The sequence below is a fragment of the Urocampus carinirostris genome, chromosome 15, assembly GCF_059441175.1.
Source record: "Urocampus carinirostris isolate Australia breed hairy pipefish chromosome 15, RoL_Ucar_1.0, whole genome shotgun sequence".
Classification (NCBI taxonomy): domain Eukaryota; kingdom Metazoa; phylum Chordata; class Actinopteri; order Syngnathiformes; family Syngnathidae; genus Urocampus; species Urocampus carinirostris.
In genome coordinates this window covers 35,192,018-35,264,106 of record NC_142363.1, presented here as the reverse complement: position 1 = coordinate 35,264,106, position 72,089 = coordinate 35,192,018, and the positions used below count along the sequence as shown (strand labels likewise).

Below are 72,089 nucleotides of genomic sequence, written 5' to 3'. Positions count from 1 at the left end.
TTTCAAGCACTTTCAAGGCCGATTTTTCCTTTTTTTTCTAGTACCTTCAAAGGAAGAAATCCACTGTTGATCAAAATAACGATTTTTTTGTTGTTTTTAACTTTGATGACTAAAATGAAGTTGCTACCTTGCTGCTAGCACATACATTCTGCTATTTTGAGATGTTCCCATCCAATGTTTCCCCCAGAGCTTTTCCGTGCACAAGAAAATGTCATGTCCTGCACGGTTGTCATAGCGCCCAGCTGGCCCCGCCCCTTGACACCGGTTGACCTGCATTTCCTGATTACTCCTATGGGTACTAAAATGCGCTTTTGGCGTCACTTTTAAGCACTATTTGTTTTTAATTGTCTTTATTTATTGTGTAATCCATAGAGTCAGACAGCCCAAAAACATGGCAATGGCAACGGTTTCAAGCATTTGCCTGACTGAAAACAGAACATTCAAATTCAAGCATTTTCAAGGATTTCAAGCACCCGTACGAACCCTTGAATAAGGACCAAGACATCAAGTTTTGGAGTCCTACCGGCAAAGTGGGAAGGAAAACTTCTCTAAAGAAGGGCTGCAGCACCACGCTGAAGTTGCCGTGCGTGTCGTAGCGCCCGGAGTCCACCAGCTGACGCATTGCATGCTGGGAAAACACAAAAAGCCCAGTTGGAAAATAAAAACATGGAAAAATAAAGTCTCGTTTTTTTCTCTATTTGCTTGTTTTAGGAATGAATTTTGAGAACAGACATTTTTTTTGCAGGGACATTCCAGGCCGCTTTTTTTCCGACTGACACAAAAATAAAAACAAAATAAAAATACAACGACAAAAATGAAAATCAAATGAGAGAAAAAAATAATCAAAAATAAATGATTAAATCAATAAAGAGAAAATATCAATACTTAAGGAGGAATTAGTAAGTGAATGAATAAAATAAATGGAAACAAAAAAAGTCAATAAATGAAAATAAATATACAAATAAATAAACATATAAAATAAGCAAATAACAGACGTATATAAATGAGTGAATGAAAAAAATAAGTAATGAATAAATCAAAATGATGCAGTAAATAAATTAATAAAACTCAAAACATACTAATAAATATTTAAAGGAAAGAAAAATAATTAGTACAAGAAAATAAATCTAAGAAAATGAATAATAAATTAGAAATATATAAAACAAACAAATACATGTACTGTAGATAGAGATACATAAATAAATAAAGCAAAAATAAAGAAATGTATTTAAAAATTAGTAGAAAAAAAAATTAAACAAAAAAAGAAAAATAAATATAACAATTATTTACATTTGATAAATAAAATGGATGAATAAATGAATAAAATAAATGGAAACAAAAAGGGTCAATAAATGTACCAATAAATAAACATATAAAACAAACAAATAACATACATTTATAAATGAGTAAATGAAAAAATAATGAATGAAACAAATCAATATGATGCAGTAAATAAATAAATAAAAAACATACTAATAAATATTTTAAGGAAAGAAAATGAATTAGTGCATGAAAATAAATATAAGAAAGTGAATGATAAATTAGAAATAAAAACAATCTAATAAATATACTGTATATATAAATACATAAATAAAAAATAATAATAAAAAGAAATTTATTTAAAAAAATAGTATAGCGTCTGTTCTCCAGTGTCTCCTTTCACAGACCTCTGAGCCATCACAGCACAGGTGCATTTAAACAGGACCTAATGACACAAAGGTGCAACCCTGTTGGTCATTGTTAGTCATTTCGGTCAACATTGGATCACCCAGAAGTCTTCAGGGAACTTGGCAAGAAGAACACCCTTTCTTAAGTCTTAAAAAACATTATAAAAGAAAAAAAGGAAAATACATATGAAAATAAATTAAATTTAATAAATAAATAAAATGGATGAATAAATGAACAAAATAAAACACACAAAAATAGATACAAATAAGACAAATACAAATAAATACATTTGAATTAAAATAGTATAAAATAACTTAAATAAAAGGGATAAAAAAGAATAAATAGAAACGTTTATAAATGATCAAAAAAATGACACATAAAACCTTCTACTACCTTCTAGACTAAAATTTTAAAAGACAAAGAGGATTACATCCTTCCATCCATCCATTATCTGCACCGCTTATCCTCAGTAGGGTCGCGGGCGTGCTAGAGCCCATCCCAGCCATTTTAGGGCAGTGGGCAGGGCACACCTCAACTGGTTGCCAGCCAATTACAGCGCACACAGAGACAGACAATTCACTCGCTCATTCAAGCTTAGGGTCAATTTGGACCGGCCAATCAACCTGACATGCATGTTTTTGGAATGTGGGAGGAAACCGGGGTTCCTGGAGGCACAGGGAGAACATGCAAACTCTACACAACAATTCCTGTAACTGGATTTGAAACCATGACCTCAGAACTGTGCTACGCACCACTGCGCTCTCGTGCCGCCCAAGAAAATTACAAATTAAATGAATACTTGTTACTCTACGATATTTGCGATGGAAGTCAGTCCTGTCGCAGCAGAGCGCTCGCCAAATCACCTATTTACAGCGGGTGGTCTCCCATCCCAGTACTAACCAGGCGTAGTATTTTCATTGTACTGTTTTTGTAGAATTACTGTAGTTGTATTTTTGTACTTTTTCTGTAGTACCGTAAATTCCGGACTATAAGCCGTAGCTTAACTTTCAACCCTGCGGCTTTTTCAGTGATGCGGCCAATTGATGTCATTTTTCTAACGACCGCCAGCGGCGCTCGAGTACAAAAGGTAAGATTTAAACTGCAACTTCTTAGCTTGTGCACAAATTAAATTAGCGTAGACATATCCCCATCATGCAAATTGCAAAAAGAAACGCACATGACGCAACATTCTAGCTAAACGCAGTCGAGCAGTCCGATATAGGGCTTGCTTGGCGAGCGTGATGCTAGCGTGTATTTAAATAAGGGAGCGTGGGACCACGTGTAGATGACAAAGTCTCTTTCCCACATCGAAGGAAAACGCCTTTGATGACGTCAGTTGTAAGGAGAAAGATGAAGACGGTTTGCGGTATGTTTTTTTTAACAGAGCTGTTTACTGTGTGCGAGCGTGTTTTTAGTAGCGTTTTGCTACCCTTCACAGGCACGGTTTGGGATGAAAGTTATAATATTATTATTAAAGCTTTGAAAACTCTCTCGGTGTACCGTCTTTCTTTGTAAATATGTGTAACCATGTATAATTTGTATTTGCAACTGTATATTTTTGTAATGTATTTATTTCAGAAACTTATTCTGATATGTTTTGTACGAGCAAATGAGAAAGAAGGGGCGGGGCAAACGCGGGCTGACGGGAAGTGGAGTAAAGGTGAGACGTGTTTGTGGACGCGGCCGACAATAGTGGATATATATTTTTCCCACCCTCACCTTTGGAAATATACACATTTTTCCTTGGATTACTTTCAACGGGCACCCGGACTCTGCAGGTCTGCATTAAATGTTAAGTACCAGTATCATTTTCGGTTCACTATGCCGGCTGTGTTTTTTAGACTGTATCGGGTAAGGGTTTATTTCGTGATTGTATTGCGTTTTTTCAATGTGGGCGCCTGCGGCTAATATACAGGTGCGGCTTGTGTACGTACTAAATCGGTTTTCCTCCCGAAATGTAGTGGGTGCGGCTTATAATCAGGTGCGCTCTATAGTCCGGAATTTACGGTAGTTTTTTTTGTAGTATTTCTGTCGTAATATTTCTGAAGTAGTATTTTTGTATTCTAGTATCACTAGTATCACTATAGTGGTATATTCGTAATGCCTCTGTTGTAATATTTCTGTAGTAGTATTTGTGTGTTATAGTGTTACTGTGGTGTTATTTGATTAGTATTTCTGAAGTATGTTTTCAGAAAAAAAGCAAAATAAGGTCCCAGATTGAACCACTACATTTACAATTTTTTTGTAGTATTTTGTAGTATTAGTGCAGTAGTAGCTGTTTAGTTTCCTGAAATCGGGCGTTTTGGGGGTGGTATGGATAAAATACACCAAGCTCCAGAAAAAAAATAAAAATAAAAGGACTGACCTGATAAGCTCTGTTAAATTCTTGCGTCTGGCGGAGTTCCCAGGAGCCATCTTTGGGCTTCAGGACGCACGGGCAAACCAATCTGAAAAAAAAAGCAAAATCCAAACCCGTGCGGAAAAGCCGAAGACATTTGACTCCGGATGTATGATAAAATGTACCTGACGAACCAGGTGGGGCATCCTAGCGATTTATCTTTATGCAGATCTCGCAGCGGGATAATGTTCAACAATTCCACCAGGTTGACGAGCGCACGAGGCACCTAAAGGCTCGTAAAAAAATTTAAAAACTCCCTTCAGATTGGCCAATACATTTCAAGTTAATTCAAATCATGTTGATTTGTTTGACTCTTAATCACAAAGAGTCTCAAAGGGCTGCACAGACCACTACAGACTACAGACTATTATTACACCATCCCCTGATCTAGAAACTACATGAGGGCAAGGGAAAACTCAAAAACCTCAAGTCATGTTTATTTGTTTGGCCCTTAATCACGAGGAGTCTCAAAGGGCTGCACAGACCTCAGGATATTGCGAACCACAGACTATTATGACACCATCCCCTGATCTAAAACCTACATGAGGGCAAGGAAAAACTCAAAAACCTCAAGTCAAGTCATGTTTATTTGTGACGCCCTTAATCACAAAAAGTCTCAAAGGGCTGCACAGACCACATATTATTGCAAACCACAGACTATTATGACACCATCCCCTGATCTAAAACCGACACGAGGGCAGGGAAAAACTCAAAAACCTCAACATGAGGAAAACAAAGAAACCTTGAGAAGGGACCACACATTAAGTCCTCCCCCTTCCAGGATGACCAGGCTGCAACTGATGTTGCAATAACAAATAATACACAATCATAATTGTGGGGACTAAAAGGCAGACCACTGACGTGTGGGAGAGCTATAAATTGGCTAATGTTAGAAAATACATCAGGCAAAAGACTTGTTAAGTTTTTTAACCAGCGGCAGCGGAAAAAGCAGCGAGAGGACAAGCAACTGGCTCGTCCACACTTACTCACTCTGGCTCGAACCCCCCCCCCCCCCCCCCTCATGCAATTAAGGGGGCAATATATTTGCAACACCTGCTGCTTATTTTTTTGTTCCGCTTGTGTTTGAAGCCTGAAATGTTATTGGAGGGCCAACACTTTTGCCTGGCACTGTATTTATGTATGTATGTATTCATATATATTCAATTTAAAAAATATAAGTCTTAAATTACTGCACAGACTATTATGACACCATCCCCTGATCTAAAACCTACATGAGGGCAAGGAAATATACAAAATCCTCAGCATAAGGCAGCAATGGATGTTGCAGGGGGATCAACTGACAAAGCACAGATGTCATCAACATGAAATATAGGCAATAACAAAATGTCGAGTGGACAACTTCCTGCCCAAATACTTGAACTATGCTGCAGGGTTTAGATCAGGGGTAGGGAACCTATGGCTCGGGAGCCATATATGGCTCTTTTCATGAGTACATATGGCTCCGAAATAAAATGTAACTATTGCACATCTCTCTGTGGTGTTCCAAAGTCAAGTGATTTCATCCCGATTTTGGTCCATAGAAAGCCGAAGCAACTTAATGCAGAAGTTGGATATGAAAACATTTAAACTGATGTATAAAAACACTGGCTTTGATTGGGTGAGCAGTTCAGATGGGCGGATCCTTGCACGCAGCGCAAGGCACTTCCTTCTCTCTGTTTCGCTCCGTGCAGTCTACACCGAAAGCCAATATGACGATATGCTTATCGTTTGCAGTCATTTGTGACATTTTTACAATAGAACTTTGCATGCACATTGTTTTGAAACCGTTATTAAGGACACATTTCATGGAAAAACATCCAGGCTCTTCCTTCTCCATCAAGAACAAAAAACTCGCGTGTTACGTAGCGCTACCTGGGCATGGAGGACGTCCAGGGCTCGGCGGATGCGTTCCGCCACGTTCCTGGCCGAGAAGTACACCTGAAAGTGGGAGGAGCTATTGATTTGGGGGCGGAGCCCGGAAAGGGCGGGGCACTCACGGTGTCCGAGCAAAAGTCGCAGATGTCGTTGCCGCCCACGAAAACGGTGATGACTTTCCAGTCGTTCTGGAAATCGATCCTCTGCGTTCATTGGTGCAGAACGGAGGAGGCGGGGCCAAAAAACAAAAGGCGGATTCTCCAATTGATTTGGTATCACGACAAAATATACCAAATATGAATAAATACATATTTTTAATGAAAAATTACAAATGAGGTAAAATAAAAAATATTATACAATGAAAAATACTAATACAAAAAAATTACAATTAAGAAAAAATGTGTATCTATCAAAAATCCAAAATAAAGAACAATAAAATGCAAGGACCTAAAAAAAGAATAAAATTTCAATAAATAGATACATTTTAAAATGGCATAGATAAATGAAATGAATCCAAAATAAAATAAAGAACTAAAAATACAAAGAACTACAAATTAGATAAAAATAAAATAAATTAATGTATCCTTTGAAAAAAATACAAAATTCAATTAAACAAAGGAAAAAAACAGAAATAAGAATATACCAAAATAAAAATGAAAACACGTGAAAATAAATAAATATATGTAGAAGTAAAATGAATAAAATTAAGTCAAACAAAAAAATATACTGAAATTAATTAAAAAAGATAATACAATTAGTCAATCAAAAATTAAGTTAAAGACATAAAATAAAGTCATGTATTTGGTAAAATAATGCAGTAAAAACTCAAAAACATAAAATTTACTAAAGTAAAAATCAAAATAAATAAAATATCAAAATTAAATAAAGAAGTGAAATAATTCAAAATAGATAACAATATACTGAAATAAAAAACAAAATAGATAATACAATAAGTAAATAATAAAAAAACTAAAAATATACAAAACAACCCAAGAATAAACACAAAGAAATTATAATAAACATATATTAAAAACAAAAACAAAATTAATAGTATGAAAAATACTAATTCAAACAATTAAATCAATAGTAAAATATTGAAAAAAATGAGAAAATTGAATAAGCATATAAAATCATTGTTATTAGAATAAAATAAAATAATTGAAAATTAAACTCAAGGATAGTAATATAATAAATACAATAATCAACTATGTACAAAATAAATAGAATAGAAAACAAAAAATAATATAAAATCTTAAAATAATCTTTAAGGGTCAAAACGATTACCGTGTCATTTTTCATCATGTCCACTAGGGCGCGCACTTGTTCAAGCAGGTCACTGAAAGCAACAAAAAACCCAGATTATTCCAACCATAAACATAAAGAAAAGGCGATAAAAATTTGGAGTAGATAGTTTAGGGACCCGCTCTTAGCTCCTGCCACGGCCTGGTTTAGGAAGGCATCAGGGGAGTCTTGTTTGCCCATTCCCTGGGAGAAGCCGGTCAGGAAGGGGTTGAATTCCCGCAGGATATCTAGAGCATTAAATAGTGAGAGAATTTGAAAAAGAATAGTCTTTTATGAATATATTATATATTATACATATATGTCTTACATACTCGGCAAAGTGGTGACCGTGGTAATGTTTTCATCACCTCCGATACTGAAAAATAAAAGAAGAATTCACACAATTATATCTGAGACGGATTTGAAAGACTGTCTAAGGCAGGGGCCTCCAATGTGGTTTAGGTGCCCGTGGACCTGTTCTGATAATAGCTCATCAGTGCTAGATCATTGTGATTTTATAGTTAAACTATTTTTTTTAGTAGTTGACTGAGTCTGTTCAGCCCTATTTCATGTAATGAACCTGGTAATAACATCGTAAAACCATAGTAACAACATAGGATAAACATGAGAAGTTATTTTCAGGTTCCTGCAAAAATTTTCAAGGCCAAATTCAAGCATTTTAAAAAAAACTTTCAAAGCTGATTTTCAAATTTCTCCAGGATCATAAAAAGGAGATATTCGTTTAGATAGAGAGAGAGAGAGAGATAGGGAGAGAGAGAGAGAGATATATAGAAAGATAGAGAGAGATAGAGAGATATAGAGATTGACAGACAGACAGACAGACAGACAGACAGACAGACAGACAGACAGACAGACAGACAGACAGATAGATAGATAGATAGATAGATAGATAGATAGATAGATAGATAGATAGATAGATAGATAGATAGATAGATAGATAGATAGATAGACAGAGACATATATATATATATATATATATATATATATATATAGAAAGAGAGAGAGAGAGATATAGAGATAGAGATAGAAAGAGAGAGAGAGAGAGATAGAGAGATATAGATATATAGACATAGACATACAGATAGATATGGAGAGATAGAGATAGAGATAAAGATAGAGATAGAGCGACAGACAGACAGACAGACAGACAGACAGACAGACAGAGACAGATAGATAGATAGATAGATAGATAGATAGATAGATAGATAGATAGATAGATAGATAGATAGATAGATAGATAGATAGATAGATAGATAGATAGATAGATAGATAGATAGATAGATAGATAGATAGATAGATAGATAGATAGATAGATAGATAGATAGATAGATAGATAGATAGATAGACAGAGAGACAGAGAGACATAGATAGATAATTAATTTACATCAAAGTGCAGAAGTGTGGAATTCACTCATGCCAAACTCATGTGTGAGACCGGCGTCAGCGTCATTTTTAAGCAGACTTGTTTTACTTTCCCTTATTTAATGCGTGGTTTATCGGGTCAGAATAGGGAGAAAGGTAGCAAAAATTTCCATTTTCAACAAGCACTTCACCCAAAATTCAGACACTCTTCAAACCTTGAAAACAACATTAAAATTCAAGCATTTTTAAGGATTTCAAGCACTGACACAGTTTTTAAGAAATACATAAGAAACATGTTTCCCTTTGCGGCTTGAAAAAGGTTGGAGATCCCTGATCTAAGGTTACCTCCAGGAAAGTCCTCTGTACTGGTTAATGACCAGAAGAAGATTGTCTGACTCTGCGCCCACTCCGTTGCCCGCCTACGCAAATGCAAAAATATACACGGATTATATATATGTACATATTTCGATTTTACACGTCATTGATTATGTATCTACCGTGAGAGAGTCGCCGACTGCAGCCACCACCTTGACGTCAGCCGGCCTTAGCTCGTGTACTGCACGGGACAGTCACATGATCACATGACCACTGCATGTTAATCGCGCAACGCGAATGTCGAATATGTCCATTACCCGACGTCGGTGTGCTGACGGAAGGGCGACGGTCTCCGCAGGGTAGTTCTGTGCCCAAAACCTGCAAAAAATATACGAGCTAATGTCATGATGTGACTCAGCTGTGCCCGCTCCTTTGGAAGTATTTGTTCCGAGTCCTGTCTGTCCCCTTTTGTCAGTCCGTCTGGGAACCTCAGTAAACACGAGGCTAGCCTCTTTCGACCCTGTCTCTCACCTGTCCCGTTTTTTGCTCCTGTCTGTCCCCGGCTTTGACCTATTTTTTTATTTTGACCACGTCTGCTCTCCCGTCCTGGCTTTTGACCTCTTTTTGTCCCCGACTAGGTCTTCTCTCCTATTCTGGCATACGACTCGCTTCTGACCCCGTTTCTGCTCTCCTGTCACGGCTACTGACCCGCTTTTTCCGTCCCTGACACCGCTATCGTTCGCCACAGAGGATCCACTTCCGCGTTCGGAGCACAATCCTAGTATCGGAGCAACTTGCATCCTGGCTCGTGGGAGCAGCCCTCTCCTTCTTCCAAATAAAACTTGTGAGAAACACAACACAAGTGGGTCCTGTCCCTGTTCTGGTCCTGACAACTAAATGACGGCAACCAGTAAAAATTTGACAGTTTCCTTGTATTATACTGGATGGGTTATTTGACCTGTTTACTGCCAGCCCTGTAGAAATGTATCGATGATGGCTACAAGTGTCGATGGCAGTGAAAGAGTTGATTTTTGCCAATGAATTCAGGCAGGAGAATGAAAAAGACAGAGAAACAGGCAGGTGAAATTAAAGACACAGACACACAAAGAGAAAAGTCACACAGACCTGGTCGGACAAATGTACAAGACGCAGAAAAGCCAACGACGGACAATGTACAGACAATACACACTCAGACAAGACCGTACAAGACAGGACGAGAAAAGACAGGATGGGACAGGACGAAGCCAAAAAAGACCACACAGGACAAGACAGGCAATAAAAACAAGACAACAAGACATCATCACATAAGACATGGTCAGATAAGACACATCTAGGAAGACAAGATACAGATAAGACCAAGACAAAACATAGACAAACAGACAAGACACAGACAAGACCCTGTTAGAAACAACACCTATGTACAGACAAGACATTGTTAGACAGATGAAACATGGTCAGACAGACATACACACAAGAAATGGTCAGACAGACAGACAGACAGACAGGCAAGACATGGTCAGACAGACAGAAAGAGACAGACAAGACATGGTCAGACAGGCAGACAAGACATGGTCAAACAGACAGACCGACAGACAAGACGTGGTCAGACAGACAGACAAGACATGGCCAGACAGACAGACAAGACATGGCCAGACAGACAGACAAGACATGGTCAGACCGACATGGTCAGACAGACAGACCGACAGACAAGACATGGTCAGACAGACAGACAAGACATTGTCAAACAGACAGACAAGACATGGCCAAACATACAGACAAGACATGGCCAAACAGACAGACAAGACATGGTCAGACCGACATGGTCAGACAGACAGACAGAGAGACAGACAGGCAAGACATGGTCAGACAAACAGAAAGAGACAGACAAGACATGGTCAGACAGGCAGACAAGACATGGTCAGACAGACAGACCGACAGACAAGACATGGTCAGACAGACAGACAAGACATGGCCAGACAGACAGACAAGACATGGCCAGACAGACAGACAAGACATGGTCAGACCGACATGGTCAGACAGACAGACAGAGAGACAGACAGACAGGGAAAACATGGTCAGACAGACAGAAAGAGACAGACAAGACATGGTCAGACAGGCAGACAAGACATGGTCAGACAGACAGACCGACAGACAAGACATGGTCAGACAGACAGACAAGACATGGTCAGACAGAGACAAGACAAAACATGGCCAGACAGACAGACAAGACATGGTCAGACCGACAGACAGACATGTTCAGACAGACAGACAGACAAGACATGGTCAGACAGACAGACAAGACATGGTCAGACAGACAGACAGACAGACAAGACATGGTCAGACGAACAGACAGACAAGACATGGTCAGACGGACAGACAGACAAGACATGGTTGGACGGACAGACAGACAAGGCATGGTCAGATGGACAGACAGACAAGGCATGGTCAGATGGACAGACAGACAAGACATGGTCAGCTGGACAGACAGACAGAGTCAGATAGAGATAGAGAGACAGAGAGACAACCTCTGCCCCACAAGCCAGCCAAGACTGCAGATCAGGAGGTAGAGCGGTCGTCCTGGGACGAAAGACGTCGTAAGTTTGATTCCCGGCTCCTCCAAAATAAATGTCGAAGTGTCCTTCAAATGAACACCTAATGCTCCTGATATTCAGGTAGTCGCCTTGCATGGCTGACTGTGAGTGTGTGTGTGAATGGGTAAAGTGTGAAGTGTATTGTAAAGGAGGTCCTCAGTGACTGGTAAAGCGCTCTAGAAATGCAGTTTTCAGATAAGACGTAGACAAACATTGAGACAGAAACTTACTCGGTGCATCTCAGTTGAGGGTTGAGGGTCTCCCACATCAACGGTATCTAAACGGTACAGGGAAACAAATGGCCGCAGGGATACAGTCCTTGAAACCTGTCCAGGTTTTTGTGAGTGTCTCACCTGCGGTTAGAAGAGCGAGGACAAAAATCAGCACGGCAAACAGGGACATGATAGCAGCTTTCCTTTTCCTGCGTTATTTCTTCTGGTGTCTCTCTCCCTCTTTTATAAGCTCGGACGCCCGCCTTGCCCTTCCACCAAACAAACACCAACACGTGAACGCTCCTTTATGGGTGCTTGTTATTTGTTGTGTCTCCTTTTTTTTCACCAGCTTTTTAGCAATTGCCGTATCGGGATACAGCAGGGGTGGGCGAGTATTTAGAGTCAGGGGCCACATCGGGTTCAAAAATGTGGCCGGGGGGCCAATCAAAAATTTACAATAATGAATAAATGGACATGCAGAGATCAACAACTTAGTTCTCTGAACGCGGAAGTGGTAATTCCGTGGCGAGCGGTGTCGGGAGCGGAAAAAACGGGTCAGTAGCCGGGACGGGAGAGCAAAAAACGTGGTTGGGATCAGAAAGTGGGTCGAAGCCGGGAAACAGACAGGAGCCAAAACAGGAGTGAGTCAGGGACGAAAAGCTTGCCTAGCATAAACTGAGGTTTGCAGACGGACTGACAACAGGTGACAGAAAGACGGGGTTTTAAATAGTGACCGGGAGCCAATCGGAGTCCGAGGCAGTTGGCGCCAAAGAAGCGGGCACAGGTGAAGCATATCAGTGTTAATGACAAAATAATATATTACAACTCTGTCCTAGGCACAAAAATTGATACTTAATTCTGTAGTATTACTGTTGTATTTTTATAGTATCGGTGCAGTCAGAGATTTGTAGTATTTCTATATTATTTTTGTAGTACTACTGTAGTCTTATTTTTGTAGTATTTCCATCGTAGAACTTTTGTAGTATATCTGTGTCAGGACCAGAACAGAGACAGGACCCATTCTGGAACAAAAAAACGGGTCAGTAGCCAGGACAGAAGAACAAAAAATGTGGTCGAGATCAAAAATGGGCCGAAGCTGGGAAACAGACAGGAGCAGAAACAGGAGTGAGTCAGGGTCAAAAAAAGCTTGCCTAGCATAAACTGAGGTTCGCAGACGGACTGACAACAGGTGACAGAAAGGAGTGGGTTTAAATAGGGACAGGGAGCCAATTGGAGTCCGAGGCAGTTGGCGCCAAAGGAGAGGGCACAAGTGCATCGCATCGGTAATCATGACAATCTGTCGTATTTTTGTAGTTGTATTTTAATAATATTTCTGTAGTAGTGTTGTGTAGTTTTTGTCGTAATATTACTTTAGTGTTATTTTTGTTTTATAGTATTACTGTAGTGGTATTTTTGAAGTATTATTTCCCGAGTAAGATTTTCGTAGTCTATCTGGAGTATTTCTGTAGTATTACTGAAGTTGTATTTTAGGAGTATTTTTGTGTAGTATTTGTCTTGATATTACTTTAGCAGTTTTTGTTTTACAGTGTTACTGTAGTGGTATTTTTGTGGTATTTCCTTAGAAGTAATTTTGTTGTATTTCCATTGTAATATTTGTGTAGTATTTCTGTAGTAGTATTTTTCCAGTATTTTGTAATATTACTGCAGTTGTTCTTTTGTTGTATTTCTGTCTTAATATTTCTGTCGTAGGGTTTTTGTAGCATTGTCATAATATCACTTTAGTAGTATTTTTGTATTATAGTATTACTGGAGTGGACTGTTTGACGTATTTCTTCATAGGTATTTCCATTGTAGTATTTCTTTTGGATTTTTGTCGTATTTCTTTAGGTGTTTTTTTGTAACATTTCTGCAGTATAATTTTTGAATTATATTATCATTGTAGTGATATTTTTGTATTATTTATATAGTATTTGTTTTCTTTTCAGAATGAAAAAAAAATAATATATAACGTACGTGTTTCTAAGTAGGTATTTCTGTAGTCCAATTTTTATTGTAGACACAGACAGGGACAATAGGGACCTGGTAAGCGCCCAAAAACATTGTTATAAGAAGTGTCACGGTTGCCATAGCGCCCAATTGGCCCCACCCGTGTGTCGCCACCTGCGGCTCAATGACAGATTAGCTTTCCTTCTATTTAAGCTCAGAGCGCTCAATCTCCCTTTGTCAGTCCGTCAACGAACCTCTACCCCGCAAGACGTGGATTCTGACTCGGTCCTGTTTCCTGTTGGCATTTCCTGTCCGGTATTGTTCCCGTTTATTTTGTCCTGTTTAATATCTGTTTCCAGTTTCCTTCCCGTCAAATTTTGTCCTGTTTATTATTCTCTCAAGTTTTCGTTCCTGTCTAGTTTGTCCTGTTAAATTTTGATTTCCTGTTTCAATATCATTCCTGTCCGGTATCAACCCCATCTGTCCGATATCTCCTCGGGCAATTGGTTTCAATCTCGTCTGTCTCTGGCTTCCTGTCCTTCCACGCCGGACCGCTGCCTAACGTGCATGACTCCCCTTTTCCCGTAAAATAAAAGCTTGTGTGAGAAACATCACGCATTTGGGTCCTGATCCTGTTCTTGCCAAGAAGTGCTTTATTAAGTATTATATATATTGTTGTTATGTTTGGGCTGTAGTTTGCCCACCCCTGTGATACATGGAAGGTACTTTTGGGACAAAAACAATACTTTTGGGATATCTCAATAAATTCCCTATTTGTTTATTTTACTTCGAAACAATGCATGTGGACACAAAGTGATAGGAACCAAAGTAATGGATAATAAGGTCAGATGACGATACTTTCAGACGACAAGCTAACAAAAAAGACTTTTTTTCCCGGTTTAGGTGAAGCTCGATGTCGGTTGATGTTTAACTTTGCGTAACTAAACTGAAACCCGGACGAACATTTCGGATATTTTTTACGACTGGAGATGTTATTCGCCGATAACATGACCCTTGGAATGAACCGGGAGTTTATCTTCAGGGTTTTGTAATCAGATTAAGATTAAGATTAAGATCCAAATGGGAGAGAAAGTCGTGTTGCAATGTGTAACGTTTCGTTTTTTGGTCTTTGCCGTGGGTGTGACCCTCCCGTTTATGAAGGTGCTCGAATGTAAATGGTCTTTTTTTTTATAGCGCTTTTCAGGTCACTGAAGACTTCACACTTACCCATTCACACACGCACAATCTCACGCAGTAGCGGCGCCTACCTGCTTATCAGGGGACATAAGGGATTCTGTGCCTTGCCCAAGGATACTTTGACATTTTACTTGGAGAAAGCCGGGAATCAAACCAGTGACCTCTCAATCCCAAGACGAGCGTTCTACCTCCTAAACTCTAAATAAGACAAAAAAAAATTGATCTCATGACCCCGATTTTAGCTAACCTGCATTGGCTCCCTGTTAGCTTAAGATGTGATTTGAAGGTTCTGTTGGTAGTATACCAAATCATGCATGGACTTGCTCCCTCATATCTTTCAGATTTCATTCACTCCCATGTTCTTGCTCGGAGCCTTCGCTCTGAAATTGCTGGTCTAATCATGGTCCCAAGAGCCAAGAAGAAATCCGCATTATCCAGAGCGTTCTCCATTCGGGCCCCGGTGCTGTGGAATGCTCTTCCCCCTGAGATTCGATCTGCAACCTCAGTAGAGATGTTTAAATCTAAGCTTAAAACACTTCTATTCAATAGCATATGAAAAACCTAGATTTTATGTTGACAATATCTGTGTATTATTTGCCCTCATGTAGGTTTTAGATCAGGGGATGCTGTCATAATAGTCTGTGGTTTTCAATAATCTGTGGTTTGTGCAGCCCTTTGAGACTCTTTGTGATTAAGAGCGTCACAAATAAACATGACTTGAGGTTTTTGAGTTTTCCCTTGCCCTCGTGTAGGTTTTAGATCAGGGGATGCTGTCATAATAGTCTGTAGTTTTCAATAATCTGTGTTTTTGCAGCCCTTTGAGACTTAGTGATTAAGAGCGTCACAAATAAACATGACTTGACTTGAGGTTTTTGAGTTTTTCCTCGCCCTCATGTAGGTTTTAGATCAGGGGATACTGTCATAATAGTGTATGGTTTTCAATAATCTGTGGTCTGTGCAGCCCTTTCAGACTCTTTGTGATTAAGGGTGTCACAAATAAACATAACTTGACTTGAGGTTTTTGAGATTTCCCTTGCCCTCATGTAGGTTTTAGATCAGGAGATGGTGTCATAATAGTCTGTAGTTTGCAATAGTCTTTGATCTGTGCAGCCCTTTGAGACTCTTTGAGGCGTCACAAATAAACATGACTTGACTTGACTTAAATTCAGTCCAAACACCTCCAAAAATTATCTCTTTTTCCGAACAAACAGATAAAGAAGATTTGCCTCCAGGGGAAGATTCAAATCCTAATCAAGATATTTTTGTCTGGGGTTATATTTGGGGGTTTGGTGGGCATTTAAATCCTTGTTGGCAATAATTTTCTTCTCATTGCTCTATTTTTCCCCTTAGTTTTTGTAATATTAAAAATAGTCTATAATCTGTGCAGCCCTTTGAGACTTCTTGTGATTGAGGGCTATACAAATAAACAGGACTTGGCCTAATATAGGACTGGATAGGTTCTAAGGTGGGGTCTGTAGTTTGAGGTGGCCTTGAAAAAGGTAAAATACACTAATAGCCATTTAATAGACTTTTAAATCTGTTGTTATGTAAAAAAGACGGATCTCGATTTTCCTTTTCTTTTTTTTCGAATTTATTGCAATTTGGGTAAATAGTAAATGGTATCATTCAAAAGGTGAACTTGTTTTTTCTTTGCGTTTTTAATCTATGCATTTACTAATGTACTTTCTATTATTGTTGATGCTATTGTGATTCAAATCTCGCATTCATTTGTTTTGCAATTATTTTTGTTATTGTTTCAGTGTTATTTTAATCTGGTGCAATTATCACCCCATGAAACGTTACTCTTCTTTTAAACCTGTTTATAAGGTTTTTGTTAAGTGCACATTGCTGCCTCCTAGCGCATTTCCGTCACATCGCACGTATTGGGTCTCGGGTGACGTCATCACCGGATGTTGACACCGTGCAGCGGGCCACAACATTGGGAACAGCTGAAGAGCGACAACAAAAGCGGCGACGGACCGAAATTCGACGACGAATGTCGACTTAAAACGCAACTAAATCCACCCTGACTTTTTCTCAAGGATTTTGAGGGCCTGGCTGACGAAGGTAAGAAGTTGCCGACGCGCTTTCAAAACCGTTGGAGTCGTTTTTGTCCGATGCTAGCATGAGCGGCTAATGCGGCTTTAGCTTCCGTCGCACTCTCTCATTTCACGCTCTAAAAGCTCGATTCCTACAAGTGTTCATTATATTTAAACCAAAATTCACTCAAAAGCTAAAAAACTGAGGTTTAAGCATATTTTATACGTTATCTTACATGAACTAGTGGTAGAAATGAGATAAGCGTGATATTCGAACATGATTGGCTGAGGTCACCAGGAGGGGCGGGACATAAAATAATCACAATATAGCTTTAATCAAAAAATTCTCCTCAGAAATTTGAATAATTATTGGTAGTTTTACTAAAGGAAATTAATCCAACATTTTGTGAGGATTTATCGACCTTCTGATCAGGTCAAAAAATTGAATGGATATCTGTATGCTATCACACGAGGCATTAAAGTTTGTTATGAAGCGACACCCAGTGATGTAAAAATGCTTCATTCAATAAAGTAAAACATAACTGAAATCAATTCCTAAAATAACTATGAAAAAATAACATACTTGATTTTAGATTTAGACATTTTACACAACTAGAAGAAGCTGACATGTTTGGCGGCCAACTTACTGCTGTACTATGCAAGCCCGAATAAGCATTACCGTATTTAACTGTGTACAATCGCACCCCAGATTTTTGATTAAAATTCGGTATGAAATTGTGTTTTTTTTCCCTGCCCAAACTAAGCAGTGCAAGTAAAAAACGTTTTTGGGATTTATGGGGCCATGATTAGAATAATTTATTGACAACGTAAACTATGAACACAGCACAGAACATAAGATTGACAATTTAATTATTGAATGTCCCTTAAAGCCAGATTCTTTATCAGATACACCGAAATGCTGTTCCCATCACTGGGATTTTTTTGCGTTTATCAGGACGATCCTCCGTTTTCTACATTCACCTCTGGTGAAAGGTATATATGCGAATTAGACACAAAATAATATGTTAACTGGAACCTTTTTGACTCGGAGAGCCAAAGAAGTGTGTGGCGTTTTATGATATGATCAAATTTATGAAATGATCTGCATTTATATAGCGCTTTTCAAGTCAAGACTTCCCAAAGCGCTTTACAATCTGCTTCACATTTTCCAATAGGGGCCATGCAGCCATGTAAGGCGCTAACCTGCTTATTGGGGGCTTTAGGGGTTCAGTGTCTTACCCAAGGACACTTTGACATGTAACACAAGAGGAGCCGGGATTCGAACCGCCATCTCTTGATCCCAAGACGAGCAAAACCCCCAATTCCAACCCCTAATGCTGAACGCCAAGCAGGGAGGCAACGGGTACCAATGTTTAAGTCTTAGGTATGACTCGGCCGAGGCTTTAACCACAACCTCCCAGTCTCGGGGCGGGCGCCAAACCCCTAAGGCCAGTGAGCCTTAGTACAGCAATGTCAAAATACCACTCAAAATTGGTCTACTTATTATCATTGAGTCATTTTAGTCCTGAATAGTGGTTTCAAAACAAGGTGCGAGCAAAGGTCTCTTATAAAAATGTCACAAAATACTGCAAAAGAGGATACCAACAAATTTACATTTGGCGAAGTTAAAGAATGCGTGCGCTTTGCGTATAGCTCCGCCCATTCCTACCCCTCACCCAATCAAATTGCTCTGGGTGCTTTGCTAGAGCTCTTGCGTATTTACTCTTTGTTCTGTGTCAACAATAAAATAGTTTTTTTTCCAAGCTTCTATTTAAAAGATTATTTATCGATTTACATTCAAACGGCGGCTGTTGGTGTGACACCTTGACTGTAAACTGTAGGTTAAACGGAGTCTTATATATAACGGACCAAAGATATAAAGGTAAATTTGTGCATGTTCTGTTCTATCTCCGAGGTAGATTTATCATGAAAGGAGCCATAGGTTCCAGACCCCTGTGCTAAAGTAATGCAAGCGGCTAAATTGAAGTTCACAAAATAGTAGACCCAACAAACTAAGGTCGCCTAACTGGTCGAGAAATCTTGTATGCTTTTTCTAGAATGGGCCGTATTTTTCTGGACCACATCGGCGGGACTCGCCTGTTCTCCTGCGCCAACTGCGACACCATCCTCACCAACCGCTCCGAACTCATCTCGACCCGCTTCACCGGCGCCACCGGCAGGGCCTTCCTCTTCAACAAGGTACGGGGTTCGTGCGGGGTCTTGAAATCTTTCTCTTCTGGAAAGTTTACTGTGAAAGTGTGTTTTAAAATCTATGCACCGCGGTACCTGTACTTGTCCTTGAAACCCTTCAAAATGCTTGAATTTGAAGTTGTTTTTGAGAATTAAAAAGTTTGAATTTTGTCTGACAGGCCTGTAACTGCTTGAAACCGTTGCCATGTTTTAAAAAAGGGCTGCTTCTTATTAACTGTTTCTTATTATTTTATTTTCAACACAAGGATACTGCCGGAAGTGCGAATTTCCCTATGGGGATGAATAAAATATCTATCCATCTAAATGATGCCGACACCGCTTCCCTTTCCAATTGCACTTCTTTCCTTGTGATTAACGGCAGGAGGCATTAGTTTGTATGGCATTGTCCTATGAAGTGCCATTAACAGTTTCGTATGTAAATTGCATCTACATTTGTGGATCTGTATAACACACAATTCACACCGGATTTCCTCCTTTAATAGCTTTGAAAGTCCTTAAGGTGACAGTGTGTAGTATGTAATGCCTCCAATGGCACAAAAACGAATCCATTTGAATACTAGGTAAAAATACACGAACTATCCTTGTATGTTCATCTTTATTAAAAAAAAAAATCATAGGTTGAGAAATTTGTAATTCTGTTATACAGTGGAATAATCCCCACTTAAAGGTGTGTAGTCTGAGATGTCCTTAAAAAGTTGAAAGGGAAACGTTTTCTCTTTAAAGAATGTGTTAACAATGTCCAATTGAGTTCAAAGAGCCTCTGTACTTTTATTTTCTATTGCGTCTTTTTGCTTTTAATATACTTTTACCACCTTTAAGTCGGCGCCACGTTTGTCCGGCATCCTGCCGCCCCGCTTTGCAGTGTACGGCTAGCCTTCGCACGTACCAGACAACACAGTGCCATCTAGTGGTCAAATATAACGCATCTGGGCTTTAAAACGTGCTCGAATATGGCTATAACGACCGCGTACGATCCCTGAAGGTCGCGCTTTTATTTTGAAGGGCGCGTTACCTGACGGGTGCCGCATTTTCCCTCCTCAGGTGGTCAACCTCCAGTACAGCGAAGTCCAGGACCGGGTGATGCTCACGGGCCGCCACATGGTCCGAGACGTCAGCTGCAAAAACTGCAACAGTAAGCTAGGCTGGATCTACGAGTTCGCCACCGAGGACAGCCAGCGTTACAAGGAGGGACGAGTCATCCTGGAGAGGGCGCTAGTCCGCGAAAGCGAGGGCTTCGAGGAGCACGTGCCCTCGGATAATTCCTGACTCAAATTACAGAAAAAAAGAAGAAGAAGAAACAACTTTTGGGGCGAGGTTTGGACTCTGGCGCTTGATTTAGGGCCACGATCCAGTTGAACTCGTAGCCTGGATATGAGCTAGTAATTTCCTTTTTTATTGTTCTAATTGAATGTTGCACAATCCTGTTTCCACACGATTCCAATCTGATTCGACTCCCGATTCATGTTGATTTTGAAGAATGACCGTGAATGTTTTAAATTCTGGTTTTCACACACTTCCATTGAGTTTGTGTGGCTTCTTTTCTGAAATTGCACAAATATGGTCAACAAATTCCATTTTTTTAATTGTGATTTTCTTATTGTATACATATTATGTTTTACTGGAGTCACTTTTTGATCAAACTTTAAAATCAATTCTATTTTTCAAAGATAGATGTGTCCTCCTAGTTATGTCACCTGAACCACTTCTCCTTGGTTCTGAACCGTGACGGTGACACGAAGAGCATGCTGGTATACACGCATTGGCACCTGAATGCCAGGCAGATTCTAAGCGATAGCCATTTTGTTTTACGTCGGGAATACTGGGAGTCGCAAATAGCGGCGCGTACTGTCATTTTTTTGTAATATTTTCCTGTTACGATTCTTTGTAACCTGAAACTCTTTGTATATTTAGTGCCTCCTAGAGGTACAAAATAATTTTCATCCAAATGATTTGAACACTGGGGAAAAATACATAAACTTTCGTACCAATGTTATTTTGATAACCAAAAAAAAAACAGGTGGAGAAATTTGTATTTCTTTTACCTAAGATCGCCACCATGTTTGTCTGGCATCTTGCTGCTACAACACAGTGCCATCTAGTGGTCAAAAATAACGCATTGGGGATTTAATATAATTCTTTTTTTTAATTGTTGACTGCAAATATAACATCAGCTAAATAAAATATTTCTGGAGGAACGGAAATATTTTAAGCAAAATATTGAAAATCTAAATGTGTAACTTGGTTTACATAGAATCTAAATGCCAAATATGATTCTATAAATGATATTAATATTGTAATGTAAAGTTCATATTCAGGTAAAAAACTATTGGGCTACATAGCAAGCCAAAATAGTAAAAAAGATTAAATGTTAGCCTGATAGCATGCAAAAAATGTAAAAGGCTAGGTAGGTAGCTCGCTAAATAGCTAAAAATGTACGAAGGTAGCTAGCTACAAAGCTAAAAAGTAGCCAGATAGCTTGCTAATTTTGTTGTTGTTGTGCTCTGTACAGCTCTTTGAGACTTTTTGTGATGAAGGATTATATAAATAATTCTAACTTGACTTTTTACTCGAAATATTTTAATGTCCTACAAGGATTGGGTTATAAAATCTAAAATCGACATATCCACTTACTCTTTTGGTACAGAACACAGGTGTCAACCAGGCGGCCCGCGGGCCAGATCAGGCCCGCTAAGGGATTGAATCCGGCCCGCGAGACAACACTCAGAGAAGCGCAAGAGAAAAACAAGCTGCAGGTTGAAAAATGTCAACTTGATGTTGCCAAAGCCAGGTGCCTCTCACAAAGACACTGTACTTTTATTTCTCTCCTCTCTTTTCTCCCACTCTTTGTCTCTTTCACTCTGTGTCTCTCTTTTTCTCTTCCTTTGTTGCTCTTTGTCTCTTTCTCTCTCTGTGTCTTTAACTTCTTTTGCTCTAACTTCCTTTTTTCCTTTTCTGTTTCTCTCTTCCTACCCTTCGCGCTTTCTTTTCTCTCCTTCTGTCTTACTATTTCTCTTTGGATTTCTTTCTTCCTCTCCCTTTCTTTTCCCCCTCTCTCACGACTTTCTATCTTTTGTTTCTCACGCTCTCTCCCTCTCTCTCTTTCTTTGTTCCGCCCTCTCTCCTTTTCCCTCCCTCTTTCTCTTTTTTCTTTATCTCTCTTCTTCTTTCTCTTTAATCTACTTGTCCGGCCCCCGACAGGATGTTTGTTCTATCGTGTGGCCCCCGAGTTAAAATGAGTTTGACACCCCTGGTATAGAACGTCTAAATCTATCTTCACAGGATGTTAAAAGGTATTATCATATTATTAGTCTATTTTTACGTCAATGACGACGCGCGGATGACACTCTTTCCGGTGCACTTCCCCTAACCACTAAGGGGCAGTAGTGTACGATACAGAGCGATTATTTGACAACAATTTGTACAAATTCCTGTACTGTATTTCAAAATCGGGGAGATACTTTTAAACAAACCGTTGTCAGCTGATATTTGTCACATGTCAGTTTTTTTTTTTCAATTATTTTTTTGTCAAGGCCCCCCTCTGAAGAAGAAATCCTCTTGCGCGGTCTCATCTAGGTTTATTATGTTTTTCATGGGAATACTTGGACACATGATTCCAACGTTTTAAGTAAGATTTATTCAATTAGCTGAGAATATTGTTGCGTTTTAAATATTTTTAGCAGGTGAATTGATCGAAAAGTGGAAAAACATTGACATCAAATCGCCTGAAGTAAGACTTTTCTTATGTGGATGGTTGTTCACACAAGCTAAATATTTAGTTGAAGCTAAATATGACAGGACCAAGTCAAGTCACATTTATTTATATAATAATAATAATAAATAATAATAATTTCCTTTGTATTGTCATTCTTTGTAACAATGTACACAGAACGAAATGTCGATACACCTGACCCGTTGTAGCGAGCCGATGCAGCCGCAGCCAACAGAGGGCGCCGCCATTTTACCAATGTTATAAGTCTTAGGTATGACTCGGCCGAGAATAGCCCTTAATCACAAAAATGTCTCAAAGGACTGCACAGGATTACAATTACAAAAGTCACATCTTAAGTGGACTGGGAGCCAGTGCAAGTTGGCCAATACAGGAGTAATATGCTCAAACTTTTTGGTCTTAGTCAAAAGTCTAGCCGCCGCATTCTGAACCAGCTGCAAACTTTTAATGCGAGACATCGAGAGACCAGAAAGCAATACATTACAGTAATCAAGCCGAGAAGTAATATACGTATGAATTAAAACCTCTGCATCTGATTGGGACAGCATCGAACGAATCTTCGCAATATTACGGAGGTGGTAGAAAGCTATTCGGGTCATATTTTTCACGTGTAACTAAAACGACAGTCACGATTCCTGCAAGAATTCCGTTTTCTTTTCACAACAGATATATGAGCTGCAAGGTCGGCCCTAGACTTAATGGGCCCCAAGCAAAAAAATGGATTTGGGGCCCTCTATTACTTGATCATCTTGGAGACGGATCCAATTTTTGCTTTTATGAAGGGAAACAAGCGGCCATTTTCAAGTTTCTTTTAAAATAGAGCAGTGGTTTTGGTTTTGAAATGATACCAACTGAAGCAAAATATGGTGATTGGTGCCTTTTTTAAACACTTCATTTGATATTTGTTTTGAAGTATTACTGTAGTTTTATATTTTTAAGTATTTTGAAGCCTGATTTTTGTTGAAGTTCTGTCGTTCAATCTAGAAATATCATAGTTCTATTTTTAGTAGTATTTCTGGAGTCGTTTTTGTAGCATTTTTGTAGATTTTTTTGTCGTTTAGCTGTAGTATTACAGTATTTCATGATTTTAGTATTTTCGTACCATTACTGTAGTGTTATTCTTTGAAGGATTTTGGGACTTTTTTTGTTGTATGTCCATAGTAGATTTTTGTTGTTGTTTACCTATAGTACCTGTAGTACTTTTGTCATATCTCCATAGTAGAATTTTTGTAGTATCGTTGTAGTTTTTTGCAGTGTTTTGTATCATAGTCTTATCTAGTGGTGTTTTTGCAGTATTTCTCAAGAAGTATTTTTGATGCATTTCCAAAGCAGTATTTTAGTACTTTTGTAGATTTCTTTGTAGTATTTCATAATAGTATTTTCTGTCATATTTATTGAGTGCTTGTGTAATATTACTGTAGGGTTCATTTGTATTGAAGTATTGTTGTAGTATTTTTGTAGTATTTCTATATTATTTTCTTCTTTTCAGAACGAAAGCATAATAATACACAGAGATTTTGCTTTTAAGTATAATATTTGATGTTTGGTTTTGTAGCTGCTTTGTCGTACTTTCGTAGTTTTTCTGTTTTTGTTTGTTAACAAAATAAAAGACAGATTTTTTTGTGTCGTTTCACAACAGTTATCTTAAAAAATATGTTTTTATATTTTGTGTCAATATAACAAAAATAACTGAAATAATGGTTAGCCCGCGACCCTACTGAGGATAAGCGGTGCAGGTAATGAATGGACGGCTCACAACTGATAATTTAAAGTTTTTTTTCCCCTTAATGTCGTTTTTGCGGCAATGGCCACTAGGTGTCAGTCAAGAACCGCAACCAGCTTAACGGCCTGCTGTGACGCATTGTACATGAAAAAATTCAAATTAAGAAATAATGTTTATACATCACCATCTTTTAATTTCCTGTTATGCTCCTCGCAACCGTTTTGTAGAGATTTGTTCTGGTTTACAAACAGTTTTAAGGACGATTCATTGGAAATCCGCCCACTTAGTGTTTTGACGGGAGTTTAGTTATTTAATGAACAAGGGCGGGGCTAAGAGGGGGCGGGGCTATGAGGAGGCGGGGCGATATCGACCGTGAGAAAATGCTGCGACCTTCTAGAATTCTTTTTGGGCATCGGACTTGAAAAAAATCGGATTATTTTTACTAAATGCGCTAAAATAACCACAAAATAGGTAAGCAGAATGTTGGACCCATTTTTAATACTACATTTATAATCGACAACTAAGTAATCGCAGTAAAATTAAAGGGACAGTGTATATGAAAAGATGTGCATTTATATGGCGCTTTTCAAGTCAATGACTTCCCAAAGCGCTTTACAATGTGCTCCACATTTCCCAATAGCAGCCTTGCAGCCATGTAAGGCGCTAGCCTGCTTATTGGGGGTATTAGGGGTTCAGTGTCTTACCCAAAGACACTTCGACATGTAACACGGACAAGCCGGGATTCGAACTAGGATTCCTTGATCCCGAGACGAGCGCTCTACCTCCTGAGCTGCTTTAAAAAAATGCAATTTTTAAGTATCTATGCTTCCCTCCCTCCAGTGATCAGCCAAGGAACCATCACGCATTCGCATCAGTGGGTGGAGGCAGATGACTACTTGGCGGCAGTCGCTCAGGAGGTAATTTGGTTGTCTTGGGACCAAAGAAGGTTCGATTCCCGACGCCTAATGCCCCTGATAAGCAGATAGGTGGCTTGCATGGCTGACTCACTATCGGTGTGTGAGTGGGTGCGTGAATGGGTAAAGTGTGAAGTGTATTTCTAAAGCGGGGGTGAGTTTAAGTTCAGAGCTTTGAGTGTCTGGCTGGTTAAAATGTAAATCAATAATAAAATAAGAAATAAATAATCTACCTTTGTGTTCTCGAACACAAGCCGTTTCATCACCATCACGAAAATAATTCAGTATTGAAAAAAACTTCATAACTTTTTAAAACAGTCATCAAAATTTGATGATAAAGTAGAATTATATGATATAGTCTTTATTGTCATTAGTATGAATGCTGCAAAACATTGAATGCAAGGAGATTAGATCTGGCACTCTCAGGTAAAACATGTAATAAAGACTTAGAGAGGGATAAAGAGAAAAGACTATCCAGGAAAAGAAGCAAAAATATAATCTCAATTTAGTTCTTAGACCATAATAAGAACGCAATGGGAAAGAATAGTGCTTTGCAAATATGTCACATAATTTGGTCAATAATCCGAAGATAACATCTTCATTTATATTCTGGGCGGGATATCTTTAAGAGAGGGGTGCTAGGAATTAAACAGACTGAACCATTTCAAAGCAGCGTAGTATTTCCGTGCATTTTTTGATTTGTTTTACTTTTTTTCCCATCGTATTTAAGGCCCTCCTATCCTTCATTAGGGGAAAGAGTTTCAATAAAAGCTATAATTTTTGGGGGTGTCTGGGTAGAATTTGGGGGTGATTGAGCACCCTAAAAAATGGGCTAATTACGCCCATGTTGTAACGTGCTTTGGAGGTCCTCAGCGACTGGTAAAGCACTATATAAATGCCATCCATTTCAGTTTGAGTTTTTTTTCTTAATTTCACCCTGCAACGGAGACGAAGCAATAGGTCAATGACCTAAATACCTGTAAAGATGCAACAACTAATCGATTAACTGGCAATTGATTTATCGTGGTAAAAAGAAGTAATCAACTCAATGATCCATTTCTCCCAAAATCTGTATATGTGTGTACAGTAAGCTCAAACATCAAGTTGGATCCGCACATCTCTGTCTGTCCCTCACCCCCTCCGGAGGAAAACAAAGCCTATACAACAAGGACAGTACACACGTCTTCTTTGTTCCATTATCTCTTTGTTTTCCTTCAATCCTCACTGTAAAATGTGGACCTGGAGTGCCACGTCCAATTTCGTTGTCACAATATATCCCATGTTGCAACAATGACAATAAATGTATATTCTATTCTATTTTAGCTTTAAAAAAATTCATAGCATAGGATAATGATCCAAATAGAAGTACTGCAACTAATCGATGAATCAAAAACGAATTATTTGTCCAACTTTTGGGATAGAAATTCTACCTAGTGTCTGAGTCTTACCAATAGGATAATGACCTAAATAGAGTTACAACTCAGATTAATCCCCAAAATAATCAATTTAAGCAATTATTTTACAGAAATGGTGATGCCAAATACAAAAGCATGAAAGAAAAAAAAACAGCACCCTCTAATGAACCCTTAATTGGCGCTTGAATCATGATCCGGCCACAGGGGTGGGGTGGGGGTGCTGCAGATATTTTATCTTATCATAGACCCCCTTGTCCCCCCTCTCCCCAAGGGTACACACACGGGAGCCCCATTTTCCATTCCCTTAGCAGGATGCGAGCCAATGACATTCTGTCAGCGGGGAGAAAATAGCACGCTTTCCATTGACATCACTCCACATCCCGTTGCTAGGCGACGGCGGAGACAACATTGGTTGCTATGGGGACCGCACTTCACCTTCAAAGCTCCTGACCTTTGCAGACGAGGAAGGAGGGACGCAATTGCGTAACTTCGCTCCATTCTTGCGGTCTTTGCTGCCAAAATAGAGGAAAACCACACCAAGAATTCGATTACATAAGAAAATTAAGAAAAAATCCAGTAGTTAAACTAGCAAAGAAGTAAATATCTATGTATATATGATGAATAATAATAAAATATAAAGAAAAATCCCCGTGATCCTAGTAAGGATCAACAGAGCAGAAAATAGATGAAGAAAATTGTACATCAAAAATAGAATATGATATTTTAAACCATGATTCAAAGGTTAAAAATTTTATGAATAATTCATTTTATAGAGATGTTATACATAAAAACCTGACCATGCAATATGAATACCAACAAAATTATTAAAAAAATAAAAAAACAAAAATAGAATGTTATGAACATAGTAATAAAAGCAAAGTAACACAAGATGGAAAAAATGAAAATCAGTAAAAACATTCATATTTAAAAGTATGAACAAAAATGTACATTAAAAAAAAAGAGGAAAATAAATGATATTCTACCAAATAATGGAAAAAAATCCTCATGCCTTGAGATACGGGTCAAATTTGTACCTAAAAGACAAAAAAAGTATAATAAAAATATATAATTTAAATCTATGATAAATAAATGCAAAAACAAGACAAAAATGATAAATTATATGGATAGATTATAAAGATAAACTCACCAAGAATTCATAGAAACTACGTGTACATGCACCAAAATGTACCGAACACTAAAACCACAAAATAATTGTAATTAATACTTGCTCTAAATACATTAACTGTATTAGTTTTGGGCACAACTTTCCATACCTTAACGGATAATACTTTTTTTTAACAAGAATTCAAAATAATACTACTAATATGTTGCTAAAACATATATGTGTACATTCTTTTTGGAAAAACTCAATTTCACAAACTACTCCTTTATAATAATTATAATTCAATGCAGTTAAAACAATTAAGAGACAGAATGTATAAATGTGAGGCCTCTTGGCCACAAGAGGGCAGTGTGAGGCAGAACTCCAGGTATTAGAATTTGTTCCCGTTCAAAGAACTTTGGAACAATTTAATTGGCTGCTGCAGACAGTGCATCTACCAATCACATTTCAGTCTACATGTTCATACTCAATTTTATAGGCACTTTTGAAGGAATTTAAAGCCAATTTTCAAATTTCCACAGTACGACTAAAAGGAGAAACCCAGTGCCAATCGAAAGACCGGGGGCCTAAACCTTAGTTTCCAACCCTAACTTTATCCCCAACCTTATTCCAAAACCCTAAAATTGGGTTAAAATCCTAACTTTCAGCCATAACCCTAGCTATAACCTAAGGCCCAACCCTGTCTAAAACTGTAACCCTGGCTTTAAACCTATTTAGGAACCCTTTATTCAGTTTAGAACCCTAATATGGAGAAAAAAACTCCTAACCTACACCTAACTAGCCCTAACCCCATTTCCGAACCCTAAAGGATTTTATACATTTGACTATAAAGGATTTTATACGATTGACTACAAGTTGCATGTATTGAGTTTAATGCAATAGATATTTACTGACTGCGCCTTTATTCAATGAGCAGTAAAAGCTCACGGCAGGCATAAGTGGTGGAAGATGTTGTTTACAGGACGGGACGTACGGCTGATAGCACACCAGCACACCCAGACGTTGTTGACGCAGAACGACCCGGCGTTGTTTTGGGAAAACGAGACATCAAGGCGCTGTGTTGTGAGATCAGTGGGCGCAAACAACTCCTTGGCACGCTCATGGGAGGAGCCGATACGCCATCTTGCCAGGAGACGTGGGCCAATAAGAGAAAGCTAAAGGACTTCAGAAGGGGGCTTCACACAGACTCTAACGTCACTTCTTCGGCCGTCTCCTGAGTACACTTAGTTCTGCTGTTAGGAAAAAGAAACACCCGCCCTTTGTGTGAAACTCGGTACCCACGTCTCTAAACTCGGTACCCACGTCTCTCCCACCCTAACACTGAACACTGGCTCCCCCCAAGGTTGTGCACTGAGCCCCCTGCTTTTCACCCTCTACAGCTCCGACTGCTCACCGACCCACCCCACAAACACTATTATTAAGTTTGCTGACGACACCACCTTGATCGGCCTCATCTCTGAAGGGGACGAGGCGGCATACAGGGATGAGGTTGAGTCACTTTCAACGTGGTGCTCGGAAAACCACCTCATATTGAACACAACAAAAACAAAAGAACTGATTCTGGATTTCAGAAGGAATAGCAGGAATCCAGCACCACTCATCATAAAAGGAGACTGCGTAGAGAGAGTCCACTCGTTCAAATTTCTGGGCGTGCACATCGCCGACGACCTCTCCTGGTCTGCAAACACCAGAGCGGTGGTAGGGAAGGCCCAGCAGCGACTGCACTTCCTGAGATTGCTCAGGAAAAATAACCTAAAACAGCAGCTGCAGGTGTCTTTCTACAAAGCCACAGTGGAGAGCATCCTAACATACTGCATCACGGTGTGGTATGCGGGGTGCACAGCAGCAGACAGGAAAAAGCTCCAGAGGATCATAAAAACAGCCCAGAGAATCGTCGGCTGCTCTCTGCCCAGTCTGGAGGACATTGCCTGCTCTCGCTACCTCAGCAGAGCAGAAAACATCGTCAAGGACTTTTCTCACCCCGGCCACCATCTCTTCGACCTGCTGCCTTCCGGCAAGCGCTACAGGTCACACAAAGCAAAAACGAACAGACTCAGAGACAGTTTCTTCCCCACAGCCATTACCACCCTAAACAGACACCGCACAAACAACTGAAAACTGTTGCAAAAAAAAAAAAAAAAAAAAAAAAATACCTCACACGTATGTAAAATGGTACTCACGTACATGCTGTCTGCACTATGTTTGTTCACTGCTCAACAGACACCGCACAAAAACTGAAAACTCGTGCCAACACTACCTCATACGAAATAATGTTACTCAAGTCTTGTTCTTGCACATGTCGACTGCACTACGTTTAATGCTCAAATTGCACAATGTCTGACCATTTCCTTTTTTTTGCACTATGATGTCTATGCTTGCACCAATGTATATGCGGACTATTTTTGCACCATGATGACTTTGCACCAAATGCAATATTGCACAACCGTTACGATACAACGTTATCACGACAACCCTGTATGTAACATCCCACATGCTGACATTGTTGTGTAAATACCATGTAAATTATAACTATAGCCTTATTCCCCTTGTTTTATAACATTATCTTCTCTGTTCCTTTATCTTCTTGCTCATACCCTCACTATGTGTAAAACTGGAGTGTCATGCCCAATTTCGTTGTCACAATATGCTAGCCCATTTGTAACAATGACAATAAAGGTATATTCTATTCTATTCTATTCTATTCTAAAATGTCTGCTATCCTGGTCATTTTTCTCTCAAGAAACGAGCGCGCATAATTGTTGGATGAATGCAGGTCGTGTTTGGTTAATGGAGTCAGATAACTAATTCGAACTATTTGGTAAACGGTACATTTTGATAGTTAATTCCCAACAACCCTTAATTCAGTTTCATACCCTATTAAGAACCTTACACCTTAATTTATACCTCTAGACCCATTCCTTTCTTGGAACCATGAAATACGTTTAAAACCCATATTTGAACACCTAACCTAAGAACCATGGCAGCAATTTCAAGCATTTACAAGCACCTCATTTAAAATCCAAGCACCCGAACAAACTATATCTATTGGAGTTCACTCCTATTTGCGAGGTTATTGTAGCTTAGACTAGAGCCAAGGCATTGAAAGAAGAAGTACTACGGAAACCCGGAGGATAAAATTTGGTATTTAAAGGCCTAACCTAAGAACCATGGCAACAATTTCAAGCTTTTACAAGCACCTCATCGAAAATCCAAGCACCTGAACGAACCCTTTGTCTGTTCGAGTTCACTCCTCTTTGCGATTATCAGTACACCACTAATACTGTTCTCATTTTATGGTAAATATGAAGATTTTGGGGTTTAAATAGTCAAATGAATAACAGAATTTACACAAAAATGTAAAATGTACCAAAAAAAACACATTTTAAAAACCAAAATCAATCGATAAATAAATACAGTAAAATGACTCGCACTCACCCACTCAAAAACTTCTTTCAGGGCTTCGTCTTTCTCCTGCAACGAGCGCTACTAAAAAAAAAGTCAACATGTTTCTACATGTGGAAAAAAAACACACAAAAGGAAACTTTTGAATGGAAGTTGCTTGCATTTAATCGTTTTTTCCCCCCCCATCCACTCACCGTCTTTACCTGAGGCTCGCCGTCTCGAGAGGTCCAGCACAAGCAATTAAGCGACGATAACAATGCGACAACGTGGAATACATTTAAAGTGACAGTGTGTAATAATTCACCAGTAGAGGTCATGGTAGCTTAAGATGGAGCTGAGGCATTGAAAGAAGAAGTACTACGGAAACCCGGAGGATACAATTTGGCAACATTCTAAAGCATAAATTTTCTTGGATTAATCGATCGAGTGGGCTGGATGCAATCAGAGTGGCTGGAAAGAGTCAATAGCTGGAGTTGGTCAGAGCTGCTGTGAGTGGCTAAATTTGAAAGCCAGAGAAGCTACTAAAAAGGCCAGTAAAAAATGCAAAAGCAAAGCTCAATTTTGTGTGCATCCGGACGCTGGCTAACAAGACTGGCTAAAGAAAGAAACTGGGGAAAAACAGGCCTGAACCACAAGACTCAGCAATGTTCACTTGCACAACCAGTTCAGGATGGTGTGATTGACACTGAAGGACAAAGCATAACCTGCGGCCAAGTGGCTAACATGAAAGGCTAGAAAAGGAAATAATGAAAAGAAAAGTTGAAGATGCATGAATCACAAGACTTAGAAATGTTCACTTGCATGACCAGCTGTGGAAGGCACTGAAGGACAATACAGGAGCAGGTAATAATATAGCAGCTAGTGGCAAGCTGTAGCCTGCAGCCAAGTGGGTAACATGAGTGGCTAGAGAGAGAAACTGGGGACAAAAAACAAAGATACCTAAACCACAGGACTCTGCAATGTTCACTTGCATAACCACCTGTGAAGGGTGAGTGACACTAAAGGAGGAAGCAGGAGCAGCTAACAATAACAGCGAGCTGTTGCATGCCACAAAGTGGCTAACGTGAATGGCTAGGGAAGGAAACAGTGGGGAAGAAAACCGAGAAGCCTTAATCACGGGACTGAGGAAAAACTCATTTGCGTGATCAGCTGCGGAAGGAGCGTGACAGTGAAAGACAAAGTTGGAGCAGCTAACAATACCGATAACAGCTGCCGACGAGCTGTACCATGCAGCCAAATGACTAACATGAGTGGCTAGAGAAGGAAATAGTACAAAGAAAAGTTAGAGATGCATGAATCAAAAGACTCAGCAATGTTCACCTGCATGACCAGATGTGAAAGGCGACTGACACTAAAGGACAAAACAAAATCTGCTAACAATATCTATAGCAGCTAGCGGCAAGCTGTAGCCTGCAGCCAAGTGGCTAACATGAGTGGCTAGAGAAAGAAACAGTGAAGAAAAGTAGAAGAAGCCTGAATGACAGGGCTCAGCTGTGTTCAGTAAGTGGCCACTAAGTGCTAAAAGCACTTAGCTTTTGGCAAGCTAGCTTGGCAAAATCCTTATTCGGGCTTCCGTAGTAGCAAAATGGCCGCCAAACTCATGGGCTCCTTCAAGTTGCGTCATATAAACACATATTTCTAAACCTCATGTTTATGATTGTTTTTTGCTTATGATGTGAATCAAGGTTTTTATTTAAATGACTGAAGTGTTTTTACACCACTAGGGGTCGCCATATCACACACGCTGGAGCTTTAAATCAACAATCTGAGGCAAAAATGTCACTTTATACCTTTGTTATGAATATTTAAAAAATAAGCTTTTTGTACCTTTTTTTTGGGAAAGTTAAATAAGAGCTGAAAATATATGTATAATTAAACTGTGTTTGATAATTGGGGAGGTATATAATATGCAAATTTCACTTGCATGGCGAGAATAAGCCCCGCCTCTAGCCCCGCCTTCTCTTGGCACAACAACCTTTCCTCTCAGCTGCTATTTTCTAATTATTCGACGCAAGTAGGCTTTATTTTGTTTTTCCTGGGGGCCGAGATTAGTGGGGACAGTTTTCCACTCCAAGTCTGGTAGTGCCACCAATGTGGTCTCAACATTCCTAAAAAGGATATTGGCTTGAAGGCTAAAATAAAAATAACAAAAAAATAAAACTTAAAAAAAATCCTCGTTTGTGTTTACTTGTGAGGTCACCTTTGGCTTTTTTTTTACGATCACAAAGATTTTTCCCAAGTCTGGGAAACATAGAAAGATTTAGAGGAACATTCAGAAAACATATCAGACCGAAATGGGCGGATAGAAAAGATTTTGATTATAATTAATGATAGGGAATATTATAATTAGGTGGTGTATACGTAACAATGTCACATAATAATATAATGGTGGAAATTAAATGGACTCTTTTTATCACAGCAAAAAAGAAAAAAAAATGATACAATTAAAAATTACTCGTTTATTATAATAAAAAATGTAATTCAAATAAAAATAGAAATACAATTTAAGAACTCAAATTTTTTGAAAAAAAATTAAAATAAGAAAATAGATCAAATAAATCAATAAAAATAAATAACATTAAAAATAAAAAAAGACCTTAACCCTAAAATAAAATTGATTACATGTATTAACTTTATATTATTTTAAAATAAAAATAAATGAAATTAATATCAAATTTTAAAAAAGCAAATTTAGTTTAAAAAAAAAAACTTCACTAAGAACTATATATTGTTTTTTTTTAATCACGATAACAAATCAAATAAATAAACCAAAACATATAAATCAATAAAAATAAATATTTCAATCAAATAGAAATAACATTGAAAATAATCATTAAAAAAAAATAACCCCAAAATAACATTGATTATGTATTAACTTTATTATTATTATTTTAAAATAAAAATGAAAATAAATGAAATCAATATCAAATTTTAAAAAAGCAAATTAAGTTAAAAAAAAAACTACACTAAGAACTCTATATTGTTTTTTAATTACGATAACAAATCAAATAAACCAAAACATATAAATCAATCAAAATAAATATTTCAATCAAATAGAAATAACATTAAAAATAATCATTGAAAAAAAAACTTTAACCACAAAATAAATTGATTACATGTAGTAACTATATTATTATTATTTTAAAATTATAATAAAAATGAATGAAATCAATATTAAATTTAAAAAAAGCAAATTAAGTTTAAAAAAAAAACCTACACTACAAATTATTATTATTATTTTCAGTAATTAGTGTGGCCACAGGTTTAGGGTTAGCGCGTGTGCGGCACAGTGCTGTGGTCACGAGATCGAACCTGCCTGTGTGGAGCTTGCATGTTCTCCCCGTGCTTGCGTGGGTTTCCTCCCACATTCCAAAAACATGCATGTCAGGTTAATTGACCGGTCTGAATTTTCCCTATGTGTGAATGAGCGAGTGAGTCGTGTGTCCCTGTGTGGCCTGCAACTGGCTTGCAACCAGTTCAGGGTGTCCCCTGCCCACTGCCCGAAGATAGCTGGGATGGGCTCCAGCGCCCCCGTGACCCTACTGAGGATAAGCGGTGAAGATAATGGATGGATGGATAGTGTGGCCACATGGATGGCGTCAAGGGGGAGAGCAGGCCAGGGGCATTATAGGGCATATTGGGGTGTCTTTGATTCGAGGAGGGGCTCATCGATAGGGTCGTTATTATCATAGATGTGAGACCATTTTCCCCTGACATGTTTTGTAAGCGTTCCTCTAGTTTCTTTGAGCACATTTCTACCCAAGCAGGAGGTATTTGAAAAACACATTTAAAAAGTCACTGTAGACTCAAAAATGGCTTGGCTCTGTCGTGTAGGACAAGCCGAGAAGATACACGGATCTTTAAACAGACTTCACAGTAAACCTACCGGCGTTTATCTCAATGAGTCTCGTTGTGAATTCAAGCCACCAGGAGGTGACCTTTAAAGGTCCTTCTTGGAGCCTCACCATCACTCGGTTTTCTCTCCGTGGCCTCGGTCCACCGCCGAGGTCCAAAAGCGATGGCAGGCCATCTCCAGAAACTCCATCCCCCCTGCCATCTTGTGCTGGGCCACGTAGACACCCACCACCACTGCCGTGTAAACCCGGACGGGGGTCCACAACCACAACCCGGCGAAACACATGGCGGTGAAGCCGGTCCAGTAGAGCAGCGAGGCGGCTTTGATGAGAGCCACCCGGAGCTCCGACTTGCAGGGAGGAACTCGGGCCACGCCCTCCCGGTCGAAAGCCCGCGGCTGGCCCGAGTAGAAGTCGCGGAGGCGGGCTTCCTTCTCGGCCCAGCGCTCGCGGCACCAGGAGTCCAGTTCGGAAGAGGGGAGCGAGGCCACGGGGTAGCGCCTGACGTGGAAGTGGATCTCTCGGGGGAAGAGGCCCAGCAGGAGGTGGCGCTCCGTCTGAGGGATGTTCTGGGGGTACGCCACCGTGATGTCGTGCACTGCGTCCAGGTTGGCGCCTAGAAACAATCCACAAGTTAATATTTTTTCGTCAGAGGATACAAACGAACTGTAATAATAATAGGAAATATTGTTATTATGAAGTGAAATGAATTTATATATATCCCTCTCTCTCTATATATATACATCTATACATAGATAGATGTCTCGATAGATAGATGTCTAGATAGAGATAGATAGATGTCTAGATAGAGATAGATAGGTAGATGTCTAGATGGAGATAGATTGGTAGATGTCTAGATAGAGATAGATAGGTAGATGTCTAGCATAACGATAGATAGGTAGATGACTAGAGAGATGGATGTCTAGATAGACGTCTAGATGTCTCAATGTCTAGATAGATAGATGTCTAGCTAGATAGATGTCTAGATAGAGATAAATAGGTAGATGTCTAGATAGAGATAGATAGGTAGATGTCTAGCATAGCAATAGATAGGTAGATGTCTAGATAGATAGATGTCTAGATTTCTCGATGTCTAGATAGATAGATAGATGCCTAGATAGATAAATAGATGTCTAGATAGAGATAGATTGGTAGATGTCTAGATGGAGATAGATTGGTAGATGTCTAGATAGAGATAGAAAGGTAGATGTCTAGCATAGCGATAGATAGGTAGATGTCTAGCATAGCGATAGATAGATAGATGTCTAGATGTTTCGATGTCTAGATAGATGTCTAGATAGATAGGTGCCTAGATAGATAAATAGATGTCTAGATAGATAGATGTCTAGATGTCTCGATGTCTAGATAGATGTCAAGATAGATGGATAGATTTCTAGATAGATGGATATAGATGTATAGAAGTATAGATAGATGTCTAGATAAAGAGATAGAAAGATAGATGTATATCTATATATATTAGTGTGGCACTGCGGCTGGGTGGTTAGCACTGCAGGGTTCAATTCCAGCTACCGCAGCCTCCCTGTGTGGAGTTTGCATGTTCTCCCCTGGGTCTCTTCCAGGCATTCCAAAAACATGAGTGTCAGGTTAATTGGCTGATCCAAATTGTCCCTAGTGGATTTTGTGCCTATGTAAATTTGAAACATATACACCACCGAAAATTTAGGTCGGGGGGAAAAAATGTATACAGTTGAGCAAAATATTTCTGAGCAATGCCTTTTAATACAGCACAAAAGTTACTGAATTAAAATGGAAAATACAGCATTTTAAATATATACCGTATTTTCCGCACTATAGGGCACACCGGGTTATAGGGCGCACCCCCAAAAAATAGTTTTTGGTCCTATATCTTCCATAGATAAGGCGCACCGGATTATAAGGCGCTACAATGGGAACGTCGACAAAACAGTCAGATGATTCAGTCGAACCGATTACCCCCTTAACATTCCCAAAGCTTGCAAAGAAGCAAATACGTGTCGTAGATACGTGCGGATGCGGTGTCCGTACGATGTCACTCAAATGCATCGTTTCAAATATCATTCGGAAGGTTAAAGTCTTGGGATTCAAGAAATGCCAACCATTCCTTAGTTTCTATTTTCTCTTTCGCTCGCAACTTTACTGTGCATATGACAATTAACACTTGGAATTTAGTTTCATTCGAACAATTCATCACAGCAACATCAAGATCGTTCTAAAACAAGATACCGGGAAAATATAAAGCCGCATAGCTCACCTAAGTTTTCACGTTCAATAATGATACGCAACCATGGTCTTCTTACAACCGTGAGTGTAGTAAATCCAGGAGAGTAAAATATTTACAAATACAGACTAATGAAACATGTTTCTTTATGGCGTAGTTTAGCAAGCTTGCTATTCAGTCATCTTTTTCGGCCAATTGCGGGGTTTGTTTTGGCCCTCTAGCCTATCCGAGGCTCCGAATAACTTCAGCCAATAGCGATCGATGTAACGGATGATTGACACATCTTTTTCGGCCAATTGCAGGCTTTGTTTTGGCCCTCTAGCGTATCCGAGGCTCCGAATAACTTCAGCCAATAGCGATCGATTTAACGGATGATTGACACATCTTTTTCGGCCAATTGCAGGGTGTGTTTTGGCCCTCTAGCCAATCCGAGGCTCCGAATAACTTTAGCCAATAGCGATCGATTCAAATAATGATTGACACATTGGTTAGCCAATGAAACGCCGGTATATAAATCCCAGCATACACCGCGGACTACTCCACGTTCGGGGGAAAATCGAGTCGGCGGCTGTTAAGTAAGTTGCAAGACCATGCGAATTTAATATTGAGCCATATATAAGGCGCACTGTATTATAGGCGCATGGTCAGCTTTTGAAAAAATTTAAGACTTTTAGGTGCGCCTTATAGTGCGGAAAATCTGGTACTTAAAAATTAATATAAACTGTTTTTATGTTCAGCAGTTGGAATGACAAACAAAAATGACAAGACAAAGTAATGTATTTGCATATTTTGCACTGTATTTTGTAATGGTGCCCCCTTGATGTGAAAGGAAAATATAGTTTCCCCCTACTTTGATAAGTTTATTTTTCTTCATCAACCCCATTGGTTCAATTTTGCTCAGGGGCCGAGATCGGCACCACTCACCTTTCCTCAATCGCTCCACGATGAAAGTGAAGCCGGTGGTGCGTGGATGCAGCACGTATTGATATTTGGGCAGCTGGTTTTGCGTGGCGAAGTCGTCGCTGCGCAATCTGGTGTTCTCTGCAGAAGACGAGACACTCCAGTTACCGAACACAAACAACTCTACTACGCTATTTCCATCCACTAAACACAAGGCCGGATATAAACATCAAGACGGATGATTGTTTATGAAGCAAAGTTTTCCCAGGGAACCGGCTGACTCATTAGTGACTAAACACAAAAACGGTACGGTGGATGTTTATGTATCTGGAGAAAAACAGATTTCAAAAGTGTTATCGTATCTTCCGGGACTATAAGGTGCGCCTTTTAATCAGGTGCACCTTAAAAATTAGGCTTTTGTGGAATATTCTCATATATAGCACCAGTGTCTGAAACTCATGAGAAGAGGTATTAAGGATTGATCATCAGAATATATAACAGAACGACACTTTCAAATTAAGTTTATTATAAATCTACTTATAACATTCATTGCATGTATATGGCATTGTTATTTTCCATCTGCCATCAGTATGTACCTGCAGTAACTCATCTTCATTCATGCAATGTTTGCGTTGCCTCGTCTGCGACAAGCCACGTTAACTCCTCTTTCCACGATGCTTTTAATGCACATTTACGTTTTGTAGCGTCATCACTTTTGTTAGCTTCTTTTGAATCTTTATTCTGGGGCTGAAGTTTTGGCTTGATTCCTAACCACTTCTCCATTTTTCTTGTGTTCTCTGTGTGTCTACTTTGGAAAATGATATGCAAATGGGCGACCTTATTACGCTCGGGAAAGTCCGGAAGCACAAAGTTATTCGATGCAGGCTTCTGATTGGCTGCCGAGTATGCAAATTGCCAAACGAACCGAAATTTCCAAAACCGATTTCGAAATCGGAAAAAAGCAAACGTTTGATTCGGGAAAAAAAAAATCTTTTGCGTTTTTTTTTTCTTTTCGTTTTTTTTTCTTTCTTGAAAAAGTTGTCGGCCACCCGTTTTGTAAGTTGACGTTTTGTAAGTTGTACTCCTGACTACCAGGAAAGGTTTTTTGTCAAATCATATTTATTTTGAAATTCCCCAGTCTTTTTTTATTTAAATGAATACTGCAAAATACATTTTTGAAGCTATTATTTTTGTTTTTAAAACTATGATGTGTCTTCTACAGTGGACATCAGAACCCAATAAGGGGGAAATGGAACTCCATTGTTTAATAGTCCAACAAAACTATCAAAAAGTCAACTTGACAAAGTGTTCAAAATCAAGTCAAGTCAGGTCAAATTTATTTTTATAGCCCTTAAACACAAAAAATGTCTCAAAGGACTGCATAGGATTACAATGACAAAATTACCTGATCTTAAACCAACAAACAGACATAACTGTTCATCATTGTTTTACTTATTTACGTTATCCTTATTTGGTACGATACTTCAAAAAGCAATTTCCTTTCTTGGAAACACATTTACTGTTGCAGCCAGATTTGCAACACTTTAATGCATGTGTTTCATCCTCCATCTCTGGAAGATGCACAGCACCATAATATGTCAGAGCTGCATTTGGCTGTGGCTTCCATTTTGGATGTGGTGGAGGGTGTAGTCATCTTCGCTGTGACTTGCTGCACGTCTTGCTTGGGCTCGAGCAATTAACTCTCCACCATGGAGCAATTTGTAGTCGAGGAGCTTGTGTGGTTTCTTCCCCAAACACTGGAAGTCACTTTGATACTGAAGCCATGGGTTCGGGATAGCCAGGTCAAAATCTAGTCTAGTGCGAGAGGCCATCCTGTAGAAACCCAACATTCGATCGACCAAGTCCACACCACCCATGGTGGTACTTCACAATTGCCAGTGGCCTTGACCCTTGGACCAATCTTTTCTCTTTCTTGGACCATCTTCTGCAGTTCAATCCCATAAGCAGATGATGTCATGACCACTGGATTGGTGTTCAACCACCTTTTGACAGCTTGTTCAGGTGTGCTTCCTCTCACCATTATCTCTTTTGACCCTCTTTTTTATGGAAGAGATCTTCACTTATGATCTTGCAGTCCTTTGGGACTTTGGTTCCAGTCACTGTCAATCCTTTTTTCAGGGTGTCAAGGAGAATGATAGTAGTAAAGTACCTGTCGAAGAACAGGTGGATGCTTTGGGGAACAGACTATGTCAATTGAAGAACAGATTGTTCCCTGATGCCCTTTTCTCCTCTAGCTGGGAGCTTGGTAGACCACAAAATCCTCAACTAGTGGTTCGAGTAAGATAAACACCTTCAGTCCAGTAAGGTTTGGTTCACCCAGTACATACTGGCACACTGAGTTTCAACCCGTAAAATTAACCATTTGCTCATCAATGCGCAATTTTCCCGTTCTTAGCAAACCCAGCCATTCTTGCCTTAATCTGCTCAAGAGGGGCCTGTTTCTCCATAAGAGGTCCCTATTTTCCTTCGGAAACATCCAGGCCATTGACAAGTTTGAGGGAATTTCTAAACTTTTAAAACCAATTTCTGGTCATGGATTCTGCCAATGGTTTTATTCTAGTACTTAAGACCCCATGCATTTGAAGGTTTAGATATCAAAGAGCAAAATGGAGTAAATTACTCCAAATGCCCACTACAAAAGGAAATATTTTAAACACTCAAATACTAGGCTCAAAATACACTGAAAATAACTCAAACAACATTTTTACGTGTTCAGAAGAGTCTCATTGATAAATATTCAACAGCATTATCAGACAAAACGTGTTTGAGAAAAAAGTATTAAACATTTCTCTGCCCATAAAAAGTGCTTGCACAGAGGGAAGCCATTTTCTTCTCGTGTGAGGTCAAGGTGACAAAGCCCCACTCCTACAAGTTTGGTATCATTGGAAAGAACTGAATTTCCTCTATAGAGCCCAAAATGATTTAAGGTGGGAGATATTTAGGTTAATAAATGTCCTCTACAGACTTCTTGACTCATATTTCACAAACACAAAACATAACATAGCAGTGCTAGGGAGTCATTTTTGCTTTTTTCTTAAATGAAACATTTGAAAAGACCCTCAGCATGTAAAAATATGTATTAGCTTTCTTTATATATTCATAAACGCAGGGAATCAGGAACAAGTGCGCCAAAATGGCTGCCATGGTGTCAACGGTCGCTCACCAGTGAGGTCGGTGCCCTCGGGAAAGAGCAGCAGCTGCAGCGGTTCTCTGATATCGCAGAAATAATCCAGCATGTTCCCTAAATGCTCCTTGTCCTTCTCCCAGCGCCGATGGATGAAGACAAAGCAGGCAACCTGCATGGCCCAGCCTAGGAACCAACATTTTTAATCTGCTAAAAAAAAAAAACAACGCTTGGAAAAGGCGGTCTCACCGAAACCGGGCACGGCCTTGAGGACGGCCTTGAGGCAGATTTTCTCCAGACGCAAGTAGCTGTAGCGCAGCAGGCAACACCAGAGGAACATCCAATCCAGACGTGTCCTGTGGTTCATGATGATGACGCTACGTTCTCCAGGGATGAAGGCATCGCCTGTGATCACCACCTTCACGCCAAAAACCAGCTCCAGCAGGGCCTGAAACAGACACAAAATGGTCGGCTTGAAGCCTCATCAAATTAGAATATACACAGGCGAGTCGGAAGAGATGGGTTTGGGCAGGGAGAGAATTTCGAAGGTCAGGTGGTAATGAGTTCCAGAGCTGGGGGGCAGAGCGGCTGAAAGCTCTGTTCCCCATGGAGCTGAGAGGGGCAACGGGTACAGTGAGATGGGAGAGAAAAAAGATTGGAGGGAGCGAGATGGCGTGGCAAAGTGAAGGAGTTTGTAAAAGTAGGGAGGAGCAAAGGCCTTATAGGTGTACAATAGGATTTTGTAGGTGATTTTTTGGGTTGATTGGAAGCCAGTGGAGTCGTTGAAGGACAAGAGTGATGTTGTGGGGAGAGGGGTTTTTGGTGGTACTGCAGGCTGCAGATTTCTGGACGAGCTGTAGTTTATGGAGGGACTTTATAGGTAGGCCGTTAAAGAGGGAATGACAATAGTCAAGGCGGGAGAGGTGACAATGGCAACGTTGCCATTTTTCTCAAATAACCTGAAAAAATAAGTCCGTGCTGTAGCAGCAGAACGTGCACCAAGTGACCGATTTACAGCACCTAGTATTCTCAAGCGGTCTTCCATCTGAGTACTAAGCAGAACCGACCCTCCTTAGCTTTGCAAAATCGGGCCTTCTCAGGGTGTCATGGCCGTAACAGGGATGTGATTTGACCAAAGTGAAATTATCTGAAAATTAGCGGGGGGGGGGGGGGGGGGGGTGTGATTGCTAGCTCGGGGGGGGTGGGGGGGGTTAAACCAGGTAGGACCAGGGCAGTAAAAAGTACAATAAGTATAGGCCCTACAGTAAAGTGTTGGTGTAATGTACACATGAAAATCTATTATTGTAATTGTTAAATATTTATGGCCATTTTTATTACGTTATAATATTTTCGAAAAAAATGGGAAAACTGTCAAATAAATTTGAAAAGTTTACCACCTACCTCAAAATTCACGACTCTATCAGCAACTGGTACAGGTTGTTGGGGTGGATCACGTCTCTTTATTACCGCTTCCGATTGTGATGTCAATAAGGGATGGAGGCCGTAAAGTTTTGGAGTTTTCGTTTGGGCACCGAAACTTCCAGCGATGGAATAATTTGTCGTTCTTGACTGGAGTTCTTTCACGTGTTTTTTGCTCTTTGCGTGACTTTCAAGAGCTTTGAAACCTCTCCCACCATAGTCGATGGTATCATGACACCAAATGCAAAGTGCTTTCCCGGCACGATCGATCTTCCGAATAAAGTCATTGAACAAATTCGTCACAGTCTTCTTTCCAACATTCGTAGATAATTCCTTCTCCAACCAGTCCCATCGAAACTTGTTTTTTACAATCTTATCAATTTCTTTAGCTCGCGGAGCATCTTTGCGTTCGATCACGGACATCTTTCTTTAAACACCCGGCAAAAACGTGTGAGAAATGAACAATGGCACACTCCTATAACAAGCGCGTTTATTGGTCAACACGAGACTTCAACCAATCGCAAGTACGTTTCATTTCAGTTACGGAAACACTCAAATGGCATGCTGTCGAGACGAAATCGTTTTTTTTTACCAATTAAAACACCGGAAATTTTAAAATTTTATTTTTGGAGATAAAAAAAGCGGAATTCCGCGAATTAGCGGAAAAATCACATCCCTGCCGTAAACAGGATGTAAATGAGCTTTTCTTGATGAAATTCACAGTTCAATTTGTATTGTATTTACTTTTTCTTGAGATAAAAATCTTGGAAGAGAGAAATGTTTAATTTGACTGGTTCACGACCAAGGGTTACCTCCCAGAAACGGGGAAAACGTGTTTTTTTTTCCACCACAAGAAGCATCGATAACAGGGGGTCAGCAACCTATGCCACTCTTGGCACGCGAAGGGTTAACCAGTGGCACACGAGCGCACGGCAAAATCATAATGATCATTTTTTAAAAATGCGCATTTTTACTTGAAATTTAGACATTTTCTGTTGCGCGCCGTGTTGTTTAGAGGCTTTAAAGTAGCGCCCCTCCTATTCTGCTCCATGTGCGAGTGTGTGTCTGCACAACGACTCGCAGAGGAGGCGAGATCCGTGTTTTAACCCAGCCAACGAAACACCGGCGTGTGATAAATGAACGAATCACGACAGCTCCTCCATCGAAAAAAAAAATCTCGTTCTTTTCAGCCAGCGTGGACAGAGGACTGAGGCTTTGTGCAAAAAATGACCGTGCTGTTTGTGCATTATGGCTCGAGAGCGTTGTACCTCGCACGTCAAGTGTTAAGCATCATTACGAGACGAAGAATGAACACGAATTCAAGGACGAGTCTGACAAGTCGGAGACATTAAAACGCGTTGTGTCCAGGTACGGCAAACAAACACATACACTGAAAACCTTTGTCACTGCTAAAAACACCACCACTGAAGCCAGCCAGCTATCACATTGCTCACTGCATGGCAAAGCACAGAAAACCATTTACTGATGGCGAATATATTAAAGGTGTGTTTGTGTTTCAAGTTTAGATAGTTTCTGAAATAAGATTTTATTGATGAATGGTATGGCAGCTGTCCATATCACATGATTTTGATTCTGGTTCATTGTTGATGAAGAATAGTCATGGATGTCTCCAGGCCTTTCCACATGTTGCTCACATTCATTTTTTTAGTTTGTTGATGAACACGAATAGTGGAAGATAAATTGGTCAGTTATACAATTTCAATATATATCTATGTTGTATATTTGGACTGGTGAAAAATGACAGCTCTGTTGGATATAAAAAAAAAATTGTTGTGCGAGTCATTAATCTTGGTGTGGCACACTGATTTACAAGGAAATTTGAAAGTGGCACTCCACACAGAAAAGGTTGCTGACCCCTGATCTATAGGTATAAAGAATGGCCGACTTTGATGCGTCATAAAAGTCTTGGAGATGAGAAAGGTCCGATCAATACCAGAAACAAGTAAATGTAGGTGTTAAAGGTAGTTCATTCACTCTCAGAGACTGTTTTACACAGATTTCCTTTCTTCTTGTTTTAACTGAAAAGCATCTTGAGGTTTTGAACTACTTCATGGAAAATACAAGGAAGCGAATAATGATAATTCAAAAAAATTATAGGACATTACACAACACAAAACAACAACTAAACCAAAACACAAGACAATATAAAACAAGTCATCCTCTAAACTGAACTAAAGGCGAGATGTTATCGACACAATTTAAACCTGCTCATCTGCAAGTGGAGCCGAAAAAACGTACGTACCACAGGTAGGGTGAGCCAGGTAGCGACGATACGGTCGGTAATCCAGCGGTACCAGGCCGGGGACAGTAGCATGAGTGGTAAGAAGGGACCAAGCATGAAGATGCTGCCGAAAAAACTGGCCAAGAACAGGGTCAGTACAAAGTACAAACCCCGCACCGATACGGCCATCTGTGAAAACGCACAGAATAAATTAAATTAATACTCACATAATGTAGTACAGGACATAAATAAGGGGGAATCAATAATTGGATTTATTAATCTGCAGAGTTCGTACACCTTTTCAGGGCCAAATTCAAGCACTTTTCAAGCACTTTCAAGGCCATTTTTTTCCAAAATTGTCCAGTACCTTTAAAGGAGGAAATCCAACACTCAAAATAGAAAGCAAGAATATTTTGTTGTTGTTGACTTTGATGACTAAAATAAAGTCTCTAACTTGCTGCTAGCACATCTAACTATCTATCTATCTATCTATATCTACCTTGGTCATATCCCTCAAGAGGGGTGACCGACAGCAAGACACACACATATAATAACAAAGAAAATAAAAGGGAAATAAATAGCAAAAAAAAACCACACAAACATTTTTGGACCATTGCCAACCCAAATGCCCAAGCACCCAAACAAGTTAAGCACCTCGGCACCCAAGTTGGTCATGCTTTCGTCCCTCCAGATGAAATGGGACACCAGAAAGTCAGGGTTACACAACACACTTTTTTGTTCAACAGCAGGGCCCGACAGCTTTCACTGGTTTACCCATGCCGCATCATAGCCCATCCTTAAGAACGCGTCCACAATCCCACTATCCTTTCAAGTCAGACTGACAGCAGTCAGATATAGTAAACGGTAATATTTATTTCCTAACAACCCGTACAAACCCTCCATTTGAATAGATGAAATCTTTTTTCACCACTAGGGGTCGCTATACATGACACACTGAAACGCACCGTCGGCAAACTGTCATTTTAAAGAAAAGGGTTGATTTATTCGGAGCTAGAGTTCGTACACCTTTTTCAGGGCCAAATTCAAGCACAACTTGAATTTGGCCCTGCATCAAACCTTAAGTACCGGTATCATTTTCTGTACATTTTGCCGGCTGTGATTTTTGGACTGTGGACTTTAATTTACATTTAGTTTCAATCGCGGGACTTGAAGTCGGGTTTGGGTCAATTTTGTGTTTGTGTTACATGTTTAAATGTGGGCGCACGCGGCTTATATACAGGTGCGGCTTGTGTATGTACAAAATCGGTTTTCCTCTTAAAATGTGGTGGGTGCGGCTTATAATCAGGTGCGCTCTCTAGTCCGGAATTTACGGTAATTCGAACAATTTGGTAAACTGTAATATTTATTTCCTAACAACCCGTACAGACCTTCCATTTGAATAGATGAAATATTTTTTCACCACTGGGGGTCGCTATACATGACACACTGAAACGCACCGTCGGCAAACTGTCATTTTAAAGAAAAGGGTTGATGTATTCGGAGCTCTAACCGACACACAAACGCGCAAAATTGCAAGTCTGCCACTTATTTCCTATTTCAAACAACCTTAGCAAACGGCAAGCGTAGCACGGAGCCAGTCAATTATCGGAGAGCGTGGGTGAAAAGGGGCCTGCAGGGCGCGGGACTGATAAGGCCTCGCTGACGCAATCGGGTCCGGCGTTGACGCTACAGGGACTTATTTCATCCGGCAGGTGCGCGCTCAAGCTAGCACCTTTCCACCTCAATTATTGCCCGCCGCACAAACACGCGTACGAGCACGGCGAAAACGGGCAAAGTTTATTAAAAGAACAAAAAAAAAAAACGGCAGGCGGGAAGGACTTCGGTTGGCGATAGGAAATGGAAGGCAAGAATAGTAATTAGCTTACACGGCTACGGAAATTGCAGTTGCCGCCAGGAAAAAAAAAATCAAATAATTGATTTTCTGTTTTCTCAGCTTTTTGATCAGGATGCTACAAGGTCTGTACACCTTTTTCATGGGTAAATCCAAGCACTTTTTAAGGCAATTTCAAAGCCAATTTTCCATTTTGGTCTCTTTCACCTGTCCTCTTGGGCAATGTTCCCTCTAATTTTCCAGGGGTCTGAGCGTTGACACAAAGCCGATGAGCAACGCTTGAAACAACAGTGAGCAACGGCAATCCCAAGTGTGGCAACTAAGTCACGATCAAACATGTCCAAAACTTGACATCAAGTTACATTTTGGTGAGTTTCCGGCAATGCAATTTTTTTTTTCACTTTTGAATGAATTGACTCATGTATTATTGCAAAGGATGTACGGCCTACAAACGTCATTTGTTTTTACAACAATTCTTTCACAAGATTTCGATTTCTTCTTTTCCTGGTATCTTTTGTCGCGAAATATTAACATTTTTGGGGCTTATTTAGTCAGTTGCACGATACAGAACTGTATTTAATCACATTTTTGAGTGGAAGTACAATGTGGATTGACTTGGTATAATTGGAAATTATTTGAATGCAACACAAACTTTTTCTTCTTTTTCCCTGTTTTTTTCTTTTTCTTTTTGTTCTCTATTTACTTTTTTTCCTCCGTTTCTTTCATTTCTTTTTCTGGCTTTTTCAGAATTTTTCCTTCTTTTTTCCTCTTCCTTTTGTTTTTTTTCTCAGCTTTTCACTACTTTTTCATTTTGGTATTTTTTCTTTTTTGTTCTATTTCCCCCCCTTCCTTTAAGTCATTTTGTGCAAATGAAATGAAATGAAATGATCTGCATTTATATAGCGCTTTTCAAGTCAAGACTTCCCAAAGCGCTTTACAGTGTGCTTCACATTTCCCAATAGCGGCCGTGCAGCCATGTAAGGCGCTAACCTGCATATTGGGGGTATTAGGGGTTCAGTGTCTTACCCAAGGACACTTCGACATGTAACACGGAGGAGCCGCTCAACCTAGCACCTAGATTTGAACTGAGATCCCTTGATCCCAAGACGAGCGCTCTACCTCCTGAGCCACTGCCGCCCCCACAATTTTACATAATATTTGGTCATGTAGGGATTAAAGAAGCAAAAACAACTTTTGGGACCCGAAAGAGCAGGTTCTTTTTAGTGAGTCGAGCCGAAGAAGCCGGTTCTCGAAAAACTCTACTGACTTTACTCAACTTAGTTCTACTTCGACATGGACTTCAAAATACCGCATTTAGAACACAGCGTCAGGGGAACCCGTGTATTTTTAGCTTCATGCACTGTAACTTTGACTTAATTCGCTTCTTAATTAGCAATTTCGAACCCTGATTTTTGTGAGCTGGCTAGATTTTCTTGTGCGCGAAAAAGCTCTGGGTAGTGCGCAATTGCGCACACACGCAGCTTAGAGGGAACATTGCGCTGGATAGATTTTCTTGTGCGCTGAGAATGTGCGGGCAGTGCGCGATTGCGCACGCGCGGAGCTTAGAGGGAACGTTGCTCTTGGGCGCATCACGGAGGGGGCGATGACAAAGCCATACAGACTAATGCCATCTTCCGTTAGTCATGCAATGGCAAAGCAAAGAAACCAGAGCAGGTCTGTCGGCGTCATTTTTAATCAGACTGCTTTTGTTTCTTCGTTTAACGAGTGGTCTATCGATTCGGACTGCCGAGATAAATGGGAGCTTTTAAGTAATTTTATCATCCTATCATCTTATTACTGTATTTTAATGTTGGTGATAAGAATGAGTGGAGAGGTGTTGTCAAAGGATAGTGGGATGTTTGGACGCCTTCTAAGGGATGGGCATACCCTAACCTGTATGATGCAGCAGGGGTAAACCAGTGAAAGCTGAAGACCCGAGTGACACGGCCGCTTTCTGGTGTCCCGTCTTATCTGGAGGGACGAAAGCATGACCAACTTAGGTGCCAAGGTGCCCAACCTGTTTGGGTGTTGGGGCATTTGGGTTGGCCATGGTCCAAAAATGTTTGTGTGTGTTTTTCCCTTTTTTATTTTCTTTGTTAATTTATGTGTTTGTCTTACTATCGGTCGCCCCTCTTGAGGGATATGACCAAGGTAGATAGATAGATCGATTTTTTTGAATCTGTATTAGTGATCAGGAAGAAGTGTTTGAAAGCTCTTTATGGTTAACTTGGAGCTTTTGGGAGGCCAGGGATGAATTGATTAGTTTTCAGTTATTTTGCATCGGGAAAATTTGCTCAACAAGCAAGCAATTCTAAATAGTATCTGTGGGAAAAAACAGGTATCGTGCATCCCTAGTTTGGGTTTATTGCTCTGTTTAAAATTTGGATGTAATCGTTATCCACAAAGATGGACGGAGGAGACGTGTTCCCACAATCATGAGGGAATTATAGCTATGTCCCCACCAAAATTATGTGATCTCTTGAAAATACACTACATGATGTCACCCCCAAAGCCAAGCCCGAACCTACGACCTTGCCAAGATCTAATTTTAATACAAAACAATACACTCTTAGAGTGTTCTCGTTTGCCCTAGACGCATCATTTTTGCTGGGGACGCATAGTTTCGAATTAACATGCGTCCCTGGGACGCAACTTTTTTGACACCAAATTGTCATTATTACCCAATTACTTTTTTTTTTAAACAAAGATTTACCGCACTCCAAACTTTTCGCCAGGCAGATCCGCCATTGTTGTTTTGGTCTCGCGCCGATCTCGGCAAACGAGATCTCGTTGCTTCGAGATGACGTCATTGTTGTGGCGGTTGTTGAGTGAAAGAAGTATGCCTCCGAAAAAACAGTTGGTATTAGGTGCAAATCAACAAAAAATTTGTCATTTCTTCATTGTCTGTAATAAGTCGAAACATAACACAGAAAGTGGTAACAACGGCAATAAACCCGGCGCGAAAAAACGGCGGAGAAATTCTTCAGAAGACCGCGAAGGCAAGGAAAACACGTGTTTTGAAGCGAACGATTCGACGAAAGAAAATAAACAAAAGAATACTCCGAGCAAGAAAAGGACTTTTCTGCCAAAATGGACTAAATTACATTCCTGGTGACGCTATGAGGAGGATGATAATGGATTGGACCATGGGAAGGCATTACAGCTATGGTGGGACAGCAAACCACAAAGAATATATGAACTAAAAAATTTGAAGTGATAACTGCTTTGTATTACCAATTAACTGTGATGATTAAAACTGCAAGAATATATAAATATTTAAGCAAGATTATTTTGTATAGTGTACACTATTGTGAACTGAAAAATCTGAAGTGATAACTGCTTTGTATTACCAATCAACTGTGATGATTAAAACTGAATGAATATATAGATTTATATTATATATTTGTCGCCGATTTACAATTTCAACCGCGATAACACTAAATTTTGGGGACACATAGATCTTTGTTGGGACCCATAGATTTTTGAGCATGCGAGTCCCCGGGACCCATCACTTTTCAGAGGTCAAATGAACACTGCTCTTATTAACCAATTAAACCAGTTAGGCTAGCTGGCGTGTTTTTCGCTAATTATTCCGTCCAGTGAACACCTTCAAAATAACTCTAAAATAAAAAACTGGTATTAAAGACGCGACCACTCCCGCTTGAATGAGCCGTCAATCCGTCTTGGGGCTTAAATTGCCTCACAGACGCCACCAGTTCTTAGCAGACCCGCTAACTGAGTGCGGGCGGTCCAATCAGAAGCCTGTTCATTGCTATGCGTCATCTGGGATACGCCCCGGGGTGCGTCACCCGACTCGGCTTTAAATAGCAAAACGACGGAGCGTCTCCATCCCTTGAATCAGCTTTTGTTCCTGACCACGACTTTTGCAAAAATAGCTCCAATTAACAATGACCTTTACAGACAAACAATGGCAATCAGGAGTCCATTTAAGGTTAATACTAGGGCGGGTATCAATACTAGGAGTTGGTTTACTTGGGATACAAATCTTAAAGAGATTGGGTACTTGTGCAAGATGGCCATACAGTAGATTAGGGGTGTCAAACTCAATGTCACATAAGCCAAATGGAATTATTTAAAGGCTCGAATGTCACTTATAAATGTGACTATATTCAGATTCAGATTCAGATCTACTTTATTGTCATTCTAGTACACGTGTATACAGAACGAAATGTCGATGCATCTGACCCCCACAGTTTCCTTGAATGTACAGATATAAATAATGTTGTATTGTATTTTGGCTACGTATAGTATTTTACCATAGTGCCGATAGTGCAAGAAGAGTAGCTAACCAGATGTGCAAAATGGACAGTCAGGTTAACAAGTCAGGTACACAGTAACATTAACACTGTAACAATAACGCTGTAATTACAATAGTGCAGAGAGCAATGTGCAAGGAGTGGCAAGCTATAAAAAAAAAACTGCCATTAGTGCAAAAAGTCAGATTAGCAGCCGTTTAGATTTAAGTTAACTATATGTTAGATTGACCATTTAACAGTCTAATGGCCAGGGGGACTAGACTATTGCGGAGCCTGGTGGTCCTGCACCGCACACTGCAGTACCTCTTCCCAGAGGCTAGCAGAGTGAACAGTCCATGATGGGGGTGAGAGGGGTCCCCGGTAATGTTTTTAGCATGGGATAGGCAGTGCTTCTGGCCAATGTCCTGAATGGAGGGAAGTGTAGTCCCGATTATTTTCTCTGCTGTCCTCGTTACCCTCCTCACACTACCCCAGTCGGTAGCGCTGCAGCCTCCACACCACACAGAGATACAGCTGGTCAGGATACTCTCTATGGTGCCCCTGTAGAATGTAATGAGGGAGGGTGGGGGCAGGTGGGCTCTCCTCATCCTCCGCAGGAAGTACAGGCGCTGCTGTGCCCTCTTAACCAGTGATGCAGTGATGCATATGTAATTGGTCGTAAAATTTATGTAACTCCTCCTTCATTTAAAGTTACTCTGAATTGATTCACCAACACGACACTTGCATTGAAAAAAAATGCCACTACATATACAGTGTTCTGGTTTGCCCGCGTCCCTGCGTCCTAGTCGCATCATTTTTGCTGGAGACGCATAGTGTCGAATCAACGTGCGTCCCCGGGACGCAACTTTTTTGACACCAAATTGTCATTATTACCCGATTACATTTTTTTTAAACTAAGATTTACCGCACTCCAAACTTTTCGTCAGGCAGATCCATCATTGTTGTTTTGGTCTCGCGCCGATCTCGCCAGACGAGATCTCGGCCAACAAGATCTTGTTGCTTCGAGATGAGGTCATTGTTGTGGTGAAAATCAACACAAAATTGGTAATTTCTTCAGTGTCAGTAATAAATCGAAACTTAATGCAGAAAGTGATAACAACGGCAATAATTTCGGCACGAAAAAAGAAATTCTTCAGAAGATCGCGAAGGCAAGGAAAACATGTGCATTGAAGCGAACGATTCGACGAAAGAAAATAAAAGAATACTCCTAGCAAGAAAAGGACGTTTCTGCCAAAATGGACTCAATTATATTCCTGGTTACGCTATGAGGAGGATGATAATGGAGGCTACATGTTCTGTGATGCGTGTACCCAGCGTGACAAAAAAACTGGACTGCATAAATCATTTTGCAAAACTTTCAGAAAAGCACATTTCGATCGGCACAACGACAATGAAAACCACAAATTAGCAGTGGAAATTCTGTTGCTGCAGGAAGAGAGAGGCAAGTATGAACGGCATCAAAAAGAAGAAGTGGCCATGCTTTCACTGCTAAAGATCGTTAAGTGGATGGCAGTATTTTGTATAATGTACAATATTGTGAACTGAAAAATCTGAAGTGATAACTGCTTTGTATTACCAGTAAACTGTGATGATTAAAACGGAATGAATATATAGATTTATATTACATATTTGTCGCCGATTTACAATTTCAACCTCAATAACACTTAATTTTGGGGAGCCATAGATCTCTGTTGGGACCCATAGATTTTTGAGCATGCGAGTCCCCGGGACCCATCACTTTTCACAGGTCAAATGAACACTGCATATATTTAATATGTAATAAATGAAATAGGCAGCACGGCGGCGCAGTTGTTAGCGTGTGTGTGGCACAGTTCCTAGGTCATGAAATAGAACCTCCTGTGTGGAGTTTGCATGTTCTCCCCGTGTTTGCGTGGGTTTCCTCCCACATTACAAAAACATGCATGTTAGGTGAATTGGCCGGTCCAAATTGTCCCTAGGTGTGAATAAGCGAGTGAGTTGTCTGCCTCTGTGTGCCCTGCGACTGTCTGGAACCAGTTCAGGTTGTCCCCTTCCCAATGCCCGAATATAGCTGGGATGTGCTCCAGCACCCCTGCGACCCTACTGAGGATAAGCTATGCAGATAATGGATGGATAAATGTAACTCGTTCTTCATGTAAAGTTACCCTGAATTGATTCACAAACACGACAAATGCAGGGCGGCATTAGCTCAGGAGGTAGAGCGCTCGTCTTGGGATCAAGAGGTCGCAGGTTGAATTCCGTGTTATATGTCAAAGTGTCCTTGGGCAAGACACTGAATCCCTAATGCCCCCAATAAGCAGGTAGGCGCCCAGCATGGCCTATTGGGGTGTGTGAATGGGTAAGTATAAAGCACATTCTAAAGCGCTTTGGGAGGTCTTCATTGACTTGAAAAGTGCTATATAAATGCAGAACATTTACCATTGAAAAAAAAGGCACTATATGTATTTAATATATTATAAAAGAAATACAGTGATGTCTCTACATACGACCTAAAAACATGTATGGAAAACGTGACTAATTCATTCGTGAATATATGATACAAGATGTCTTTCGAGCAAATATTTTGCCCAACGCAAGAGGAAAAAAATCCCAGTAACGAGAATTTCCAAACATTACCACTGAAGACGGGGCTTTTAGGTAATTTCATTATCCTCTTATTTATCTTAATATTGTATGTTTATAATTAACTTCTATTTGAATGTGTTTAGGGATCAGAAAAATGTGTTTTAAGCTATCTATGGTTAACTTGAATGCTTTTGGAAGGCCGGTGACGTACTTATTTGGTTTTCAGTTATTTTGTATTGGGAAAATTCGCTCAAGATACGAGCAATTCTAGACAAGCACAACCCGGGAACAAATTCATCTTGGACGTAGACACATCACTGTATAATAAAAAAGAAAATCTTCTTGGACATTTTTAGGAAAATGTATTTCTAAAATTCCACTGATAGGCATGGATATGGAAATACTGGCGTGTAGTGGGGCTGAACCTGTACTTTATGGATATTATATTGTGGGAAATGAAGTCTTAGGTCAGCACACTCTTTTGACCTGTTTATTTTTAGACGCTAAGATGGTTTTAGCTCTTGCGGTTGGGATCCCAAACTAAACTTGACATATAGCAGGGGATAGAAACCTATGGTAATTAACTAATACTTCCAAAACACCCGGTACCCCAGATAAAAACGTTAAAATAACAAAACAGTAAGTGCTACTTATGTGTAATACGTGCATATGATTAAATAACATGACTATTAAACACATAAGTAAAGAAATCTTTTTTTAAAAAATTCTGTGTAATGTGACCTGTTGTGGTATGATAGAGTTAGCCGGTGGATGCAGAGGGGGAGGAGACAGCAACCGTTGTTAAAAATTAACACGGATTTAAAAACTTCCACTTGTGAGTATTGTCATGCCTTTGTCAAGATTAAAAGATTTATAATGGCGAGCTTTGTTTAGAGCGTGATCATGTTTTTGCTTTTTCCTTTAGCATCACTGCCAGTCTTGGGCCAGAGATCTACAATAAAATTCAAGTTTGTTGCACGAGATACTAAAAAGAAATTTAGCATTATTAAATATGTCATCATTTTATATTTTAGGACATAAAAAGGCTTACTATATTGTAATTCAATAACTATAGTTTTATTTAAAAAAAATTTTTTTGCAAAAGAATGACTACTGCTGTCAATCAGAACAGAAGAAATGTCCAGGAAAAACAATCAACTATTAAGTTTAGCTTAAATAAATATGGCATAACTTTTAAATATTAGGAAATTATACTTTCGTTTAGCTATGCCTTAAATCATTCTTTATTGTCCTCATGTTGAGGTTTTTGAGTTTTCCCTTGCCCTCATGTAGGTTTTAGATCAGGGGATGGTGTCATAATCTGTGGTCTGTGCAGCCCTTTGGGACTCCTTGTGATTATGGGCGTCACAAATAAAGATAACTTGACTTGAGGTTTTTGAGTTTTCCCTTGCCCTCGCGTAGGTCTTAGATCAGGGGATGGTATCATAATAGTCTGTGGTTTGCAATAATCTGTGGTCTGTGCAGCTCTTTGAGACTTTGTGATTAAGGGCGTCACAAATCAACATGACTTGACTTGAGGTTTTTGAGTTTTCCTTTGCCCTCATGTAGGTTTTAGATCAGGGGATGGTGTAATAGTCTGCAGTTTGCAATCATTTGTGGTCTGTGCAGCTCTTTGAGACTCCTTGTGATTAAGAGCTATACAAATAAACAAGACTTGACTTTTTTTTAACAGTTTCAAAATGTCTCCCCTTCAGAATGATTTAGAAATGCAATTTTGCGGAAGACCGACTCCGGCTGTCAGTCAAACTCCAGAAGGCAGGTCCACAGGACAGGAAAACCAATCACTCGAATGCTCATGCACAGGCCAAAATCACCTACTTCTATTGGCATTTTGGCCTCTGTGTTTAATATTGTGTTCTTGAGGCATTGTTTCATTTGCAGTCACAGTATTACATTTTAATAAAACTGAACTCTGGAACTAAGAGGGTGAAACAAAACACATCAAACAATGGCGTGATTGAATAAAAATAAGGTGTCATAATTGTGGAAAGTAGCACTGCCGCACAGTGGTTAGCGCATGTGTGGCACAGTTCTGAGTTCATTAGATCGAACTTCCTATGTGGAGTTTGCATGTTCTCCCCGTGCTTGCGTGGGTTTCCTCCGGGCACTCCGGTTTCCTCCCACATTCCAAAAACATGCATGTAAAGTTAATTGGCCGGTCCAAATTGTCCCTAGAAGTGAGTTGTCTGTCTCTGTGTGCCCTGCGACTTGCTGGCAACCAGTTCAGGCTGTCCCCTGCCCACTGCCTGAAGACGGCTGGGATGGGCTCCAGCACCCCCGTGACCCTACTGAAGATAAGCGGTGCAGATAGTGGATGATGGATGGATAATTATGGAAATATGTACTTAGTATTCTTTATAAACTCAATGATGAAGATGATGGTTTGCATTTCTATAGCGCTTTTCAAGTCAATCAAGACCTCCCAAAGCGCTTTACAATGTGTTTCACACTTACCCATTCACACACGCACTCACACACCAATCAGATATGTTTTTTTATTTTCTTTTGAGGTCTTCTGGTTTTAAAGGAGGATTTGCTCCCTAGTGCTAAATACATGGTCACATTCATCAATCGATTTTCAATCAATCAGCTTTCAGTGTTGAGTTTAAAAATATGTGTGCTACTTGTTAAATATAATATCATATTTGTTTATGTATCATGATTTTTTTTAAACCTAAAAAATAATTCAAAGTTTGGGTGTGTGTTATACATGAGGTTTTGTTTGAGGTTGCTGCAGAGGGAGCACCAAATTCCAACCACTAGACTACCAGTGATATAAATTACCCCAAATAAATTACCGTATTTTCCGCACTATAAGGCGCACCTAAAAGTCTTAATTTTTTTCAAAAGCTGATTATGCGCCTTATAATACAGTGCGCCTTATATATGGCTCAATATTAAATTCGCAAGGTCTCGCAACTTACGCAACAGCCGCCGACTCGATTTTCCCCCGAACGTGGAGTAGTCCGCGGTGTATGCTGGGATTTATATACCGGCGTTTCATTGGCTAACCAATGTGTCAATCATTATTTGAATCGATCGCTATTGGCTAAAGTTATTCGGAGCCTCGGATACGCTAGAGGGCCAAAACAAACCATGCAATTGGCCGAAAAAGATGACTGAATAGCAAGCTTGCTAAAGTACGCCATAAAGAAACATGTTTCATTAGTCTGTATTTGTAAACATTTTACTCTCCTGGATTTACTACACTCACGGTTGTAAGAAGACCATGATTGCGTATCATTATTGAACGTGAGAACTTAGGTGAGCTATGCGGCTTTATATTTTCCCGGTATCTTGTTTTAGAACGATCTTGATGTTGCTGTGATGAGTTGAGTGAATTAAACTCAATTCCAAATGTTTATTGTCATATGCACAGTAAAGTTGCGAGCGAAAAAGAAAATAGAAAGTAAGGAATGGTTGGCATTTCTTGAATTCCAAGACTTTAACCTTCCGAATGATATTTGAAATGACGCATTTAAGTGACATCGTACGGACACCGCATCCGCACGTGTCTACGACACGTATTTGCTTCTTTGCAAGCTTTGGGAATGTTAAGGGGGTAATCAGTTTGACTGAACTATCTGACTGTTTTGTCGACGTTCCCATTGTAGCGCCTTATAATCCGGTGCGCCTTATCTATGGAAGATATACGACCAAAAACTATTTTTTGGGGGTGCGCCCTATAACCTGGTAAGCCCTATAGTGCGGAAAATACGGTAGATTTTATCTCTTTTATCACACTCTTTTAACAGTACCAGAGAGCTTGTTCATAGTTTGTTAGCAATAAATGATATTAATCTTTGCCGCATATGTTCAGCAATGTTTGTCACTTACAATGCTTAGCAATTAATTCCATAAGTGTTCAACGTATTGTATATTTTAGGATATCATACTCTTTATAAATATGTTCTTTAATTGAATTTCTTTGGGTTTTAAAAAAAAAAAACGGAAGAATGACCCTGCTGTCAATCACACCACAGGAGGCGGGGCTACAGCATAGACATGACCGAATGTCCAGGAAAACTAATCGATCGAGGGATCAAGGACAGGCCAAACCCACCTACTTTTATTGACATTTTGGCTCCCTTGTTTAATATTTTATTACAGTACTATATTTATGGGCTCCAGCACCCCTACGACCCTACTGATGATAAGCTGTGCTGATAATGGATGGATGATTAAAAAAACAAAAAACACAGAAGAGTAACCCTGCTGTCAATCACACCACAGGAGGCGGGGCTACAGCATAGACATGACCGAATGTCCAGGAAAACTAATCGATCTAGGGATCAAGGACAGGCCAATCCCACCTACTTTTATTGACATTTTGGCTATCTTGTTTATATTATAGTACTATATTTATATTATATTATTTGCAGTTGCCGTTTTAAATGTAAACAAATGTCCCCGGCAAATACATGGTGGTGGAAAATAAACACCTTTTAAACAAGTGGCTGAGCGTGATTTTTAAAAGAAATATAGCCGGGTGTGAAAAGATAAAACGAGTTTATTGGAGCATTAACTAATTTAGCGTTAACCCACAAATCGTTAAACTCCATTCCTCAAAAAATTAGACGGAAAGAACACGCATTTGGACTCTGTGGGCGTCTTCCGAACCTGGCTAACTAAGCTAAGCTAACTCAGCCCCGCTGGAGTCCTTACAAACACTCGGTTCCGGTACTAGCAAACATCTTCTGACATTTTTATAAACTAACCTTTAATTCGACTTGTTCTTCCGACGAGAAGTTAAAGTTCGGCGGTCCAACAGGTTCCGTGAGACATAGCAACGTGTTGTGCTAACGGAAGATCGCTGCTAATACCAGTGATTAAACATGGGAGCATGTAGGTGTAATGGCGGCAGGCGGTCGATAGAAGGTGCTGTTTCTCTCACACGAGAAAATTGAACACCGAAATTAAAATGCGAATAAATCCAATTCGTATTTACTATTTTAATTTACGATCATTTTTTTTTCGATTGATTGTTTACATTTGGTTCGTGTGGAATGTTTGCATACATACCAGCTCAGTAGCCTAGATGGTAAGGTGCCCGCTTTGAGACTGGGAGGTCGGTGGTTCGCGCCCCGGCCGAGTCATTCCTAAGACTTAAAAAGTGGTCGGCGGCGCCCTCTGTTGGCTGCGGCTGCATCGGCTCGCTACAACGGGTCAGGTGCAATTGACATTTCGTTCTGTGTACATTGTTACACAGAATGACAATACAAGGAAATTATTATTATTATTATTATTATGAAGTCTTAAAATAAAAAAAATAATTTCATATTGTACTATCATTTTCATGGAGTATTAAATTATTTTTAATACTCCATGAAAGTCAGTATTCGTGACGTCACAATTTGTTTCTTATTTCCCACAAATCTTTATCTTTTTTTTCTTTTTCACTCTTTCTCCTTACTTTCTCTCTTCTTTTCTTTCTCTCTTTCTCTCCCTTTCTCTATTTCACTGTCTCTTTTTCTCTCTCTCACATGTTCTCTCTTGTTTTCTCTTTTTCTTACCTTTTCGCTCTTTTTCTCGCTTGTTCTATCTTATTCTCCCTCTCTCGCTCTCCCTTTCTCTCTCTCTCTCTCTCTCGCTCTGTTTCTCTCTCCCTCTTTTTCATGTTCTTTTGTTCTTGTTCTCCTTCTCTGTCTCTCTTTCCTTCTCTCTCTTTCATTCCCATTTGTTGTCTTTTGCTCTAATTTCTTCTTTCTTTCTCTGTGTTCTCTTTTTTTCTGGATCACTGTCTCACTCTCTCTTGTTTTCTCCCTCGCTCTTTGTTTTTGTCTTATTTTCTCTCTCTTTCACTCTTTCATCTCTCTCTTTTGTTTTTTTCTCTATCTGTAGTTCTCTTTCTCTCTCTTTCTCTCTCTCTCTCTCTCGTGTTCTCTCTTTTGTTCTTTCAATGTTGTTCTCCATCTCTCTTTCCTTCTCTCTCTTTTTTGTTCTCTTTCGCTCTCATTTTTTTCTTTCTTTCTCACTTTTCTCTCTTTTTCTAGATCACTGTCTCTCTTTCATCTCTTTTGTTTTTTCTTTCTCACTCTCGTTCTTTCGTTCTTGTTCTCGTTCTCTATCCCACTTTCTTTCGCTCTAATTTTTTTTCTTTCTTTCTCTGTTTACTCTTTTTTTCTAGATCACTATCTCTCTCTCTCTTATCTTATACCATGCTCTTTTTTTGTCTTTTTTTCTCCTTTTCACTCTCTCTCTCTCTTTCCTTCACTTTTGCTCTCATTTTTTTCTTTCTTTCTCTCTTTTCTCTCCATTTCTCAATCACTGTCTCTTTTTCTCTCTTGTTTACTCCCTTGCTCTTTGTTTTTGTCTTTTTTTTCCTCTTTCTTTCACTCTTTCTTCTGTCTTTTGCTTTTTTTTCTCTCTCTCTTGTTCTCCCTATCTGTTGTTGTCACTCTCTCCTTTGTTCTCTCTCTCTCTTTCGTTCTCGCTCTCTTTCATTCTCTCTCTCTTTAGTCTACTAATCCGGCCATGTGGCCCCCGAGTTAAAATGAGTCTGACACTGCTCCCCTAAACTAACCCCATGTTCTTCTGTTGCCCGCATTACAGTGCTCTTGAGATGCCCTCAGTCTCTTGTAGGATGAAAAAAATTTCCATTTTCATCCCCCTTTCCGGGCCTTAAGACGCGTCCCCGGCCCAGTTTTAGCGGCGGGGAAACGCGATCTCTCCGTCGGAATGGAAAAGTGACACGAAAGCGCATTTTAATTATTGAGAGGCCGTCTGAGTGTTTAGGCGCTAGCCAAAAGTCTTACGCGTTAGCTTAAATAGGCAGCTTATGTCCCGGCCGCTTTAATCCGTTTTAGTTTGAGACTGTATAGGGGACGGGAGGGAGGGGAGCGGGGCTAGCTAAACGCTCCATTTAGCGCAGGGGTCTCCGACGTGATGCCTGTGGGGACCAGGGGGCCCCCTAAAGACAGTTAAAGTGCTGAGATCAATGTGATTTACTGGTAAAATGAGTCTGTTTAAGCCCTTTTTTGAATTACCAACTTGGTAATAACATAGTAACAACATAGTAATAACATGATAAGAATCTGAATCTATGTGAATTTCCCTATGGGGATGAACAAAGTATCTATCTATCTATCTATCTATCTATCTATCTATCTATCTATCTATCTATCTATCTATCTATCTATCTATCTATCTATCTATCTATCTATCTATCTATCTATCTATCTATCTATCTATCTATCTATCTATCTAGACATCTATCTAGACATCTATCTAGACATCTATCTACCTAGACATCTATCTACCTATCTATCTATCTATCTACCTATCTATCTATCTATCTATCTATCTATCTATCTATCTATCTATCTATCTATCTATCTATCTATCTATCTATCTATCTATCTATCTATCTATCTAGACATCTAGACATCTAGACATCTAGACATCTAGACATCTATCTATCTAGACATCTATCTAGACATCTATTTATCTATCTATATATCTATCTATCTATCTATCTATCTATCTATCTATCTATCTATCTATCTATCTATCTATCTATCTATCTATCTATCTATCTATCTATCTATCTATCTATCTATCTATCTATCTATCTATCTATCTATCTATCTATCTATCTATCTATCTATCTATCTATCTATCTATCTATCTATCTATCTATCTAGACATCTAGACATCTAGACATCTAGACATCTAGACATCTAGACATCTATCTATCTAGACATCTATCTAGACATCTATTTATCTATCTATCTATCTATCTATCTATCTATCTATCTATCTATCTATCTATCTATCTATCTATCTATCTATCTATCTATCTATCTATCTATCTATCTATCTATCTATCTATCTATCTATCTATCTATCTATCTATCTATCTATCTGGACATCTATGTAGACATCTATTTATCTATCTAGACATCTACAATACAAAGGAAATTATTATTATTATTATCTGGACATCTATCTATTTAGACATCTATCTATCTATTTTTTACCCGATTACCTTTCTTGCTAACTTTTAAGCTACCCTTTTAGCAAGCCAACTAGCTAAGTTGCTACTCTAGAAATTGATATAAAACTGTGTGTCCTTGAGCAACAAAAGTAGCTTGACGCTTGAAAAAGTTTGAAGAGCCCTGATTTAGCGCATGGCAAAGGTACAAAGAGGCTCTTTATAAGGAAAGGGCCCCGTCGCAGGTGCAACGCCCGAGGGAGCATTCGGGGAACAGGGCTGTAAGACGAGAAGACCCCGAAGAATGTGAAAAGGCAAAAAAACGTTTTCTTCTCACGAAATGAGAAAACGAGTTCAAAGCGCTTTTAATAGAGCGAGACCATGCCCCAAAAATATCACTCTCCCCTCTCCCACGTCCACTTACGTAACAGGCGCATCCAGTCCAACTTTAACTGCTTATTTTTCGATCGGTATTTGTCCTGTGGCGTCTTACTTTCATGTTCTGTTCGGTTAGAGCTGGGGTTCCAACATATACTGGGGATCGAAATGAGAGAAGAACTGATTTTGAAATACAATGAGAATTAAATGTAATTTTATTGTGTCTATATCATGGTACTACAAGTCTTTTTACACAAAATGACTAAAAATATATCCATACCTGTCGCGCTCCAGGGCTCCATGCCCTTACATACTGTCGTATTTTCCCTTACACAATACAAAATAATCTTACACCATATTTTTTTTTCAAACGTGTTTATCTATGTACCGTATTTTCCGCACTATAAGGCGCACCTAAAAGTCTTAATTTTTTTCAAAAGCTGACTATGCGCCTTATAATGCAGTGCGCCTTATATATGGCTCAATATTAAATTCGCAAGGTCTCGCAACTTACGCAACAGCCGCCGACTCGATTTTCCCCCGAACGCGGAGTAGTCCGCGGTGTATGCTGGGATTTATATACCGGCGTTTCATTGGCTAACCAATGTGTCAATCATCATTTGAATCGATCGCTATTGGCTAAAGTTATTCGGAGCCTCGGATAGTCTAGAGGACCGAAACAAACCCTGCAATTGGCCGAAAAAGATGTGTCAATCATCAGTCAAATCGATCGCTATTGGCTGAAGTTATTCGGAGCCTCGGATTGGCTAGAGGACCAAAACAAACCCTGCAATTGGCCGAAAAAGATGTGTCAATCATCTGTTAAATCGATCGCTATTGGCTGAAGTTATTCGGAGCCTCGGATTGGCTAGAGGGCCAAAACAAACTCTGCAATTGGCCGAAAAAGATGACTGAATAGCAAGCTTGCTAAACTACGCCATAAAGAAACATGTTTCATTAGTCTGTATTTTGTACATGTAATTTGTAAATATTTTATTCTCCTGGATTTACTACACTCACGGTTGTAAGAAGACCATGATTGCGTATCATTATTGAACGTGAAAACTTAGGTGAGCTATGCGGCTTTATATTTTCCCAGTATCTTGTTTTAGAACGATCTTGATGTTGCTGTGATGAGTTTATTAAGTGTTTATTGTCATATGCACAGTAAAGTTGCGAGCAAAAAAGAAAATGGAAACTAAGGAATGGTTGGCATTTCTTGAATCCCAAGACTTTAACCTTCCGAATGATATTTGAAATGATGCATTTGAGTGACATCGTACGGACACCGCATCCGCACGTATCTACGACACGTATTTGCTTCTTTGCAAGCTTTGGGAATGTGAAGGGGGTAATCAGTTGGACTGAATCATCTGACTGTTTTGCCGACGTTCCCATTGTAGCGCCTTATAATCCGGTGCGCCTTATCTATGGAAGATATAGGACCAAAAACTATTTTTTGGGGGTGCGCCCTATAACCCGGTGCGCCCTATAGTGCGGAAAATACGGTAGTTTAACATGTTATATCGTACATGTGTTTCGTTTCATGATTGCCAAAATGAAGACACCTGTGGCAATCGTTTGGCGCGCAGGAGCGCGCTCTCTGATTGGCTGGCACTTTCCTCTTAAGCTGTCAGCGGCCAGAGGAGGGTGTCAGACCGTACTTGTGTCTCTCTGTGTGTTTTGCCAGATTCCAGTACCAAAGACCTTTCCTGTTTGATTCCTGCCTGCCTTCGGTATCGACCTGTTTCTGCCCCACGATAACGACCTGCTCTCCTGCCCTGGCCATCGACCTGCCCGCTAAGCCGTATCGATTCTGCCTACCTGTCACGGAGCTGCCGTTCCGTCCAACGCTGCTAGCGACCGACAACCATCGGCTTCCAAAGCAAGCTCTTTCAGCTCAATCCAATAAAGATTCCTTTAAAACAAACGCAATTGGGTCTGAGATTCCGTCCTGGTTCATGACACATTCGTAATATAATGCATCAAAGCAAGTGAGCCGTTTGGGAGCCGGCTCTCTTTAACGAGTTGAGCTGAAAAAGCCGGTTCTCTAAAAAGAAACGGACTTCCTTTTACTACACAACTACCACGGAATGATGCATGATGGGAAATCCCCAGGCAGCAGACGCATGCGCACAGTAGCATCAAACCGCTCGCTTCGTTTGCACTGAAAAAAATGATACCGAGATAGAGGCTACCGCGGCGAACTTGTTTGACTTGATTGATTTGCCGTTTGGTGATAGTCGGTGTATACCGGATGGTAGCCATCATTGACAAATTTGCGTTTTTCCGTACAGATTTTCTTGTACGTCGTACACGTCTTAAAATGCATCATAAACGTACTTTGTACGGCAAAAACAGGTTGACAGGCATGCATATCTTCATAAAAACATTAATTTTGTTAAAGTCTAAAATTCTGTGGCCACAGGATAGCACTAGTCTCCCATATTGCTTTCGTGTGATTTTGGTCCATTCTTCTTCCAGCCTCCTCCACAGTTGAGTGTGATAGTAGTGGGTTTCTTTACCGTAACTTTGTCACCAAGGATGTTTGGTTGTGATCAAGACTTTGGACAGGTGAAGGATTTTATACGTTTGACTATAAAGGATTTTATACGATTGAATACAAGTTAGATTTATTGAGTTTAATGCAAGATATTCACTGACTGGGTTTTAGTTCATTGACGGGGCACGCTGTCCCAAATGCAGAATATTTTGACTAGGGAATTTTGATAACAGGACTCTGACGGAGGACGGCAGGCGTTGTTTTGAGAACAAAGCCCTGATGACGTAGAAACGCTCGGTGTTGTTTTGAGTACCCCAGACATCGGGACGCTCGTCTAAGAGATGGTGAAGCCCAGGGGGCTTTCTTGGCACGCCCATGGGAGGAGCCAAGACGCCATCTTGCTGGGAGACGTCGGCCAAGAAGAGAGAGCTGAAGGACTTCATAAGAGGGATTTCCAGAGACTCCAACAACACTAATTCGGCCGTGTGGTCATGTCGGCTTTCCTGTTCATCTTTTCCGTCAAGAAACAAGCGCGCATAAATTGTTGGGTGAATGTAGGTTGTGTTTGGTTAATGGAGTCAGATAACTCATTCGAACAATTTGGTAAACGATACATTTTAATATTTAATTCCCAATACAGGCCATGCCAGTAAAAAAAAAGTGCAATTTTCTCTTTTTTTTTATTTTCAATTTTTCTTTTCATTTCCTTTTAGCTTGAGTTTTACTTTTCTTCTTATTTTTTCATTTTTTCCTTTTCTATTTCTTTTTATTGTTTTTTATTCTGATTGGTCTTCTTTTCAAAAGTAATAAGGTGCGTTCTGGCCACTTTGAATCTCCGTATTTTGTCTTCTTCCGTTGCGATTCTAGCACTCGTTTTCAGCGGCACGACAGAATACAGCGACATCTAGTGGAAAAACAATACACGCTGTCCCTTTAACTTTCATATTAAACTATCCTCCGGAGGACCTCGAGCTCAAGACCCCGCTATCAAATGGTTATATTGCTGTCCCGGTTGCCATGGCGCCCAATTGGCCCCGCCCGTGTGGCGCCAGCTGCAGCTTGTTGGCAGATTGGCTTCCTGTCAGTATCTAAACTCTGTCCTGTCAGTCCCCTTTTGTCGGTCCGTCTGCGAATCTCTGTTTTTACACGGCAAGCACTTTTTCGTCTGTCCCGTGTTTTGGCTCCCGTCTGTTTCCTGGCTTTCGACTCGTTGCTGATCTCGACCACGTTTTTTTGCTCTCCCGTCCCGAATTACGACCTGTTTTGATCTCGACCATGTCTGCTCTCCCGTCCCTAATAACAATCTGTTTTTGATCTCGACCACGTCAACTCTCCTCCCTGTCATGATTACTGATTCGGAGCACCTGCGGCTGCCCAATTGGCCCCAACAGCCTTGAGCGCTGATTGGTTCAGAGACTCTTTTTAAACCCCCGGCTTCCAAGAGGAAGCTGTCAGACCGTTTGTGAACCTATGCTTCTAGCTAGGGGAGCTCACACCTTCCGACATTTTCCTGCCTTGTTTTGTCCTGCCTGATACCTGTTGCCGACCCGTTTCTGGACCCGTTTCTGCCCTGATCTGCCATCCCACCACCGAACGGTTTTGCCCCGTTTCATGCCTCATACCTGTTGCCGACCTCTTTTCTGAACTCGATCCCGCCCATGCTCTCCTGTCCCGGCTAGTGACCAGTATCCCTGCTGCCTACGATTATCCTCGCTCGACACGGAAGTGCCACTTCGGCGTTCCAGCCACCTGCTACCCATGTCCGTCGATCATCGGATCATGGACGCAAGCACTGCTCTCTCTCTTTATCAATAAAAATGAGTAAGCGAACGCTACTGGGTCATGTCTCCGTTTCTGGCTTTCGACTCGTTTCTGATCCCGACCACGTTTTTGCTCTCCTGTCCCGGCTACTGACCTGTTTTTTTCCGCTCCCGACACCGCCATAGCTCGCCACAGAAGTCCCACTTCGTGCGATCAGCAATCCCCGGATCGTGGGCGCAACCCTTTCCCTTTCTTCTAATAAAACCTGTGAGAAACGTGACGCGAGTGGGTCCTGTCTCCGTTCTGGTCTTGACAATTGTCCCATTTGACTTTACAGGCTTGGGATGTTCTTTTCCAAAGTGGCTGAATCTTCACATTCTGAATATTAGATTTTAATTTCTCCAAAATGTCGGCGGCCCGATTTAATGACCCATCTATGGGATCTAGCACATGCCATTCAGAAGCGTGTCATGGAAAAAGTCTGTTTCGGGCCCCTCCGTCAGCTTCTCTTTGATTGACACATTACAACACGCTTGCGACACGCTTACGTCACGTGTAACCGTAGAAGAACTCCCTTGAAGGCCTCGTTCTCTCGGTCCTCGTCAGAAGCCATGATATGTGAGACGGTGGTGACCACGAATTGATTCGGAGAAAGGAAGAGAAGAAGAACGTGAAGTGAGAATCAACAAGGAACTGTTAGAGGGTGTTGAACAGGCGGTTCGCGGGTGGGATCAGGTCTGCGGGACGAAAGAGAGAAGCGCGAAGGGAAAATGAGCTGCGGGTTATAATATGTCCACTTGATGTCGCCACTCGCAAAGTGATATTTCTTTCTCTCTCTCTTTCTCACTTTTACTCATTCTTTTTTCTTACTCTCTTTTGTTAGCTTATTCCCCCGCTTTCTCACTCTCTCTCTCTTTCAGTCCTTTTTTCAATTTCTTTCTCTTTAGCTCTTTCCTTCAATTTTCTCACTTTCTCTCTTTCTCACTCCTTTTCTTTCTCTCTCTCATGCTCACTTGTTTTCTCTCTTGCTTTTTCAGTATTTTTCTCTTCTCTTATTCTTTTGATCTTTCTGTCTCGTTCTATCACTTTCTCTCTGTTTTTATTCATCTTTCTGACTTTTTCTTCTCCCCTTCTTTCTATGGTGCTCACTCCATTTCTCTTACTCTTCTTTTCTGTCTCTTGTACCTCTCACTCTTTATGTCTTACTATCTCCCTTATTCTCCATTTCTTTTCATTTCTCTTTCCTTCTTTCTCCCTTTCTTTCTCTCATTCTCTTATACCTACTAGTATGGCCCCTGTGATTTGGCCCCAGCTCAGAGGATTTTGACACGCCTGCAAAAAGAGGTTCATATTTGTAGAAAATACAAACAAAACGAAGAACCTCACGTATCCATTTCAACAAAACAGATTTACTTTTGCCATGTTTTTGGTCTAAAATACGTCTTAAGTTTAAACACATGTTAAGACCTCCCAAAGCGCTTTACAATGTGCTTCACACTTACCCATTCACACACACACTGACACATCAATAGGGAGTCAGCCAAGCAAGGCGCCCACCTGCTTATTGGGGGGATTAGGGATTCAGTGTCTTGCCCAAGGAGACTTCAACACATAATACGGATGATCCGGGAATCAAACCTGCGACCTCTTAATCCCGAGACAAGTGCTATACCAAAAGCGCTATATGAATGCAGTCCATTTACCATTGAATACAGTTTGTTTCATTTTAGACTTTAACAAACCTTTAATAGACGTCTAAAATCACTTAAAACGTCACACCTTTATTTCTACTACTTGAATGACTTACCGCATTTTTGGGTCTTAAAGACGTCCATGTTAAGACTTTGTTAAGACTCCTTGTCTAATTTAAAACGTTTTGTGAACCTCTAATAGACATCTTAAGTCACTTAGAATCTCACACATCCATTTTGATAAAATTGAATGGCTTTTAACATATTTTTGTGCGTGTAAAAGACATCCAATTGTCAGGACCAGAACGAAGACGGGACCCAATTGCGTAGCGTTTACCGCAGGTTTTATTGAAGGAAAGAGGAAGGGCTGCACCCACGATCCGGTGATTGCTGGAAGCGGGAAGCAGGTCGCTCTGAACGTGGAAGTGGGACTTCCGTGGCGAGCGATGGCAGGAACGGAAAAAAGGGTCAGTAACTGGGAAAGGAGAGCAAAAACGTGGTCGGAAGCCAGAAAAGGAGAGTAGATGTGGTCGAGGACAAAAAGAGGTCGAAAGCCGGGACAGGAGAGTAGACGTGGTCAGGATCAAAAACGGGTCGAAGCCGGGGGACAGACGGGAGCAAAAAACAGGTCTGTTTACAGACGTCTTGGCTAAAATTGATCCATCACAGATTTGAGATGTTTGGACCGAGATTCGATGTCCAATCAATTTCAATTAGGTCTAAAATGTGTATACATACATCTTCTATTTTTAAACGTTCAAGCGATCTCTAATAGACGTCTTTTGAAATATACATTTACTAGAGGGCAGCACGGCGGAGCAGTGGTTAGCGCGTGTACGGCACAGTTCTAAGGTCTTGGGAACCTCCTGTGTGGGTTCAAATCCAGCTACTGGACTTCATGTGCGGAGTTTGTATGTTCTCCCCGTGCTAGCGTGGGTTTCCTCCCACATTCCAAAGACATGCATTTCAGGTGGATTGGCCGGTCCAAAATTGTCCCTAGGTGTGAATGAGCGAGTTGTCTGTCCCTGTGTGCCCTACGATTGGCTGGCAACCAGTTCAGGGTGTCCCCTGCCCACTGCCCGATGATTGCTGGGATGGGCTCCAGCACCCCCGCGACCCTACTGAGGATAAGCGGTGCAGCTAATGAGATGAGATGAGACATTTACTAAATTTTTACGCAAAATTAGCATGACCCATTTAATCATACCTGTTTTATGAAAGTCATTTGATGACTCTATAAATAACGTTTTACAAAACAGACTAAATAATGTCATTTTTTGACATTTATGTCAGGACCAGAACGGAGACAGGACCCACTTGCGTTACGTTTCTCACAAGTTTTATTAGAAGAAAGCTAAAGGGTTGCGCCCACAATCCAGGGATCCTGGACGCGGGAAGCAGGTCGCTCTGAACGCGGAAGTGGATCTTTCGTGGCGAGCGATGGCAGTGTCGGGAACGGAAAAACGGGTCAGGAGGGCAAACGTGGTCAGGATCAAAAACGGGTCGAAGCTGGGGGACGGACAGGAGCAAAAAACAGGTGGGAGTCAGGGTCGGAAAGGGCTTGCCTAGTGTAAACTGAGGTTTGCAGACGGACTGACAAAAGGGGACAGATAGGAGTGGGTTTAAAGAGGGACAGAGAGCCAATGGCGTCTTTTTATATGCATCGCCTATTTAATTCTCGACACGTGCGTTTGATTACATAAAGATGAAAAAAACAGACTCCCTTTGACAAAATACAACCGACAAGATTAAACAAATGTTTATATTGTTCTATTAGAAGTTGACGAGGTCTTGATTCAGACATTTAAATTAAATATCGAAATATGTACTATATTGTACCATTGTTTGTAAAACATTTTTAATAGGTAAAATAAATTCAACTTATACAATGATTGTAAAAACAAGCTTTACTGAAGAGATGACTAGCATGGTATTATTAGCAAAAGCTAATTCTGTCACGGTTGCCAAGGCGCCCAATTGGCCCCGCCCGTGTGGCGCCAGCTGGGGCTCATTAACAGATTGGATCGCACGACGTGGGTTCTGACTCGGTCCCGTTTTTCTTTTGGTATTTCCAGTCTGGTATTGTTCCCATTTATTGTTGTTCTGTTTAGCATCGATTTCCAGTTTCGTTCCCGTCAATTTTTGTCCTGTTTATTCTCTCCAGTTTTCGTTCCCGTCTTGTTTGTCCTGTTCATTTTCGATATCGTGTTTCATTATCAATCCTGTCTGTCCGTCCTGTCCAGTATCGACCCCATCGGCGGCTCATTGACAGATTGGCTTTCCGTCTATTTAAGCTCAGTGCTCTCATTCTTCCTTTGTCAGTCCGTCAACGAACCTCTGCCCTCCAAGACGTGGGTTTTGACTCGTTCCTGTTTCCTGTTGGTATTCCCTGTCTGGTATTGTTCCCGTTTATTTTTGTCCTGTTTACTATTCTCTCTAGTTTTCGTTCCTGTCTGGTATGTCCTGTTTATTTTCGATATTCTGTCTCATTATCATACCTGTCTGTCCCGTTCTGTCCGATATCTTCTCGGGCAGTTGGTATCGATCTCGTTAGTCTCTGTCTTCCTATCATTTCACGCCAGATTGCTGCCTAACGTGCATGACTCCCCATTTTACCTCACTGTGAACGTGTGACACTGGAGTGTCAAGCCCAATTTCGTTGTCACAATATGTTAACTCAATTTGTAACAATGAAAATAAAGGTATATTCTATTCTATTTCCCGTAAAATAAATGGCTTGTGTGAGAACGTCACGCGTTTGGGTCCTGGTCCTGTTCTGGTTCATGACAAATTCCTTACCAACAATAAGTCCTGATTAGAATCAGAATTACAAATTATTTTGGAGGCTAGCTCGATTACGTCAAGATTGCACCAGATATTTTGCTTCATTCGTCAGCATGTCACGTTTGTCTCTAAAAGGAATTGAAAATCTGGGATTAGCGCTCCTCTCCGTGATGATTCCAAAAGAAATTTTTGGAGGACTCACCGTCCTCAGGTCAAAGCGGGCCGCCGCTCCGGGATCAGCGTTCGCATTGTTTCCAACGGAAAGAATTCCGAGAATGAGCCAGAAGCTCTATCGGTGAAACACTTACACAAGAATGCGGCACGTTAGCTTCTGGCTAGCTAACCCTGTCAAAATCTAGTTACGATTTGAGCTGGGTCATTATCAAGATGCGTCATTAGCTCTTAACAGATCCTATGGTCTGTTAACTCGATAACATTATAACAAATGTATAGCAAGCCTAATCATTGAGTTACCAGTGCTAAGTAATATATCTATGAATAAGGTGACACAGTAGCTTCTGGTTAACACCGCTTTATTAGCCTTTAACCCTGGCTAGCTAGCCAGCCAATCTAGTGTTCCGTTGACCGGTTAGCAAGATAGGAAAACATAATACCCGGCTGTCGGTGCTAAGTAGCCTAGTCTGCGAAGCTCTATCGGTGAAACACACAAGGATACCACAAGTTAGCTTTAGGCTAGCTAACCCTGTCAAAATCTAGTTACAATTCGAGCTGGGTCTTTATTAAAATGTGTCATTAGCTTTTCACAGATCCTGTGGTCTGTTAACTCGATAGCAACATGATAACAAAGTTTTAACAAACCTAATTATTTAGTTACCAGTGCTAAGTAATATATCTATGAATAAGGTGACACATTAGCTTCTGGTTAACACCGCTTTATTAGCCTTGAACCCCGGCTACCTAGCCAACCAATCTTGTGTTCCGCTAACCGGTTAGCAAGATATGAAAACATACTTGGCTGTCGGTGCTAAGTAGCCTAGTCTGAGAAGCTCCATCGGTGATACACACAAGAATACCACACGTTAGCTTCTGGCTAGCTAACCTTGTCAAAATCTAGTTACAATTCAAGCTGGGTCTCATCAAGAGGTATTATTAGTTTTTAACAGA

General features: G+C 40.2%; 3 protein-coding genes across 3 annotated transcripts in view; 1 reads left to right on the top strand and 2 right to left on the bottom strand.

Annotated features, from left to right (window-relative positions):
* Positions 1-11,913, bottom strand: part of plb1 (phospholipase B1) — a 25,602-nt gene extending 13,689 nt beyond the window's left edge. The window contains exons 1-13 of the mRNA XM_088354993.1: positions 11,865-11,913; positions 11,742-11,788; positions 9,238-9,298; positions 9,103-9,161; positions 8,951-9,024; positions 7,555-7,598; positions 7,362-7,470; positions 7,226-7,277; positions 6,064-6,144; positions 5,939-6,004; positions 4,192-4,292; positions 4,034-4,115; positions 524-628 (exon numbers count right to left, since the gene is read on the bottom strand). Coding sequence (XP_088211119.1) covers positions 524-628; positions 4,034-4,115; positions 4,192-4,292; positions 5,939-6,004; positions 6,064-6,144; positions 7,226-7,277; positions 7,362-7,470; positions 7,555-7,598; positions 8,951-9,024; positions 9,103-9,161; positions 9,238-9,298; positions 11,742-11,788; positions 11,865-11,913 — 930 coding nt within the window. The remainder of the gene's footprint in view (positions 1-523; positions 629-4,033; positions 4,116-4,191; positions 4,293-5,938; positions 6,005-6,063; positions 6,145-7,225; positions 7,278-7,361; positions 7,471-7,554; positions 7,599-8,950; positions 9,025-9,102; positions 9,162-9,237; positions 9,299-11,741; positions 11,789-11,864) is intronic.
* Positions 11,914-16,765: 4,852 nt separating this feature from the next.
* ypel5 (yippee-like 5) lies at positions 16,766-20,634 on the top strand. The gene is made up of 3 exons (XM_088354176.1): positions 16,766-16,934; positions 18,964-19,105; positions 20,159-20,634. Exons 2-3 carry the CDS (start codon positions 18,965-18,967, stop codon positions 20,381-20,383), a joined length of 366 nt encoding a protein of 121 aa, XP_088210302.1. The 5' UTR covers positions 16,766-16,934; position 18,964; the 3' UTR covers positions 20,384-20,634.
* Positions 20,635-35,136: 14,502 nt separating this feature from the next.
* Positions 35,137-58,764, bottom strand: lclat1 (lysocardiolipin acyltransferase 1). Its single transcript, XM_088354522.1, has 6 exons — positions 58,633-58,764; positions 45,221-45,388; positions 41,788-41,986; positions 41,578-41,724; positions 38,418-38,534; positions 35,137-35,891 (listed from the first exon to the last, which is right to left on the bottom strand). Exons 2-6 carry the CDS (start codon positions 45,386-45,388, stop codon positions 35,389-35,391), a joined length of 1,134 nt encoding a protein of 377 aa, XP_088210648.1. The 5' UTR covers positions 58,633-58,764; the 3' UTR covers positions 35,137-35,388.
* Between the last annotated feature and the right edge of the window lie 13,325 nt (positions 58,765-72,089).

What these genes read in the sequence shown, in the direction of transcription:
- ypel5 (XM_088354176.1), top strand. Translation starts at nt 18,965, where the DNA reads ATGGGCCGTATTTTTCTGGACCACATCGGCGGGACTCGCCTGTTCTCC. An exon ending in GGGCCTTCCTCTTCAACAAG is followed by an intron (nt 19,106 to 20,158) that starts GTACGGGGTTCG and finishes TTCCCTCCTCAG; the next exon opens with GTGGTCAACCTCCAGTACAG.
- lclat1 (XM_088354522.1), bottom strand. Translation starts at nt 45,388, where the DNA reads ATGGCCGTATCGGTGCGGGGTTTGTACTTTGTACTGACCCTGTTCTTG. An exon ending in CAAGGCCGTGCCCGGTTTCG is followed by an intron (nt 41,725 to 41,787) that starts GTGAGACCGCCT and finishes GTTGGTTCCTAG; the next exon opens with GCTGGGCCATGCAGGTTGCC. An exon ending in CGTGGAGCGATTGAGGAAAG is followed by an intron (nt 35,892 to 38,417) that starts GTGAGTGGTGCC and finishes GATTGTTTCTAG; the next exon opens with GCGCCAACCTGGACGCAGTG.